We start from the raw sequence: 66579 nt of genomic DNA on the forward strand, positions 1-66579 counted from the left end.
AGTGGCAAGGTTTGTTGCTCTTTTCCCCACACCTAGTAATAATTTACAAAATTTCATATGTAATCTATCTGAAAAAAGTTTAGGATAAGCTTGATCAACTGTATAAGTCTGAGAATTTAATTTTTTTTTGAAAGGATTAAAAAAGCCCCAAATTTCCGAACTATACAAAAGAATGGGTTTAATTGTATAATCAAATACATGGAGGCTGTTTTTAATATTGGGATTCAGTGATAAAAAGTCCTTTCGTAGCTTGTAGAATGCTTTCAATGCCTTATTGTACAATTCCTTCTGAGCAAAGGAAAAAGATCCTGATGCACTAAATGTTATACCTAAATATTTACAATGTTGAACACAATCTATCAACATGTCATTAAAATAAAAATTATGTTTTATATGCCTGCCTGCTTTGTTAAATACCATCACCTTAGTTTTTTTTAGATTAATTTTCATACACCAATCTTTACAATAATTATTTAATTGATCAAGTTTACACTGAAGCCCCTTTTCCGAGGAAGAAAAAATGACAATATCGTCAGCATATAATAAACAATGAACTGGCTTTGAGTTAACCAAGACTGGATCAGGTGACTTTTCTAGATAATCAGGGAGATCATTTATAAATATTTTAAACAAATTAGGACTCAAATTATCTCCCTGTTTCACTCCCACCTTAGTTGGAAAAAGGTCTGTAACTCTATTCTTTAATCGAATACAGGATTTACTCTGGGCATACATACTCTTAATTATATTATAAAAATTTGTACCCAGCCCAATGTTTAATAACTTGAGTTTTATACCTGGATGAATGACCGTGTCAAAGGCCTTTTGGAAATCAACAAAACAGGCAAACACTCTACCTTCTTTAGTATGACAGTACTTATCGATAATGGTCTTAAGTATGAACATATGGTCAGATGGTTGCGCTTTCCTTGTGAAGCCAATTTGGCTATCTTTAATGATCTGATATTTATCTAAAAATTTGCAAAGACGGGTGTCAAGAATTTTATTAAAAAGCTTCCCCAAAGCATCAGTAAAAGTTATTCCTCTATAATTATTAGGATCAGATGCATCATTCCCTTTATGAATTGGGAATATGTAGCCAATAGTCCAGGGTTCTGGGTATTTTCCATAAGAGAGGCAATTATTAAAAATTTTTAGTTAACAAGGTAACAAAGAGGTTTGACCATATTTTAGCATACTGTTAGAGATGTTATCCAACCCTGCTGCTTTATTAATTTTTAAAGATGACAAAGCAGTAGATATTTCGGTTTCAGAGATCCTACTATCAAGTTCATTAAAGCACTTTCTTTTTTCAAGAATATTTAGCTTTTCCTCCAAAAATTGCAGTCGTTCTTTAAACTCATCTTTTGGTTCTGTCAAATTTTTAAAATGATTCAACCAATCAAATGGTGCGACTAATGCACTTTTATCATCCTTTTCCTTACCCTGAAGTTCATCAATCAATTGCCAGTACTGCTTAGGGTTTTCCTCGTGCAGTGTTTCTATCTGCTTCAACAAAGACTGCTTGTACTCTCTGTATTTGTGTTTTCGTGCCTTAGTATATAAGCGCTGTAGTTTATAAAAGTGACCTTTAACAGCAGGATCTCTGGGAAATCGAGAATAAATTTTCCCATAACTAAATAGGTTTTTTCGCAAATATGCAAGATTACAGTCAAACCACTTTTGGTGTTTAACCCCCTTACCCGTTTGGGCTTTACGCCTTTTAAGGGAAATATTGGCAGCAGTTTTAATAATGTCTGTCAATTCTAGAGATGCGCTATCAATTGCATTTTGGGAATTGATAGGCTCAAGTTTAAGGAATTTTTCAAGTCGCTGCTGAATTTCTGCCGTAAAAAGGGCATCTTGAAAAAGAGCTGGTGAGTCATCTGACCATATGAAACCTGGTGACATTTTATGAGTATTAACACTATCACAATCAGTTTTTAAACAATATTTTGCAGACAATGACCATTCTAACAAACAATGGCAGTCTGATAGTGTTGGTATAAAATTACATATCCTCATATACAAAATTTGATTTAGGATACTCTCCGACACTAAAACATAATCAACTGTACTAGCTCCATTAGGTGTATAACATGTTAGACCACCAAAGGTGTCACCAAGAACTCGACCATTTAGAATCCTTATTTGGTTACTAATACACAAGTCAAGCAGGTCCCTGCCCCTTGAGTCAAGTTTATCATCTTTGCTCCTTCTTTCAAGAATTTGTTTATCGCTGAAATAGGACTGATATAATGGAGAAAGATTATTACTGTCATCTATAATGAAATCTGCATCAGAAGCCACTCTGGCATTAAAGTCCCCACACAATAATATATTACCCTGTTTTTGATAGGAAGCAATATCCTTTTCTAAACATGTAAGAATATCATGGTCAAGTCCTTTGGAATATGATGACCCCTCTCAACATATGCGAAATGTTACACACAGCATATCATTAACAATGAATGTCGGTTATGTAACTTTGAACAACAGAATATGAACCTGCATTAAAAGGGAAGGATAGACATACAGTTATATGTGGGAATGCGAGATCAACAAGAAAATCAAGAATGATAAACATTTCAAACGGATCTTTTATCATAAAAATTCCAGAGATGAAAGAAGAAGCAAGTGGCAGAATCATAGTTTGTAGACAAACATATATTCAAGATTATTTTTAAAAAAGAAGCTAGAATCTTACCATAGTCAACATTAGAAAATATCCTTGTCTAATACGCTCATTTACTAAACTTTTGGGTAAATTTGGACGGTGATAGAATTACCATGCGTCTCCTTCATCGTTTTATTTTGATAAGGAAATAACAACATGATTCTGGTAACATATACAACGTCTCAAGCTAGATATAGCTTGTACGAATATTTGGAAAAAGTAAAACATCGCACTATTTATGAATCTGTTGTATTCACTGCAAAGGAAGATAATTGGGAACCACCCTAAGAGGATTTCTGTTATGATAGAATGTTATCAAAGGCACCAGGATTATAATTTAATACGCCAGATGCGCGTTTCGTCTACATAAGACTCATCAGTGACGCTCAGATCAAAATAGTTATAAACAACATTGAAAACCAGAGGCAATTTAAGGTTTTTTTCAGGGAGCCCCCCCCCCCCCCCCCCTCTTTTGAGGGAAAAATTTGTTTGAAAATATAGGGAATCACTGAAGCATAACTGGAGCGGGCTCACTCTTGGGCAGTCCGTGGGCCCCTCATATGAACATTTCTGGATCCGCCACTGAAAACATAAAATTTTCAAAAAGTTGTGCTAAATAAGGCTAAGGTAGTCTATTTCTGGGATAGGAAAATTCTTAGTTTTTCGATTAATTCAAAGTTTTGTTACAGGAGATTTATAAAAAATGCCCTTCATTTGATATTCAGGTCAACAGCGAAGTGCTGACTACTGGGATGGTGAAACCCACGGGGACGATCAATAAAGGCAACAGTAGTATACCGCTGTTCAAAACTCGTTAATCTATGGACAAAAAACAAAATCGGGGTAACAAACTTAAACTGAGGAAAACGCATTAAAAATAAGAGGAGAACAACGACACAATATCAAAATGTAATACACACAGAAACAAACTAAGCATAAGACAAAATCTATTCCAGTTTTGTAGTTTATATTATTAGGTCCGAGACCACAATTGTCGTCCCTTGATTTTCGTTGTTCACGAATATAGTCCCTAGTGTTAACAGCGGGTTACTTGCCAATAATTTTTATACCTCTTCCAAATTTATTTCTCCATGTTTAATGCCTCAAATTGTAAGTAGGGGGGTGAAATTACACTGTAAAAAAATTTGGGTCCAGAATTTTTCAGAAAAGTAGTGATTTGGTCCAGCTGAAAAAGGTTAAAAATTAGCACTTCGGAAGCTGTCAAAAGATTTCAAGACACCCTAAACACAAAATTGTCCATATTTTGAGTTAGAGGCGATGAAGTTTTCTATAATTTTGATATAATTTGTCCCAAAAGTAGTACAACACACTGTAAAAATTTCATTGAGAAAGCGCAGGTGGGAATTTTTTAATTTTTGTTTATGTTCTAAAAGAAATGCACTACGAATTAATTGTGTTCTCGGACCAATATGTGCATATTTATTTAGAAATTCCTTGATAAAGTTAACAGATATATAGATTTCAAACATTTAACGAGGAATGTTTAATTGTTTTTTCTTTGATTATTTTAATGTGTAACATAAGTCAGATTTTATGGCTTTTGATATTTTATTTCATTTAATATGTGTCATTTTCAAAATGTTATTAAATATAATTTAACATGTTTACATTTTTGTTTATACGTACGTTATTATGTTGTTGATTAAAACTATTGTTTTGAAGAAAAAAAAAACAGATAACCTAATAAAAATGTCTGAATAAAAAAAATGCGTGGCTCATTCCACGCATTGGGTCAAAATTTTTAGCTTAACAACTCCTGCAATTTAGGGTTATATATTTGACATTTTAGAAGTTTTGATAAAACAATAAGGCTGCTAGCGACAGCTATAATTCATGCACAGTTAAAGTGTATCATTACTCAAATTTAAGACACTCAATGTACTTTTCTCTTCGAAACATTGTGTGTACGATAACTAATGGCGTTAGTTGCGGTCTAAGAGAACAAATAACAGAACATGTGAATGAAATAAGGTACCGGTAAAGTAAAGGAGACAGCAGCCTAACCCACAAAAAACATACTTATCGACACATATGGTCTTTAATGATAAAGCTGTAAAAAGCAAAAGAAGAAAAAGCATGAATATCCTGCAATCAGTGAAGCAGACATTGTGTGTACCTTTAGAGGTCAAATGTATGTTTTATCGAATTCTCATTCAGGAGAAATAAATTATACTTACATAACTCTGTCCTCAATCTATCAGTTGAATAAAGTGAATAAGTCCAATCACGATAAAAACTTTTAATCTATGTCAGTGCGATTAAATATTTACATGCATAACATTTTATTCTCGGGTATTTTATCAGTATAAAGTAAATTAACAAAAATATCCAACTCCTAGGAATATTCAAAGCGGGAGGTCAGTAATCAAATGGCAAAATCAAAGCTCAATCACATCAAATGGTGGATAACGATTTTCATATTCCGGACTTGTAAGAAGCATTTTCTCCAGTAGAAAATGGTGGATCAAAACCTCATTGTGTAGCTAGCTAAACCTTCACTTACTAGTATTTGACAGTCGCATAATATTCCATTATATTGAAAACGACCAAAAAGTATATAGACAAAGCATTTAAATAAAAAATGAAAGACAAAAAATCGCAAAAGCAAAATAACACAATGATGACATGAACAGAGTAAACCCATATATAACAAAGAAACACAAAAGCACTTCAAGTTGATATTTCCAAATACAGACTAAATAGTAAATGTTATAACAAAAAAAAAAAAAATATAAGAACACAATGGCAAGGGTGCCACATGTGGAACAGGATCTGCCTATCCTTCCGGAGCACTTGAGATCACCCCTAGTTTTTGGTGATGTTCGTCTTGTTTATTCTTTAGTTTTCTATGTTGTGTCATGTGTACTATTGTTTGTCTGTTGTTTTTTTTAACCATGGCTTTGTCAGTTTATTTTCGATTGATTAGTTTGACTGTCCCTCTGGTATCTTTCGTCCCTCTTTTTTTTAGAAAACAACGTCATTACCTAAAACCCATAATACAAAACTATCGGCATCGTGTGTTATTTTTCAAGTTGATACGGAATATCTATCAACAAGGTCATGGGAACTTCCAATAAACGTTTAAAGAAAAATGAAGAGTCGTTCTTTGACATTCCACTGGTACATCAACTTTCTACTCTGCCAGCTCTTGTATATCGAATGAGTTGGGAAATATATATTCATATATACCTTGATCTTTTCCTCAATATCGACAGATGGACGACTTCAAACGAAAATCTATGATAAACGGGACGATTTCAACTTCCCAATTATCAATTTCCTATTTCTCAGCAGTGACATACCCTTTGCCCCTTCATATGGTGGTTACATATCTCAATTGATACGTTATTCTCGTGCATAATCACACTATACGGATTTCATATACAGGAATTTGCTCCTAGCGCAGAAAATACTCAAACTAAGTTATGAGGAGGCAGATTAAAAAGGACATCCCTTAATTTTACTGACACCATCACGAATTTGTTGATCCATACGATGTGTCTTTGTCCAAATGAAATAAGGACATTTTTACCACGTGTTAGATTGTGGTCTGACATCGCGTCGTCTGGTCTTTTAATTACCGAACGTGACTCATTCCCATTCCACTTATCTAATTACTACCACAATTCGTTTTATTAGTATTTTAATTTTCATTGTTATTGATAAACGTTATATCAGCCGTACAAATCTAATCTTGAATTCTATCCTAATTCTATCTTATTTTTCGGAACCCTTTTTAGAAATTCAAATGTGACGTCACTTTGTGCGTTGATGGCCTTGGCTATCTCGGTTGTGATTTCTTCTCAGCTGAGCGTCACTGGTTAGTCTTGTATGGACGAAACGCACGTCTGGCGTATTAAATTTTAAACCTGGTACCTTTTGATAGCTATTATTCGTATGTGTCTCTGTCCTATATGTTCTCTCATTTATTTGTATTGTAGTTCTGTCATGTTATGGTGTCATTTTCGGTACTGGCATGAAAATACGGACTTTTTGTGTTATTAAAATGTTAGAAATTATTAAACATTAAGGAATGTATCTCAGTCATGCAAAGCTCTGGTTCCTTTCACGGATTGGGCTATACGTTATGGACCTTTTTGATTATAACTCTTTTATCGTTTATATTTGCTTTGGATTTCAAATATTTCGGCCACGAGCATCACTTAAGAGACATATATTGTCTAAATTCGCATCTGGTGCAGAAAAATTGGTACCGTTAATGTTATTACTGTTGTATTTAACATTGCCATAAAAGCAGGAGGTTTTGGCATGCCACAAAACCAGGTTAAACCCACCATATTTTTTCTTTCTTAAGATTTCCTGTACCAAGTCAGGAAAATGGCAATTGTTATACCAGTATTACAGTTCGTTTCTGTGTGTGTTACATTTTGAAGTTGTCTTTCTGTTGTGTCGTAATTCTCCACTTATATTAATGCGTTTCCATCAGTTTTAGTTTGTTACCCGGATTTGGGTTTTTTTTCTCAATCGATTTATGAATAATTTCGAACAGCGGTAAACTACTGTTGCCTTTATTTGTGGGAGAGAAGTCTTCGTTGTATCAGTATTGTATTTTTTTGTCATGTTTTGTGAGAAAGAGATCTTCGTTATATCTATATTGCAATTCTATTTTCATTGTCATTTGGTAAAAGTTTTAAAACCAAACTATAAAATTATATAACATGAATTTTATTTTCAAATGTTACCCTGTCAATTCAGTTTTAGTCCGTTTTTCTTCTAGTTTTCTGGCGATAGGTTCACAAAATAAACAAACAGTTCCAATTAGTAATCCTATTCCAATTAAGAAAAAGGAACCATGATAAGAGCCTGTTATATCTCTTAAATAGCCTACAATGGAAAAAACTTCAATAGTTAGAAATTGTCTTATCTGTTTGGATTGAATAATCTTTGCATGAAAATATTGTAAGGTTATTCAGCAAATATTGGTGGATACAATTAATGATCTCGATAAGAATCATAAAATTGAGAATGAAAAATGGGCTTGGCAAACTGCATCACCGTAAAAATTAAGGATGTGCCATCCCGTTTGAAATATGTTTTCAACAGGTACAACCAAACATACAAACTAAATCTTTGGAAATTTTACGTGTTCTTGCATTTTTTTTTACAAAGTCAGTGATATATTTTCTATTCGTTTGCTTTGTTGGCGCTTTTGGTTTTGCTATTTGGTTACGGACTTTCTGTTTTGAATTTTCCTTGGAGTTCTGTATTTTTGTTTTACTGTATGTATATAGCGGTATATTTAGCATCGTGTGAAATTTGGCTAGCCATATAACCATGTCCAACCCACCATTTTTTTAAGCAGTTCAGTGTTTCTGTTGTCTTCCTCTTATAGTTGATGTATTTCCCTCACGGATTTGTGTCAGTTAAATCGGTTTATGATATTGCACAGCCGTATATTAATATTGCCTTTATTTTTGTCTATGGGAGATTTTTTAACAGGTTATCTTTGTACATAAAGAAAGATTAATAAGATTTCGAAGTCAAATTAATTTTGAGTGCAGATTCGATTATACTTTAATAAACAATTCGAATACAATGAATGGGTCCTATTTTGTTTAATTGTTAACTTCTGACTTACCTATGAGAAATGAATTCACCATCAAACTAACACCATGAACTTGAAACAGTATAGCAAGTCCGTCAGACAAATTTTCTTGTCCAACAGCGTCCACTATTAGAAGAGGATACAAGGAAAAATAAACTCCTCCGACTAGTCCATAGGTAGCAGCATAAGCTGCAAAACTGGGAAAATCTGTATAAAATGGATTTAGCATTGCAGCGACGCCACTTATAAATATACATACACCAACGAGATGGTTTCGTCTTAGGAATCCTGAATCTGCTATCCATGCGATAGAAAACCTACCTATAAAGTCGCATACGGCCGATATTGTCACTAACAGTGCAATTTTATCATCAGGAATGTTATAGTCTTTGGCAAATGGTGGGATGAAAGTAATTGTTAATGCACTTCCAAATACACTTAATAATCCTGTCACCATTAGAAGTTGGAAACTGTGATTTCTTAAAATGTTACAGTTAAATAAATTTGAACAACAAGAACATTTTGATTTGTCGACTTCAGACATGCTACTATTGACAGATGGGTTTGACTTTGCAAAGCTGACAACTGTGATTGCATTAGCTATACTTCCCATACTTCCATATAAGTTTAATGCACTTCCGGACAGTTTATCTAAAACTATAGAGTGATGACTTCCTAGTGAGCGCTCTGACTTGACGCTTACCTGTGGTTCTAGCTGCACAAACATTTTAGAAGATTCGTGTTCTCCTTTTTCATTGGGGGATGTTCCGTATGCTTTAGATGATCCGTTTGCTGTTTTAGAAGTATCTTCTTCATGTATCAAAACAATTTCAATTTGTTTGTCGCTGGTTTTGGTATTTGTGTTCATTAGAAAAGGTCTCATTAGAGCCCCAGCTGCTGTTATGTGGAACAAAATGCCCGACATTATCATCAAAGCACCTTGGAGGCCATATGTATCAAGCAAATGTCTTATCAACAAAGGAATACAAAGACCTCCGATACTGCCACCAGCATTAGCTAAACTGTTAGCTAGTCCCTTCCTCTTGTCGAAGTATGTGCTAAGTAACACTATTGCTGGTCCATATGACGCGGCACATCCGGAAGCTGAAAGAAGATTCATTCAAAGATTTATAGAAATGTGTTATTGCGGGTTTATAACGATCTAACGTGCTTAATTCATGTCATCAATTCGGAAAAAAGTTGTTGATAATAGATATAAGAAGATGTGATATGATTGCTAAAAAGACAACTCTCCATCCAAGTCACAATTTATAAAAGTAACCATAATATGTCAAAGTCCGGTCTTCAACACAACGCCTTGGCTCACACCGCACAATATCCCAGTATATATTACCCTATTTCAAAGCATACTCCAGTATGACACATATACATTAAAGGTATATAAGTTCGTTGTCAAATAAAGGAACAAGAAGTTTTTGACGATATACTTAATTTATTTATTTCAAAATGCCCTATAAATACAATTCCAACTAGTAGCATACACACAATATTAGGAGGACCAAAAAGTAAGAAAGCTGAAATAGCCACAAGTATTGATACCAACATTTTTTGCAAACGTCTGTATCAAAACAAATGGCTGCAATCCAGCTTGAGGATACTGCGAATGTCAGCCCACAGAAAGACAATAGCTGCAATCCAGCTTGAGAATACTGCAAATGTAAGTCCACAGAAAGACAACAATTTATCAATGACAGTCACTGCTAACCTTTTGCTAATTTTTCGATAAAATCGAAGAACCATTCATCAGCAATCTATTCCACGGGTCACATTTCGTCACTTGACTGCATCTTAACCATAAGAAACTGTATTCAAACATCCATCATAGAACACCATACAAGGTGATGTTTATTTTAAATGTATTCAATACGTTTTTCCGATGAGGCAACTCTCCGCGTGACTAGAATCAGGCTAGTCTCGATATTGCTTAAACAGCTGACAGTCAAGTTTCTAGATCTATGGATGGCTGTTATAACCATCTTATTATTGTTTTCTAATCTATTAAACACATATGTCTTTTCAAAAATACTAATACTGCTTCTTTATATCACGTCCATACATCACGTGATACGTTGATCTCACCTCTGTCTTAGAAACGACTGACTGTCGACTTACCATGTAGAATAAATAGGCGAATAAATACCCTGATAGAAAAAATAAAATCAACTCACCATGTAGAATACCTTGAGAGAAGATAAGGAATGTAACTGTCGGAGCGAATGCATTCAACAAATATCCTAAAGCTGCCACAAACCCTCCAACCATTATAAGTTTTCTGCTACTAAAGTATCTGTTTCCCAATGTTAAAATAAAAAATGCTGTCCAAATATAAAATATACTGTTAACTAAAATTATCAAAAAACAAAAGGCAACGGTAACTTTCTTACATTAGTAAATTGATTTAGAATTGTTACAACAATCACATGCGATGTTCTAACCAAATACGTAAAAACGTAGTTAGCTTCTTTTATGTAGTAAAATAAGTTCTGGGTATGTGCATTTCTAATGAGGGTATCGAGAAGAGCGATTCGGATGTTACAAATTTATACGGTTCGTTTCAGGTTAACAGTTGCAGCTTTTTCTTTGTCTTTGACAGTGAGTAGAATTTCTCTGTCTGTAAACATCTATGCTCTGTTTCTTTTGTTTTTATGATTGGTAAAGGAAGTAAAATAATGATTATAACAAGGAGGTATGTATTTTTGCTATTTTCTTAAGTAAACTTACCAAAAAAACTAAACATAGCCGTCTGTATAGAGAGCACAATGGATACCATAGATGCAGTGGTATCGTAAACACGTAAAAACTCAACAAAGAACAAACCAAAGGACTTCAGTGTCCCAACTATCAAGAATAGTTCACAACAGCAAGCTGCAAAAAAAAACCAACTTTAATGCGTAGTTCATACTACTAGCACTATTTGGATCGGTTTGAGTCCGTTGTATAACATGCATACACAGTTCTTGTCTATCTTTCTAAAACATGTAGTTGTAACCTTCGCATTGTACTTTTCATTTTAATGTATGATTCTAGTTTATCACGTTATCTTTCAAACAATTTTTTTGGAAATGTCATTAACAGCAATGAATCGCATTACGTTTAACCACTCAAATAAATACTATAAATTGGAGCCTTTTCGAAAACAATTTTTATCATGAAAAGCTATGCTGACTTGTCCTTGATTTGATCTTCATTTTATAAAACATTTGTACTTTTTGTGTAGTTAAGAACCAATTTTAACTTTTTAACATGCAGCTGTTCCCCCAACTCAAAGAGGCCAGTTAGACAAAAGTGCTCCAAAAGCATGAAAATCTGCCTTGTTTTATTTATAACGTACACTATGGTAATATACTATTCATGATGAAGTGTCTAGTGTTAGATTCAAAATAAAAGGTAGTCACAAAATAGTACCAATTATTAAGGTTGTGCATCAGAAATATATTTTCACTTTGATTGTAGCGTTCTCACACTAAATCCGTTGGAGGTGGTCTTATTGTTATCGTAGTTTTATTGATTCGTTTTGCTCAGTCATTCGTTTTCTATGTTGGTACTAGTATTTGTAAACTTTTGCATGTCTTCTTGGTTTTTTTACTTACCAAACAAAATAACCCAAGCCCATCCTCTATCAGTCGGAGGGTCTGATTCTCTATCTGTTGGAGGGTCCGAGTTCAATTTATCTGTCGAAGGGTCTGATTCTCTATCTGTTGGAGGGTCCGAGTTCAATCTATCTGTCGGAGGGTCTGATTCTCTATCTGTTGGAGGGTCCGAGTTCAATCTATGTGCCGGAGAGTCTGATTCTCTATCTGTTGGAGGGTCTGAGTTCAATCTATCTGTCGGAGTGTCTGATCCTATATCTGTCTTCAGAGAGTCTGATTGTTTAGATTGCTGTTCCTCCATTACGCTTGTTGTCGTCATACCCAATTATTGTACTCGTGTAGTCGTTCGAATGACTTTTTTCACTTTAATATAAAACAAATCTGCTTAGTGCACCATCACAGAAATTTGACTATACTGAAGAAATATTTTCGTTTATGTTTATTTTTTTTATATTTCATTTTCTTATCTTTTCTTATATTTTTCCCTATTTTCTCTTTGTTGTTTTAATGCTTTGACACACAAGGTCATATCAGACTAGCAAACAATTACGTAGCATAAATAAAACTTTTCAATTTGGAAAGTTTACAAGAAATATAAATGTTCACCGACTAAACTGACAACCGCAATTTCACTTGATATATATTCAATTTAAATCCTGTACCACCAGATCATACTTTATAAGATAAATATTCAGATACCTTTCTTACGATTTGTAGATTGTCATAAATGTATCTTATTTAAAACCAAGTTCCTTCATGAAACTTAGTATTTAACGTACGTATTTTTATACTTTTTACATTTCAATTAAATATCAAACATGCGGGATGTTGTCAGGCTCCCAACCAGATAGATATATAGTTTCAATGATATAATATTGTAGAAGTCAATATATTCATTAAAAGTTTATGATTAATATATAGTTAAAACCTTGCTTAACTTTTTTTTGTGAAATTAAGAACTTAGATGATTATGTTTCGACATTAAACCAAGTCTTAAAGTACTTTTTTTTACAGACAGAGTAGAAATATTAAGTATTTATGCTGATATGACTTTATCAAAATCTCTTATCAGAATAGATACTTTAGTTTTAAAATGTAATAAAAATGAGAAGTTTAAGTTTTAGAACAAAGTTAGAATCTATATGATCACATAGTATTTAGTTAAGAACTGAAACATTTGTGATGAAAAATTATATAAGGCGACAGAAAACAATATGAGAGGTAGATCTTTGTAGTGGTCAATGCCTTCAGCCGCTAACAGGCTGAACAATAGATGGTTTATACCATGAAACATCACATAAACAAACACGTACAAATATGTGTGTACGTGCAATATTCATGTGTAGTAAATGACCTGTATTAACGATAAAATACGTAATTAATTAATCAAAAGCAATGTTATATTAGCACAAACTTTGCAAGCTTTCGATAAAAAAAAATAAACATTTCACACACGAGGTTAGTCCTGATTACCTACCCTTGTGTTTACCTGATCAACGGTGTGATATCCTATCGCTGATGTTGTGTAAAGCATAATAACACACGCACAAATTATACTGACAAGATAAAAACACGAACTAACATATACATATACATGTTAAGGAAATCAATAATATACCGGATAAAAACAATCCCATATAATTCACCGAAGTCCCTTACGAAAGTATAAACGTAGGGCATTCACTGATCGTCGTAGATTACGAAAGAAAATCAAATAGTCAATATTCTCTCCTTATCTCGTGGGGTGTAGATGGGGTGATAACAAACATTATAATTAAAATTGAAAAAGATGTCTTGTTTCAATTTTTAGAATTTAATGGTGGTATATAACAGAAATTCATGTTCCTAGTGAGAACTAAAAAACCCAAAGCATGATCGACAAAGAGTAATTGGTATAACCTATAGATTGCATTGCATATTTTTGATTTCTTCACAGTTCTCAAAACCGCTTAGATTGTACAACAGATCATTATAAATTTCAAGACCAAATATAAAACTATTGCTCAATCCGGAATCTAGTAAAAAAGAAAAGTCAGTCTTTCAACTGTTGTTAATTTTTCTTGGAAAATGTAGATAACCAGGATTTGTGTACTTGCACCAGACGCTCGTTCCGTCTACAAAAGACTCACCAGTGACGCTCGAATCAAAGAAAGTTAAAAAGGCCAATAAAGTACGAAGTTGCAGAGCATTGAGGATCATTTTTGACCAAATACTGCTAGTAGGGTAATCTATTCCTGAGGTAGAAAAACATTAGTACTAGTATTTCAAAATTCGAAGTTTTGTTAACAGTTAATTTATAATTATAACCATATCAATGATAATTCACGTCAACACAGAAGTGCTGACTACTGGGTTGTTGATAACCTCGGGGAATAAAACTCCGCCAGCCGTGGTATCGACTCAGGGGTTGTAAATAGACTCGGATTGAAGTTTTGTATTTGTGCAAGACGCCCGTTTCGTCTACAAAAGACTCATCAGTGACGCTCGAATCAAAGAAAATTTAAACGGCTAAATAAAGTACGAGGTTGATGAGCATTGTGAGGACCAAAAATTCCTAAAGGTTTTACCAAATACAGCTACGGTAAACTATTCCTGAGGTATATACATACTTATATAAAGATGTTATACAATATTGTATTACTCGAATCACTGAAATAAGAACAGAAAATGTATCCCAAAGTTTCTTATTCGTCTTTTATTCCATATTATAATAGTAAATACTATGTTTTCTTAATTATATTAATAAATAATATGTGTTCCATATTATAACAATCAATAATATGTATTCCTTATCATACTTATAAGAAATAGTTCCTTTCGCAAAAATGATCAAATTATGAGATCATAAACTAAACATGCCGATGATTGACATTTTTTTTTTTATCATTTAAAGGGCTGTTATCAAAAGAATATTCTATCAAAGAAAGTCATTATCACTGTTTAAACTCTATGTTGTTCATTCAATTTGTTCGTTTTTCAGAGCCTTGAATTGTACTAAAAAATGTCCGTGTTCGTTGTGACATAAGACACGAGAAACAATGCTGCAACTGTGGTCCTTAAAGATCTTGTTGACCTCGGTACAAGTACTATTTCGTCACCGTGATCTGATAAGGTTATTTTATCTCTATAATTAAGTCGTTTTCTGATAGCATTAGTTTGCCATACTTTCGTTGTCATCCTCGATTCGACTACATTATACAACGAGTAATTTTGATTATAACATGATTTTTCCTTCTGTTAAATGACCATCTAATTAGAACTTCTCTGACATACATTTTGCCACTCTTCTTCTCCGTCTTTCTTGCTTAAGACTGAATTCTTTAAAAGAATGTTGTAAGTCCACCAATGATCTGTCTTCCTGTTACAAAATTAGCTTTTCCATTTTTTACATTTCGTTCTTTTATGAAAACCACACGTCTTCGTACGAACAACGTCAATGAAAAAATATGATACCTTATATATAATATCATATTGCAATGACATTATGTTTAATGTCCGTCGTATGAACAATATATACATAATATACATCACATGAAATGGAGTAAAAACAATATCAATAAAATATATCACATAAAATGTAGTAAAAACAATATCAATAAAAAATATCACATAGAATTGAATAAAAAAAAAATGAAATAGAACGAACTGCAGAATCATTTTAAGAATATATCTGGTTGTGGGACTATTCATTCAATGACACTTCTAAATAAGACATGATATATATGACTTTAGTATGTTATTAATTGTCGACCACGATCAAACCTACTTATGTAAAAATAAAGTGAACGGTTCTCCTACCGAGCCTAACTTGTACTAAGATAAGTTATTGAAACTTTATTAAGACATATAACTGCTTGTATAAACCACAGCACTCTATAAGAAGGTAAACACTTAACTATCATTGTTATGAATTTTCCCTCAGTGATATTTAGACGAAAGTACATAATTCAAAACAAAATGCATTATAATTACATAATTTGCAAATGTTGGTTAATATTTGAAAATGGAAAACATTTGATTCTTCAATTTATTATCTTTTTATTGATCATAAGGGGACAATCCTTGATTTTCGGAGAGGGGGAGTGGAGGGGATTGGATGGAGAAGGGCACTTGGGGAATCTACTCGGCTAAAATATCTGATTCAAATAAAACTTGGAAGTAGATTCTTAGCGACCAAGAAAAAGCAGCGGGAGATAAAATGTCGAACATAAAAACCCGTTACTTTTAAGACAACGATTTTTTTGGCAAAACTCTGGTGGAATTTTATGAAACTTAACATGAAGCATCGTCGTGATCCCTCCCTTTCCCTTGTGCGATAAATGATATGATATAGACGCAGCTAGCGTTAAGCGTAAGTGTTGAAATTTTAGTCCTGGTATCTATGATGAGTTTATTTACAACCACTGGGTCGATGACACTGCTGGTGGAGATTTATTTCCCCGAGTGTATCACCAGCCCAGAAGCCAGCACTTCTGTGTTGACTTGAGTTATCATTGATATGTTCATAATAATACATTAACTGCGTCAACAAGTGTTTGGTTTTTTTATATACTAAGGCTTTTCCACCTAAGGAATAGATTACCTAAGCTGTATTTGGTAAAACTCTAAAGAATTGTTGGTCCTCATTGCTCTTCAAATTCGTACTTTATTTGGCCTTTTAAACATTTTTTTATTCGAGCGTCACTGATGAGACTTTTGCAGACAAAAAGCGCGTCCTGGTATCTATGATGAGTTTATTTCGATAATTTCTAGGTTGTTTTTTTTAAACATCAATAACTTTGTGAACATTCCAAATATAGCATTGCAAAGTAAAGGCAACAGAGGTATACCGCCGTTCAAAACTCGTAAATCTATGGACAAAAAACAAAATCGGGGTAACAAACTAAAACTGAGGGAAACGCATAAAAATAAAAGAGGAGAACAACGACACAACAATAAAATATAACACACACAGCGTAAAGTTTGGAAATAAGCGTCATCCTAATCAAGAGGTAGCACTCTAATTTTAATCATTCACTTCATTGTGTTAGACATATATTTGAACAAAGAGTCTCACGAAACCTTACAATGTTTTTAAATCAAAAGTCAATAACAACCGTACAATATTAGGCGTTTTCGATGATTTTTGGAAAAATAAGAAGACATGTATGATTGTCAATGAGACATCTTTCCATCAGATTTCAAATAAGCGAATATAAGCAACAATATGCCACCGTGCAGCCTACAAATACTCATACCATATATAGTCGGCTAAAAAAAGGGCCATTCAATACAAAAATGGGAAGTAAATCAAACTAGAAAATTAACGGCCTGATTTGAACAAAACAATGAAACAAATATGACAGACATGAACCAATGACAACCACTGCGTCTGGTTCAATTCGACTCCGTAAAACTGAAAACAACTTGGTACAAAATTGAAACAGGCGCAATTGTGGTAACAATTGGATTATTAAGATCATATACACTGGTCTATATTTTTGTCCAGACTTATCCAGACTAGTTTAAGTCATACTTTTATTTAAACGATTACAACAAGTTAAGATTTCTAATGTTATGTGCAAAATAAGATTGGCGTATCACATGGTTCGAATTTTGGTCTGTGTTAGTATTCCTTTTATTTATCAACCACTTAATATTGAAAATTTACTGATACATGTTTATGTAAATGATTTTATTTTATAGTAAATGTTATGATGGACATGAACTAAATGTAAACCTTCAAAAATACATTTACTCATTGTAAAATGTTTAGCCCCTAATCAATTTATGTTTTATAACACTTAATCTGTAACAAATTATTCAACCTATGCCAATATTTTTTCATACTATTTTATACCTAAATTTTAAAATGCTGGCATAGGTTGAACGAACCGGTGATTTTGACACGAGTCCTCAAAGTACATAAAGTTCGGAGAGGAACAGCTAAAAAGTCTAAATTAACCATAAATCTAGCTCCACAAAGAGGTATCGGGCACCTGTCGACATCCCCTAAATATGACTCCGGTCATTGTCACATTTACAAAGTACATTACATGTAGAAGAACAAGCATTGTATACATTTATCAGTTAGTGACTGCTTTGATACAACTATCATAAAATCTGAAATAAACTGACCGATTTTATTCAAGAATAAAAACAATAAGTAATATTACAAATATAAACTCCGAGAAACATTTAAAACGAAAAATCCTTAATCAAAGGGCAAAATCAAAAGCTCAAACACATCAAACGAATGGATAACAACTGTCATATTCCTGACTTGGGACAGGTATTTTCTTATGTAGAAAATGGTGGATTGAACCTGGATTTATAGCTAGCTAAACCTTTCACTTGTATGACAGTCGCATTAAATTTCATTGACAACGATGCGTGAACAAAGCAAACAGACATGATAGGTGAAAATGACAAATGTACAGCAGTCAACATTGTTTTATAATCTTTATTACAAAATAAAAAACATGTATGTAACATTGAAGCACATATTGGCATAAATTTATATAAGTACAAATCCACTTCATATGTATGTCAATCATAGCAAAATGCGAGACATATCTCTGTGATAACAGTTTATTGAACAAGCAAGGAAAGAAAGTATTAGAATTGTAAATATAATTAACCATTATGTCGCGAGATCACAAAAGTGCGCCTTCTGTAAATTAGCTGTTAATTTATATCATACAAATAGTAAGGTATAGAACAGCGTTGACCATATTGTTGCAGTATGATTCAAATAAAACTCTTTTTATTAAGTCAAATTTTATCTGTAAAATGATTTATATATATTTAACAACTAAGTAATCGTCTAAAAGTGGAGGTGATTCTAAAATAGAATCCCATGATAGGATTGGTACCACAAATCTTGATAGAGTGTTTAACTATCAGATCGACTCAATAGAATAACTATAACTTTGGTCCTGTAATAATACGCCTTATCATTTATTACTTGGGATTGATGTGTTCAATGTTTATGGCGTTTAGATACATAAATATGACTATTATCAACACTGAGAATTAATCAACTTAAGTTAATAAAGATTGTTATTATACCAGTCAATACAAGGGTATATATATGCAAGTTAAGTTGAAAGCACAAGTAAAAAATTTAAAGTTCACAAAATGAAGTTTGTCTTTGGAGTTGGGCTTCTTGTATTCGTTTGTGCACTGGTAAGATTTTATTGTTGTTGTAACATTTTTTATGAAACCAAAATAAATTTACACGTCCTTTTATATTTCAAATTATTTAACAAAATAATTAGATTCCTACAGTTTTTAGAATTTGTGTTATGTCGCAGACAAACAAATTCGGCGAAGTAGTCTTATATACATGTCACAAAAAGTAAAGATACACAAGTTTGCACTCAACCTTTCCCAAGAATATAATAAATAGGAAAAAACTATTAGATTATCCAATGAAAAACAATCATTTACTAAGCAAATACATGTGAAAAAATCTGACTAAATTGGATGGTGAGTAAATACCGTGCTATTGAATTCAGCGGGCAAATTTATTTTGCGGAATATGATGACAAAAATTTAAATTAGAAGAGGAGGATCACGTATTCAAATATCTGCAGAATTCCAAAAATATTTCAAAATTTTAGCGGACCTTGATTAACTTTAGAGTTTCACGTTAAATATTGATCTTTTGAAATTTTGGGTAAAAATACAATTTTTGAAATAACAAAAAATGGTAAAAAAAAAATTCACGGATTTGCCTTAAATCAACGGTTTGAAAAGACAATAATACTTTGTAGATAAAACACAAATTGGGCAATTATTTTACTTTGGTACCAAATCATCACATATGGAAAATACGTTGCTTTTCTTTTGTTGACTAGTAAAGAGTATATTAGTTGTGCTTGTAACACGTTGAAAATATCTTTTCATTAAAAATAAAATTTACTGCCTTTTATTGATTTGACGAAAGTCTATAGAACAATTATTGCGTACAAGTTTCCAATATTCCTACAGTTTAATGTTACACAGTTTAAAACTGTCGTTCAACAACACTTGCCGCTTCAGTTTGCTTCTTTTCGTCGGGTTTAACTTATCTAAATTTTGTAAACCAATTTTTATCTTTATTAAATTGAAAAGAACTTTAACTTGTATTGTTTACAAATAATCTGAGTTATCATTATTTTTTTAAGGTGTTGAAGACTGAAGGAAAAAGAAGATGGCAGCTACTACCAGAAGTCCATGAGATTGATATGGTTAACCCCGCGGAACCGGAAACGCGTATCACATATAATGACGAGAATACGGTAAGTAAAATAATGAGATGTGGTATGATTGCCAATGAGACAACTATCCACACACTTCAAATGAAGCAATAATTAGCTACAATACAACTTTATAACTTTACCGTATATATATATATATAGTCGGCTATAAAATTGTTTACATAATTTCATAATTCATTTTTTTAACAATAAGATACTATAAATATTTGTAAATTATAACCATTAACCTATAATGGTTTACTTTTTAAATTGTTATTTGGATGGAGAGTTGTCTCATTGGCACTCACACCACATCTTCCTATATCTATATATAGGAGTATTCAGTTAACTATCAATTTTTTTATGGATAAGGGCCAATTTATTCCTTCCTTTACAAATTTATAAATACGGCCGTTTTCGGATGGAACTCGAGTACTGACTCTAGTTCTAAATGAACGGTAAATTATTTTGAAGAGTTAGGACTCTAGATTACCGTAAATACAAGGCCCCTACTCTGAATATGTTTACATTCAAATTTGATTGGACAACGTCATAACATCCGGGATATCGAGTCGATCTCTAGTAACCCTGCCACAACCCAGGGTTAATTGAGTTCTAAAGGCGGGAAAGCTATATCCAATCATAACAGGTGTTATATATGACCATGTCAATCCTATCTACTCTAGATATCCATCCGAACTTGGCCTTATATACACGATTACGTCATCATAGGATATCAAAGTAAAATGCGTCATCGTCTGTCGACACTAAAAACCAAAATGTCACAAATACGAGGGGAACCAACAATATATTGGTTGTAACAATGCTACACCCCCTCCCCCAATATAATTAATAACATTTTAGTTGTCCATACTGAGTGGGGTAGGTACTGCTTACTGTTCCAGAGCAACTAAGAATACCCCGGTTCGTGCTCACCTATCTTCAAACCACATCGTGATCTTGTAAATGTTCTATTCACAGCAGAATTAAACGATATAAAGCCTTTAAAGTTATGTACGGTAATATTATATCCAATCAGGCTTCATTTGGTTCATAATAAAACGCTTTGTTATTTTGTTACATAATAATCATTTGGCTCATAATAGAACACTTTGTTCAATTTGTTTCTCGACAGATCGTAGAACGTGTCGTTCATTTGGTACAAAATAGAAATCTTTGTTCGTTTGGTTCATAATAGAATGCTTTATTTATTAGATACTTCTTGTCATAGATTGTTTCTGCATACAAGACATTTTCATTGAATTGGACACAGTTTTATTTAGAGGCCAGCTGGGGAGCACCTCCTCCAGGCGCGGGATTTTCTCGCTGTGTTGAAGACCTGTTGGTGGCCTTCGGCTGTTGCTTGCTCTTTGGTCGGGGTGTTTTTGTCTTTGACATATTCTCTATTTCCATTCTCAATATTGTAATTAGGTTTAAATGTAAAAAATATTGTATTATGTTGTAATTGATTCTCTTGTTGCACACGTGCGATGTCACTGGGATCACGATTCATGCCATCTTGAAATCCTACACAAATACGAGGACAATGATTTGAAGTTCTACTTTTAAAGAACCACTTAAAAGAATCAATAAGTTAAACTGTTTATTTTCTCCCGTGTTGGGCCATATGATAAAAACATTATAACATGTCATGTTTCATATCATATTTATTGTTTTCCTTTGGAATTTTGACTATTACGATATCAAACATTTCATTTCAGAAAATGACGGCAATACACGATTCAGATATCGACTCTTGTTTTTTGACTGACTATGACCCCGAATGGAACCTTAGTGGTGAAGAAAAGACGAAAATTTCTAAATCAATTGTAAGTATTTTCGAATCAGCAAAAAAGACGCGTTTACCAAAATAACATCATGGCAAAACTAGAGCATGTTCTTGTCTACTAGAAAGGACCGTTTGGCAATAATAGAATGAGTACCCGAATGGACGTTTGACATTAAAAAAGCAGGTATTTGCATACCTGAATGGAGCACTAAGGAAGATGTATAGGTGTATAACTTCAGTGACAATAACACGAACCTTATTGGCATATAGAATTGAACTTACGGCCTAAAATATTTTTACTTTTACAAGCTCTGTCCCACTGAGGTCTGTACTAAACTCACGGTCTAAAATACTTTTACTTTTACAAGCTCTGTCCCACTGAGGTCTGTACTAAACTCACGGTCTAAAATGCCTTTTCTTTTACAAGCTCTGGTCCACTAGGGTATGTACAAGTTGGTATAAATTGTTTGCTAATACTACTTATATTCTCATGAGTCCCAAAGACCTAAGTGAACAAAACATAGCATTGACGAGGTTCCTGGTATAGGACAGGCACAATAACATATATTTACATGACAACAAGATGAATATATGTTCTGAAAGTTTAGAACGTTTTAAGAATGTACTTAGGTGAAAATACAAAAAAAAAGATATAGAATCTAAAATTGATTCTCTAAATTATAGGAGCGTTAGTTGAGGAACAAAATAAGCCATAATATTGATAGATTATGAAGCCCTTTTTCGTCATTTTTTATATGACGGGGCTGCACGATCTTTTACCTTATGTTTGCATTGGTATAATTTCGGTTTATTTAAAACGAAAAATAAGAAATCTTGAATCTGCTTACATTTTTATAAATGACCTTTTGTTGACTATTGAAGTTTTATATGAAAAAAAAATGGGTGTCTAATATAAGGCAGAATATATTGCTATCTATCATAAAAAAAAACCACGGAGTCCAATTAGATAGTTTTAACATTTTTTTTTGTTATTTCGATCTTCTGCTGGTAACAGACACACAAACAATCAGATAATTTTAACATTAGTTATGATTTCATTTCAGCCTTCCAAAACCATCAAATCACCAATTGAATTTCAAAGATTTAAAATTAAAGTTGGTGACGTCATTTCATCAATGTGCAGACGACGTAAGCTGTTCTGGATGACAAAACCGCGGATTCCTCCAAAACAAGGTCCAATGGTACCACAACCTCTCTCTCATCATAGTGCTGCTCACCCAGTGCCACATCATGGCGTTCCACATCCAGTGCCACATCACGGCGTTCCTCATCCTGTGCCACATCATGGCATACCTTACCCAGTGCCACATCATGACGTTCTTCACCCAGTGCCACATCATGGCGTTCCTCATCCAGTCCCAAATCATGGCATTCCTCACCCAGTGCCACATCGTGACGTTCCCCACCCGGTGCCACACCATGGCGTTCCTCACCCTATGCCACATCATATGAACCATAAATCAGCTCCATATAAAATGGCAGTACCAGTTCCGGATACGTATATCGTCCCCTCGAAAAGAGAAATAAGGAAAGATGTCGAGATTGCTCCAAACAGTGATATGGCTGATGAATATATCATTCCACCTAAACGAAAAGACTTCCGATACAAAGACTGAGGAATTAAAAAAAAAGCCTCCCAACACTAAGATTGAGGAGTAGACGAAATGGCTACCAACACCAAGACTCATATAAAAAAGCATCTATTGTATATAATACATAGATTTTCATTTGCAAATACAAATACAAGCTTTTCAGAAAATGAAAAATGTTATTGGTATAAATGTATATTGGAATAAATATTATGCCTTTGCCAGAAATCAAGCAAAAATACCCATCAACTTCAAATGATTAAATAGCTATCGACAAAGTATAAAAACTGATTTTGTCATATTTTATATATGTCTTTCATCATATACACATTTATACTAGCATATGTCTTTAATTTGCATAAACTTTTATATTGTTTTCATTTACATACACTTTTATAAAATAATTTATTATATACTGGAAAATAAAAACATTGAAATTTTGTTGTTGGCGGCGTGTTTTTTTTTAGATTTATGACTATTTAGTTGAATGTTTTGGGCAGTTGTGTTGAATGTCTGCGATGTATGTTTACATGTAGTTTTGGCTGCTAAATCCCCCCCAAAAAAAATTGTCAATATAAGGGAACTATAAACAACTATCATACAAGTGAGATTTTAACTAGCTATAATAGAATAAAAAAAAAAGAAGATGTGTGGGTATACTTGCCAATTCTCCACAAGAGACCAAATGACATTGAAATTAATAAATATAGGTCGCTGTACGATCTTCAACAATGATCCCTTATCGCATAGTCACCTATAAAAGGCCCCGAAACGACAAATGTAAAACAATTTAAACGAGAAAACTAACAGCCTAATTTATGTACAAATAATGAACGAAAAATAAATAAATTGTAACACTCCAACAAACGATACCACTGAATTACAGGCTCCTGACTTGTGACAGTCAATACATGCAGAATGTGGCGGGATTGGAAATGTTAGCGGGATCTCAACCCTCCCCTAATCTGGAACAGTGGTGTAACATTACAACATAAGAAAGAATTATAAAAATCAGTTGAAAAACGCTTAACCCATCAGATGGATACAAATACTACACAAGGTGGACGTGGTCGGATACTTGTATATCCCAACAACAAAAAGACAATAAGAACAGATCTGAGAGTATTCTTAGTTAATGACAGCTATACTGGTTCAAAGCCACTAACAACTTATACAAAAACTTGAATCATGCATCTAAGACTAAATTATAAACCAGTACAGATCCAATATCCAAAAAGGTCAATTGTCTCTGAATCTGTCTCACTCACAGGGTTGTGAAAAATCCGGGAACATGCAATCTAAATGCGAAATAATTAACACAATGGGGAAAATATCTGTAAGATATCGCAGAAATAAAAGGATAAAGGTTAGGTTTGTTAAAAAATATATTCTGAATGGAGTTATTCAGCATTAATGGATGTCACGGCTTTTATGCACCAATAATAAAGTATTGGTATGTCTAAAGGCTTTAATCTAGGCAGTGTTTCTATAAAGACCAGTTTCTCTACTCTGAATGATAGATTATCATTTTCGTAATCTATTCAAATACTTTTCATATCATAAAAACTAAAAAAAAGACATAGTGAATTCTTATTGGACATGCAAATACATAATAAATTTCATTAGTTATTGTGCTTTATCATATTGTTTATTAATATTTTTTGAGAAGACGTTAACCGTCAAGTAACGGAACTAACTATGTCTGTCTTATGGCATTTTTAATATCAGGGGTTATTTAATCATTATCATAGCGAAAAGACAATATAAAATGAGGACATGTTGCGTTATGTGATTGGCAATGAGAAAACTATCCACCAAATAAAATTGAGAATGGAAATGGGGAATGTGCCAAAGAGACAACAACCCGACCATAGAACAAACAACAGCAGAGGGTCACCAATAGGTCTTCGAAAGTTCAAATAAAGAGAATGTAAGCAATTGCATGCCACCATACGGCCTTCATCAATGAAAAAGATACCATGCTCTTCAAATGGCATTTTTTTTTGCCACTGTAGGTGTACAGGTATGGTATTCCAGTTTATGTCTGGGACTTCGTTGTTAGTAGGATGATACGATTCGAAAGATCAAGATAATTTTGATTTGGCCCCAGAAGCTCTGAGAAAAAATGCAAAATCATGCATTCTGAGCGTTTCCCGGACTCTTTCTTACATTGAAACGCAAATAATCTTTAGCTATATTTTCGACAATATTCTGGTCTCTATCAAAAATATAGATTTATTGTAGGGATGTCAAAAGATCTGAAATTCAATACTCGGATACTCGGTCATGATATTCGAGTACTCGCGAGTACTCGGATGAATCTTCAACGTCTATTGAAAAGTTTAGATTGTAGGTGGGTCTTTGTTATCACCTTTCTTAAACATGTGAACGAAAGACAAACATATTACAAACATAGCTTTCTCCTCTGGTTTTTGTTTTTACAATAACCTATCATAATAGCAATTTTTGTTTATGTACGTGTTCAAGAACAAAATTCCAATTAAATCAAGAATATTTGCATGACAAGTCCGACAATTTAAAGTAGACAATATATGTATCATCTGTTCCTGAGGAGTTGGTAATTGTTATAATACGACTTGTCTATAAATTTGTTAACAACAATATTGGACTTCAAATTACTTGTAGCTGTACTTTTTCTGCGTTTTTTTTTTTTTGCACTATCGTTGTCCGATTTTCGTTTTTTTAACCATGATGTTGTCAGTTATTTTCAACTTTTGGGTTTGAATGTCACTCTCGTATTTTCGCCGATATTTAAATTGTAAATTAAACCATTATAGTTAAGTTTCAAATATAGTAATATTGTAATTTCAGATTTTTCGGTTTTAGGAACAAGATTAAAAGACCAATATGTAGAATAAAGCAAAAATCATTAATACCGATCTGTCAGTTCTTGTCTTGTATTGTGCTGACTTTTGGTGATTTTTTAGTGCTGACTTTGGTGATTTTTTATGACAAGATTTAAATATATTGAGAGGGCAGTATTACACTTTAAGTTGTAGTCCTGCTTAGGTTGACACTAGGGACCATCTTGAAAAAATGTGTATTTTCTCTGAGTCGTTTAAACCCGGGACACAGTCAGAAGTACAAACAATACACCATCAACTCTGAAAACCAAAAGTAAAATAGAAACATGGATCACGAAAACATGCAGGGGCGACACCAGAGAGTTAAGAGACCTTGTTTCTTGCAAGACACTTTCCGTGATAAACAATTTAATATAAAGAAAATCTTTGTTTCAGTTTTTTTTTTTTTTTAATTTCCAACATGAGACATTTGCCTCAGTTGCCCCAATGTAGTTAGGCGGGCCCTGGAGTATTTTTAACGAGATTTAAAAAAAAACTTTTTCCATGTTGGGGACGAGTTGGTTACCAATATGAAGCGATTTGTCAGTCTTGTTTCCGTTCTTTGACAGATGAAATCAACTTAATTAATCAAGTTATGCATGAGATAGAAAGAAAAAATGATATATGTTAAATATGTAGTCCTAAATTTGTCGGTCCTACTAAAATGCGCCCGGGAGCGCCCGGGTGAAGAAAAAGCGCCCGGGGAAAAGAAAAAGCGCCCGGAGAAGAAAATATAGCGCCCGGGGAACAGAAAAAGCGCCCGAGAGAAGAAAATAATAATATTTCATAACAATATTTTTTTTCCTTAAAAAATAACTAATCATTGCTTGTTTTGTCCTAAGTAATAAAAATGGGGGTTTGTACGATGCTACATCTAAAGTGTTGTTGTACTTTTACATTTTACATTTCAAAATTGTATATAAGTAAGTAAAAAAATATAAATAAGAGTATATAGAAGAATCATGATTGCCGGTTATTAAAAATAATCGGTGCTTGAGGTCTATTATTTTCGAAACTGCATGTTGAAACATTTGATGTCTTACATGTTATAAATCTGCCGCATAAACTGTGATCCATTAATATTATTATCAGTCTTTCGAAATAGTATTCATATAATATTGTTAAAATTGAAATACTCATACTTGTTTTTGTGCTTTGTTACAAATGTCTATTACCTGAATTTGCAAATTACTTGTCTAAAATTTGAAAAAAATCAATGTCCATTACTTAACAAAGTTTTCTCATGCAAATAAAATATCTAAATATTTTCCCCGGGCGCTTTTTCTGTTCCCCGGGCGCTATATTTTCTTCTCCGGGCGCTTTTTATTTTCCCCGGGCGCTTTATCTTCACCCGGGCGCTCCCGGGCGCATTTTAGTAGGACCCAAATTTGTAGGTGTCCTTGTTTTTTTTTCAAGAAATAAAACAATTGCTTAATGTAAATTTCTTCTTCGGAGGTCCACGTACCCTATTTGCAGGGTCACCACATAATCTAGTTTGAGATAATTTTCAAAAATACGTATTTTTTTCACATAAGCAACACGACGGGTGCCGCATGTGGAGCAGGATCTGCTTACCCTTCCGGAGCACCTGAGATCACCCCTAGTTTTTGGTGGGGTTCGTGTTGTTTATTCTTTAGTTTTCCATGTTGTGTCATGTGTACTATTGTTTTTCTGTTTGTCTTTTTCATTTTTGGCCATGGCGTTGTCGGTTTGTTTTGGATTTGCGAGTTTGACTGTCCCTTTGGTGTCTTTCGTCCCTCTTTTAATACGGAAACATTGTCGTTTCCGAAATTAGTTTTGAATATTACAACATTCATTTTTTGTCAGTGTCTGTTTCGCGTTTTTTTGTAATACAATTTTTATTTGTATGTCATAAAGTTTTTTGACACTGAATTTATTATTTTTCCCACTGTTTTTCAACAATATAAACTTACCTACAGCGCTGCAGGCAATTTTTTGTTGTCGAAGATTACTTAAATAGATAACGAAAACGATATATGATAAATAAAAAGAAGTATCTGCCAACTTGTGTGATCTACAGAGTATGGTGTGTGACAAAAATTTAACTCTCCAAAAAACTGCAAATAGTAAACTGGTAAACAAATGAACTATAATCTTCTAGCTACTTCTTTAGTTTCAGCAGAGACATATATGTCTCTGGTTTCAGAAAACCATCAACATACTGTTTACTTTTCGGCGCATGTCTGGTATAATTTTTCAAATTTATGTATTTATAAATATAGTTTAACATAGATGTATTCCATATTTTTGTATATATTTGTATTATTAATATGAGGCAGGCATAACCTGTAAATGGGGACGAAGTCTTTATGAATTATTTTTTTGTAACTTTTAAAAATATTTGTTAAAAAAAAGAAACGGATATACCGTAACGTTTCCGATTTTGGTTCTGTTGTTAGGGATTATAGTTGTGACATTTTTTAAGTTATGACGTCATATGCAATGTAAACAAAGAAACGCGCTATCATCAGGTAACGTTTTTCATATCAAGGAATTATTAAAAATGAAATAGGTATTGCGTTCCTTCCTATTTATACTAGACCGATAAATATATATTTTACTCAAAGATTCATACAAACAAAACCGGAAAAAGGAAGTACATTGTAGATTTCTGCGCAGGTCCGGGATTTCAAAACAGGCGACCAAAAAAATTTGAACGATTTTGAGTTCATTAGTACAATGAAAAATTCAGGAAATTTTCCCGATTTTTTTTTTATTGAATTTTCTACCGTTATTGGGGACTTCAACCCCATATTAATTTTTACAATTTTTCTTTGTTTTTAAATTTTTCGTTTTTATTTAGCATGTTTAGATTTTCAAATATTACATTTTTTATTTTTTTAATTTCTTAATTTTTTTTGTGTGTTAAGTTTAAAGTGGTCTATTTTAGTGGTTACGTTATCAAGACTGCCTAAAGTGCTATAGGACATAGTGGAAATGTTGAGGGAGCTGTAAAACTTAGCATATTAGACACAGGCACTCGTTGCAGATTTTTTCCCCCCCCTATATACATGTACCTTCATATAACACAAGGTGCTTAACTCACAATTAAGAAAAATGGCAGATGGTGATGAAATTCCGTTATATGTCAATTTCTCGGCTGTCAACCCCACTAAAACTTTTGAAGGGGGAGTTTCCAACCCAGAGTAAAGGGAGGGTTCCAACTACATGTATATGCTCCCATTCAAATGCATTGATCATCCAACTGGTTAATGTACTTTCAAGTATGGTATAAAGTATGAAATTATAATGGTTCTCTGGACAATTTGTTACAGATTGATGGAGGGACAGACTAATCACTTTAAGACGACACACCACTAGGCAGGGCCCTTATACATATGATTATGTGAATGCTACTTTCATTTATGATACATGTACATGTGTTGAGTTTTCTTGTATAGATAACTGATTTTTGTTTAGGTATATAGCTAACTAGAATCATAATGATGAGATCTACATGTATATGTATCTTCTCTGAAATTTCACAAACATGTGTGTGCTATTACCCCCGAAATATTGATTGCTTAGTGCAGTTTAGCGGTTATTTTGGGTAAAGATTGAATGAAATGCAATCAAAATCCTATGGTACTGACAAGGTTTATCACTACATGTACATACACATACCATAGTGCATTGATTATAAAATTCTTAACATCATATCCATCAACATTTCCTGAAATGTATCTATGAAATATATGCTCAGATAATCAAGTTACAAAACAATGTTATACTTTTCAAGAAAATTACATACATGTAACTTGTGTGAGGTGCAGGAATCTAATATCTGTTCCTAAAATATCAGTAATTTCATTGTTTACTTAATCTTCAAAGTTTGAGTTATCTTCCTTTGTCCATATTTGTAGTTGAATCAACTTAGGGACGACATCAAAAGATCAATGTAATATAAAAAAAAACTTAATTCAAATAGTTTGGGGTGGGGGTGTTGAACTGCTGCAAGATGTGGTTATCCGACATTTATTTTTACATATATTATCTATATGGGTCAATCAATTTTTCCCAAATTAAGTTAAGAGGGGTTGTGGGGGGTCAGTGTAAAACCTATGTGAATTAAGTTTTTTTATTTTCATTGAACTTTTGATGTTGTCCCTTAAACCAATGCAATGGTTTTTTTTTCAACTTCGCACTGATAAATGGAAGGATTTGTTACCCTTCATTGCTTACAAGCACTTTGATTATACATTGTGACTTGGATGGAGTGTTGTCTCATTGGCACTCATACCACATCCTCTTATTTATATTCATGAGTTAGCTCAGGTGTGCACTTGTTTTTAAAAAAATAAACCATTTGTAGGTAGCTTGAATGAACATGTTAAGTCAATACAAATGTTTTTGTTTGTAGATTTGACAATGGGTAAGCACAATCCTGTAAATACAGTTGAGAAATGTGATGAATGGTTGTGTACAAGAACCAAGAAAAAGGTAAATAAAATACTGGTATTCTGGTACGGTCCATATGACTAAACCCAAACATCATTATTTCAAGTTCAAATAAATTGGAATTGTGTATTTTTATCAATGATCTGGTGTCTGATGAAATTTTTTGTTCATATGGAGATTTTTTTTACATATAATTAATGTTAATACTGATTTTGTTTAAATGGTATTATAAGCTAAATTTCAAATAGATGGGAAAATATGATAGAAAAATGTTATCAAAGGATTGATTTATAAAATTGAGAATGAAAATGGGGAATCTGTCAAAGAGACAACAACCCGACCAAATAAAAAAACAACAGAAGAAGGTCACCTACAGGTCTTCAATGTAGCAAGAAATTCCCGCACCTGTTTGTCTACATAAGACTCATCAGTGAAGCTCAGATCAAAATAGTTATAAAGCCAAACAAGTACATAGTTGAAGAGCATTGAGGACCCAAAAATTCCAAAAAGTTGTGCCATATACAGCTATTAAATTAATCTATTCCTGGGTAAAGATAATCTTCAGTTTTTCAAAAAAATCTAAGTTTTGTAAACAGGAAATTTATAAAAATGACCCTATGATAGAAGGTAGTTCTAGATTTAAGGAATAACAGTACTGTAGTTGAAGAGTTGCCACCGTCAATTGTAGATTTGACGGTCTCAAATGCAGTTTTACTGGCGACGCTTGCTGTTCTGAAATTACGATAAAACAAATCAAAATTGACGGTGGCAACTCTTCAACTACAGTACTGTTATTCCGATTCTAATGCATTACAAAAAGAAAAAATACGATAAAACTTGAAAAAATGTATAAATTTGTCAAATTAAAAAAATCCGCGAAACTTCAGGAATGATTTTGGCACAAAGACGTCATGGCTAAACGTGACTTCATACAAATGAAAACTTACAAACTGGAGGTTAGTACGTTACCTGTATGCTTCAAATTCTGATAAAATTATATTAAAATGAGGTAGGTGTTGTTTTATTTTCGATAATATAGTAGCAATGGAACATTTGTTGATTCATCAATTCAAAATGGCGGGTCCCTCCTTAGTTACGCCTGGTCAACTGTGGATTTGACGGCAACTTTTAGCCAATGAAAAATATTGTTACATCCAAATTTCATTAGAATAGATGATACATGTATTGAAAATAAATAAGTGCATATATTTTGAATAGAAAACAAAATACTGTAAATTTTTCTATAAATTCTTTTCAGAAAATAATATATTATTAGCTTTAGCTTCCAGTGATAAATGGGAAATAGATATAAATATGCATTTTAAAGATTGGCTATCAATGATAAACTGGATTAAAAATTATGGCATTGTCTTGCCTTTTAGCAATGTTAAGTGAAAAAGAAGTCATTTTAGGTGTCTCTGAGGATTTTGTTAAAAGTAAAACAGTAAGTAATATTTTGCTGCTATTTAAAAACAATATATAAATTTAGATCTCTTAGCCAAATTCTCTGTATTTGTAGATAGACACCCCATCAGTTACAGGGAGAAGAGCTTGTTTATCCAAGCCATTGAGAAGTATCGGTAATCTCATAAAAAGTTCTCCTCCCCCTGAAGAATTAAAGACACACACAAAACAAAGTAAACTCATAAATTTCTTCGGGAAAAAAATACCAGGTATGTAAATATGTACTTTATACAAGGACACTTATAAACATTTAAACACATTTTGTATAGGAGGATACTTATAAACTTTGATACACATTCTGATTATTGATACATTTTGTATATACAGTTAAATTAGCATTGGCACATCTCTTCCCATGGAGATATTAGGCTCTGACCTCTTAGTCATGGTCTCAGACTTTAAAATGTTTCTTAGGTAACAAGTTTAAAGTTTGTGTTCTTCTGATAATCTGTCTTCTGGGTATTGTAATATGTCTTTTGTCTCTGCATTTGTCGCTATTGTAATGCATCTTTGTCTTAGCATTTCTGAGATTGGTGATGTGTCTACTGTCTCATGTCTGGGTATTGTAATGTGTCAGCTGAGACATGTCTTGTAATGATGATGTGTCTTCTGTTTCAACATTTCTGGGAATGGTGATGTTTCTTTTGTCTCAGCATGTCTGGGTATGGTGATTTGTCTCCTGTCTCAGTTTTGTTGGGTATGGTGCAGGGCTTCCAAAATGGTCATATATTCCGGTCATTTATATAATGTACGGTAAAAAACCGGCTGGGCAAAGCATGAAACAGTCATATACTTTTTAGTTTTCAAGGCTTTTTCGGTCATTTTTACATAATTCACGACCGTCACCTTTTGCCTTTAACATTAACACATTTTCAGTCATAAATGTGACATGATGATTAATTACTATCAAAACAACACCTACTTCAATACTTTCTAATTTTAGTCAAGGCTAATGGTGATATATCTTCTGGCTCAACATGTCTGTGTAAGGTAATGTGTCTTCTGTCTCAGTATGTGTGGGTATGGTGATGTGCCTTGTGTGTCAGCATGTGTCGGTATGGGGATGTGTCTTCTGTCTCCCCATGTCTGTGTATGGTGATGGGTCTTCTGTCTCAGGATGTCTGTGTATGGTGACATTTCTTCTGTCTCAGCATGTCTTGATATTGTGATGTGTCTTCTGTCTCAGCATGTCTGGGTATGGTGATATGTCTCCTGTCTGAGCATGTCTGGGTATTGTGATGTGTCTTCTGTCTCACCATGTCTGGGTATGGTGATATGTCTCCTGTCTGAGCATGTCTGGGTATTGTGATGTGTCTTCTGTCTCACCATGTCTGGGTATGGTGATATGTCTTCTGTCTCATCATGTCTGGGTATTGTGATGTGTCTTCTGTCTCACCATGTCTGGGTATGGTGATATGTCTCCTGTCTGAGCATGTCTGGGTATTGTGATTTGTCTTCTGTCTCACCATGTCTGGGTATGGTGATATGTCTCCTGTCTGAGCATGTCTGGGTATTTGGATGTGTATTCTGTCTCAGCATGTCTGACTTTTGTGATATGTATTTTATCTCAGCATATCTGGATATGGTGATGTGTCTTTTGTCTCAGTATTGGTAGGTATCATGATGTGTCTTCTGTCTCACCATGTCTGGGTATGGTGATATGTCTTCTGTCTCATCCTGTCTGCATAGGGTGATATGTTTTCTGTCTCAGCATGGTTGTGTATTGTGAATTGTCTTCTTTCTCAGTAAGTCTGGGTATGGTAACGTGTCATCTATCTCAGCATAATTGGGTATGGTGATGGGTCTTTTATCTCAACATGTTCTGGGTATGGTGATGTGTCTTCTGTCTCAACATGTCTGGATATGGTGATGTGTCTTTTATCTCAACATCTTCTGGGTATGCTTATATGTCTTCTGTCTCAATATGTCTGGATATGGTGATATGTCTTTTATCTCAACATCTTCTAGGTATGGTGATGGGTCTTCTGTCTCGATATGTCTGGGTATAGTGATATGTCTTCTGTCTCAGTATGTCTGGGTATTGTGATGTGTCTTCTCCTTTTCAGCATGTGTGGGTATGGTATTCAGACTAGGGGAATAGCTTTGGTAGCATGGATGGAGGCGAATACAAACGGACACATAAAAACACATCTGCTTCCAGTTTCTACATTTTAATCAGACAAAAATGATGTCACATACAAAAATACAAATTACTAACAAAAGGGGGACAAGTCTCACTTACATGCAGAAGCATAACCTGACCATACATACTGATATATAACAATGGTGATATGTTTTTTTATCTCAGCATGCCTATGTAGTGCATGATTAATTCTATATTTGTATAATTTACTTTCAGATACATTAAACAACGAATCTTGGAATATTGTCCAGCTGTCAGAAAGTTCTGAAGAGTTACCTACCTTGTCTGGTACTAGAAAGATTGATAATACATCCAATCAAACAAGGTGTTCATTTCATACAGACAAGAAGGGAGATAACTTCACTCTGAAGTCTCAAGAAAGTGAAGAACATTGTGTCAATGAGAAGGGCTCTCAGTTCTGTAAAGAAGGAGATGATGAATTACCTCCCCTTAAATCACCTTATTATAATAAAAGAAGAAGGAGTTCTGATTCTTGTCTGCCAAATAAACATCCAAAATACGATAGTGAGATTTCCTATGTGAACAAGAATCAACTTAAAGATACTACTGAAGACTGTGATCAGTCAGACAGTAGTCCCTTGGAACAGTTCAGTTGTAACTCCAATCATTGTGATAGTCAAAATCAAAATAATTCTTTTCAATTGAGGAACCCAATAAGAAAAAACAACATCGTTGCATCTTCTTCATCTCTAGAGAGAAATGAGAAACATAATTTTGGTGGAAATGTGATATTAAAGGACAGAATACACAAACTCTTTGATAACTTTCCTGTTGTAACACAAACTAGTAATATTAAACCTAGAACATGTGATATCCATCAACTTCATTTTATGTCAAAAACCTCATTGAAAAGATCTGGAATTCAGACATCTGATCATTTATTAAACAATGACCTTGACCTTACGTCTGAGGTTGAACCTCCAATAAAACCAACAGTATCAGATTTATCTGACATACCAAACACCGAGCTTGACTTTCTTTCAGAGGTTCAGACACCAAAAGAACGAACCAGTGTCTCACATCATAAATCTGATATACCAAACACTGAACTGGACTTTCTTTCAGAGGTTCAGACACCAAAAGAACGAACTAGTGTCTCACATCATAAATCTGATATACCAAACACTGAACTGGACTTTCTTTCAGAGGTTCAGACACCAAAAGAACGAACTAGTGTCGCACATCATAAATCTGATATACCAAACACTGAACTGGACTTTCTTTCAGAGGTTCAGACACCAAAAGAACGAACTAGTGTCCCTCATCATAAATCTGATATACCAAACACTGAACTGGACTTTCTTTCAGAGGTTCAGGCACCAATAGAACGAACCAGTGTCTCACATTATAAATCTGATATACCAAACACTGAACTGGACTTTCTTTCAGAGACTCAACATTGTAGAGAGCTGCCTTTTTCATCAAGTGATTTAAACTCTGACTTTATGACTGATACTGACTCTTCAATAAAACATTCAGAAACACTTGAGCAAATACAATATGAATGGAACATGGGCTCATTTAAAGACCATCAAAGAAAGTTGATTAACACACAAGATGCTGACAAAGAGCTTGAAAACTTTTCATTAGATAACGATTCTCAGATAGTTTTGTAATTATGGTGTTTAAGATGGAGCAATCTGTGGATTATTGATAGTTGAAATATTAGATGTAAAACTCAAAGTTTTACTGAAATAACTTCTGCAAACTGGCTGAACATCATTGGTACCAGTTACAACTCATACAAGAAATTTAAAATGGAGTGTTGCATATAAAAGTTGTTGTTAAAATAACTGAAAATGTAAATGGGTCTTTTAAACTTGAACCAATTTTTTTACAAAGATTTTAGTAACTATATCATTTTTATAAAGGTCCATGTGACAATTTGCATCACGTTTGTGTCTGTTGCTTGTAAACTTTTCTTTAAAGATCTTGCTCTCTAAAGTATCTAAATGGATTGAAAGAAAAGTGTGTCTACTTCATTTAAAGGAAAGTTTCCAGGAAGTTTGGGCTTTTATTTCCCAGGTTGATCAACCAATATAGCTATCTTGGCTAAAAACTGTATATAGGGGTCAAGCTGCAGGTTTTGACAATATCTCATATATTACAATTTATATGGTGACTAGAGAAAATCATAGCATGACAGTCAACACAACTGAACAAACTCTGTTAACTCTGAAAATTTAGAATAATCTGTTTCCCCTGAAATGTTGATCTTAAACTTTTTTTTAAAGTTCTTGGCTTTTATTTAGTATAGAAGCTAGGAAATAATGATCAACATGTCAAGTTATTATTACCTGAAGAATCTATAGTAACTATACAGAGTTATATGTCAGAAGGTAGATCCCCAGTGTGCTTCATAGATATAGGAAGATGTTCATACCTTGTATACAGATGCAAAATGATATCAAGTTTCTGGCTTACATTTTTCCATTGGCTTAACAGAAAAAAAAGTTATGAGTAGTAGAATAACTATATCAGATTATGCATTTCTCAACATTGTCTTCTTAAACAAGCTATGCACGATCTTCTCATAATATTGCCAAGGCTCAGGCTGCTTGTTTGTGCTGTCCCCTAGTCCTTGTTTGAAAAGTGGTTGGTCATTGATAGTAAATCATTTCTTGTAAGTTGTCCAAAAACATGCTGGTTTAACCTTGATTTTAAATTACCACAGTTTAATTTGAAGATTAGTTTGGTCACTTAAATGTTTAGTTAGACCGTCACCATTTTTTCTGTTTCCCTTCAGATTGGTACCGGTAAGTATCATCTTATAAATAAGAAGATGTGGTATGAGTGCCAATGAGAAAAGTTTCAATTTAAGTTGCAATGCATAAAAAGTAAACAATTTGATGGTCAAAGTACAGTCTTGACTCACACCAAACAGCAAGCTATAAAGGACAACTATAATGTAAAATAATTCAGACAGGAAAATCAATGGTCTAATCTACATAAGAAACGAGAAACACTTATTAACCACACTAACAAACGACAACCATAGCTGACGAAGAATTTATATTTCAGAAGGTAGAAGACCTGGATTTTCTGTCTGTCATATGTGACCTATAATTAAAATTGAGAATGGAAATGTGGAATGTGTCAAAGAGACAACAACCCGACCATAGAACAGAAGGTCACCAATAGGTCTTCAATGCAGCATGAAACTCCCGCACCTGGAGATGTCCTTCAGCTGGCCCTTAAACAAATATATATACTAGTTCAGTGATAATGGACGTCATACTAAACTCCAAATTATACACAAGAAACTAAAAAAATAAATCATACAAGACTAAAAAAAGGGCAGAGGCTCCTGACATGGGACAGGCGCAAAATGAGGCGGGCCTTTAAACATGTTTTTTGAGACTAGCTAATGTAGAAAAGTGAACGTATAACAATACGCACAGTAAAATTCAGTCCAGGAGAAGTCCGAGTCCGATGTCAGTAACAAAAGAAAATAAACAAAATGACAATAATACATAAATAACAACAGACTATATACTAGCAGTTACTAACATGCCAGCTCCAGACCTCAATTAAACTAATTGAAAGATTATGTCTTCGTCATATGAATATCAGGCACAATCCCTCCTTATGTCTTCGTCATATCAATATCAGGCACAATCCCTCCATATGGGTTTAGTATTATACCATCATAAAATATAGGAGAAGAACATAACCTGTGTCGTGCCAACAACTGGTTTTTAAATAAATGTGTTTAATTCCCATGCAAAGACCCTATAAGTGAATCAATCTTATTGCAAAATATGCAACCTTTAATGACCTGGCAACAGTATAACGTAACTATATCCCTTCTTAATAAGTCTGTTTAAAGGTTTTGTTAGCTTCTGAGGTGAATACTGACATTTTTGTGCTTTGAAACCAATATTACCATAAAAGATTGGATGTGAAATACCTGAACGTATAAGAAGACTACATGTTAATTGTTAATTTTTATGTCAGTTGGACTCTTGTTAACAAAAAAACGCTTGACCATATAAAATAAGAAGATTTTGAATGGTTAACAAAGAACTCTCCACTAGAGACCAACTGACATAAAAATTAACAACAAACGGTCACCGTTCTAATAAAAATTAAAAACAAACGGTCACCGTTCTAATAAAAATTAACAACGAAAGGTCACCGTTCTTATAAAATTTAACAACAAACGGTCACCGTTCTAATACATTCAATAGGAAGCTTGGCAATTTGACCAGTAGACTAATCGCGGATTGTGGCCATATATTTATTAAAAATTATTGTAATGACTTTATAAATGTATAAAAATTTAAAAGGAATAATTTAACTTCTAAAAAATTGTCAAATCAATGACTTCGTTATTTATTCTTGTATCATATCTTGAATAAACATCGTACGTATAAAGGATTGATGGGAAGTTGCAAAAGGACAACATTATAAAATCTGTTTCATTCTATGGTTCGGAGATAACAATAGCGTATACTAATGGGGACTATAAATTGATCTAAACAGGTACTTAATGGAGGTAAAAGTGCACTTTTTAAAACGTGCCTGTCAATTTCTGGTCCAGAGAATACTAATTTTACTTATCGCAGCCGCCTCTAGTAATAGAAAGTCATTACACTAAAAGCTTTGTATAATCTTCTTCAGCTGTCTTACATCTATTGACTTTTATAATTGGATATGATAATAAAACTAAACTTGTTTCTTACAATGTTGTTTGCGACCGCTTAACTGGAAGAAGAAGAAGAGATGTACCTTTTAGTGCTAAAATTTACTCAAATATTCAAAAGCGGAATGACTTATTCGATAACGTGCAAAAGGCGAACATAACGTCATTTGATTTTCAGATTTCCAATAAAAAAAATAACCGTACAACAGACATGTATCTGCATTGTAGACCCATTGGTGGCCTTTTGCTGTATGGTCATGTTGTTCTCTCTTTGACACGTTCCCTATCAGTTCCATTCTCAATTTTATCATCACGAATACTTCCAAGCGGCACTGTGTTTTGGTAACAGTATTTTTGTGTTTTTTTTATCTGAATTAAAAATTATTAAATTGACCAGAGTTCTTTTTTACATTTTTGCTATAAATGGACGGTGTTGTTTGTTTAGAGTAACATTGTTCTTTGTTAAAACTACAAAATGGCATAAATAGGAGTATTTCATTATCTTCCTCTTCAATTTTACAGTTTTTCGTCTGATGTTGACGAATCTTTTTTCGGTTTTACAATTTTTCGTTTGATGTTGGTGAAGCTTTTTTTTTAGTTTTACAGTTTTTCGTTTGATCTTGGTGAAGCTGATTTAGTTTTACAGTTTTTCGTTTCATCTTAGTGAAGCTTGCAGTTTTTCGTATCATCTTGGTGAAGCTTATTTCGTTTTACAGTTTTTCGTTTATTCTTGATGAACCTTTTTTCGTTTGACAGTTTTTCGTCAGATCTTGATGAGTCTTTTTTAGTTTTACAGTATTTCGTCTGATATTGGTGAAGCTTTTTTATGTTTTAGTTTTTCGTCTGATGTTGGTATAGCTTGTTTTAGTTTAACAGTTTTTCATCTGACAGCAGTGTATCTTTCTCTTAAAGGGACAACATAACAGCGAAATTTTGAAAAAAAGCGCTTCTGTATTTCGCTGTAATATCGTTACAACTATGATTTTACATGTGATGTCAGGAGACGGTCATTTGATTTTCTAGGAGGAAAGGGGTATTTTGAAAATGAATATCCTGGCCTGGATAAGACAAGATCAATATAAATATTCTGTAACGCAAATGCAGATATCAATCGTGTACAAAAGTGCAGAAAAAAGGAAACGTAGCAAAAAATGAAAATGAACAGTCAATCCGAGAAAAAATCCCGTACTCGTTTTATGATACCTTTTATAGACATAAACTTTTATATTTCATTTTTAATGAACCAACCTATCATACGGCTAAATCATGAACCTTTCGAAATCATATCATCTGTACTATAATTTGTGTTTTGTCCAATCGTGTAATACCCGTCAAATCACGATTGAAGGCCTTTGATGGACAACTGCTAATATTACAAGATGTCCTCAATTCTGTCTTCTATATAATAAAAGTAAGTGTGGAACTATCAAAAACTTAAAAAGCAGATGTGTGTGGGGTAATTGTCACTTATTATAAACTCATAGTAACCAGGATTGAAATTGTGTATTTGCGCCAAACGCGCGTTTCGTCTACAAAAGACTCATCAGTGACGCTCTACATGTAATCAAATAAAGTTTTAAACGACCATATATAAAGTACAAAGTTGAGAAACGCTCTTTAATGAAAATCATTATATACATATATATTGAAGAGATCAGAAAATTGCTTTCTTCAGCTGTTGTCTTTCTATATTTAGAGATTTCGATGTTGAAGTTGTCTTTCGTTTTTTGAAGATTTGGGTACTGAAGGAAGATTGTTTTGCCTTCGTTTTGTATCTTCTACTCAACTTCTTCCATAACAGATCAGGATTATTTGTATTTCTGTAGATTATAAAATATTGTATTGTTATCGTTGCAAGTCTCCTTTAGATTTTCACATTTTTAAACTGTAGAGATTTAGAGCTTGATATTATAAGGTTATCTATATTAACATCTACATGTCATCGTTAGTAATTTGTGTCGTTGGGTTGGTGGGTCTTAGACGCATACCCCACATCTCATTTTAATCCTTCTTATTTCCTACAGAATTCGTCAACAACTTATGATGTCAACTAATTTTAATACCAGGAATTATTAATTCTCATTATTTTTATGCCATATCTTATCTATTCTATTTTTTCGAGGCGTTGGCTAATGAAATGTAATCGGATTTTAGAGTTAAATATAAATTTCTGTCATAATTGGAAAGGCTTAACATGATGTTCATGTTGTTCAGCTTTAATCATCTCGAATGAAAATAAAATGAATTTGTCAATATCTTTTAAAATATTTAAAATCAAAACTATGAAATTAATAAATTTCACCACTCAGACAGTAAAGAGGTGACAATTTTCAGCGAATAATTCAATTATTGTCGTTTTAAACAAAGTTCATATCTACAGAGGTAATAGTTTTTATAAAACCAATCGATTTACCTATGTTATACCACGTGACCGTAAATCATTACCACCTGTAAAGGTGTGCGAAATGTATTACACATAATTGACAGTTGAAATTGACCATGTTTGGGTAGGAGGAACGTAAACAGAAGAAGAAAAAACATACATTTCTATGTTCACAAGGAAGTTGAAGGATACAAGAAATTTGTTAATGAATGCATCTTTGACCTCCACACAGGTAAAATACCTAAGTGGACTGGGGCGTAAAGATTAAGGTCAGTGACGTTAATTCATTACCTATTTTACTTATGTTCACCGGTAGTCTACTGATCAAAAGATCATAATGGGAACATTCAAGATGAATAGGAATTCGGCTTATGATATTTATTTATGAGGATTTAAGCGAAAACTGTAAACATCAAAATGAGTCTTTTTAACTGGAAAAAGAGTTTGGCAATAAGTGATAAAGAACCTACATTTAAAGTTCGATATCTTGGGAATGTACAAACCGCTATGATGAAAGGAGAGGGTTGTGTTGACAAGCCAGTAACAATTATCTGGAATAATTATACGCGAAGTTCACATCCTGGTTTAGAAATGAAGTTGACAATCACGAGTTCTGGACTGAGTGCCTTCACTAAAGAGCAGGGGATCACTGAATACCGTGCTCATCGTATTTCCTATTGTATTGCTCACCCAAAATATCCCAGATTATTTGTCTGGGTTTATAGACATGAAGGTAAGAAAATGAAAGTAGAACTACGATGTCATGCAGTTTTATGCAAAACCGAGGCAAAGGCGAAGGCACTTGCAGTTCAATTACACGAGAAACTTAAATTTGCCTTAAAGGAATTTTGCAGAGAAAAAACACGGAAACAGAATTCACGGTTAGTGTTGCAAAGAACTAATTCATTACCTCAGTCCGGTGAAATTCTGCCTAAAAGGACTAAGTTTTTGAGCACAGGACAAAAATTCAAACCACCAATTTCAAAATCAAACACGGCACCCAAACTGGGTGACATATGGGAGGACCCAATTGATGAAGAATTAGCAGAAATCGACGAGGAAGATGACATGCTCGACGAAGAAGAACCACAATCACCCACGGTTAGAGCATTAGACTTGGGGGGCAAACCAATTGATGTGGATTCTCTTAGTAATCGTGTTATAGACCTAGAAATCGGAAACAATATAGACGAATTAAAATTGAATAGTGATGTACAATTCTGTTTAAACGGTGACTCAGATGATGAAAGTTCTGAGTCTGGTTTTCACGAGCAAGATCAAGAAGGGATCAAAGACGGTGTGAATACGATAGATAGTACAAGTCTAGAGGGCGAAGTATGTGAGAATCCGTCAGGGGAAGTTCTAGAAGAACGTACAGTGATGACATGTTTATAATCTTGTACAACTATGACAGGTAAGCCCCCTGGTCTTGTTTTATTTCCAAATATTGACAAGACATCGTATTATATCATACTTTCAAAGAATACACTAAAGACTATCAACTCAAGGGACTTGTTAAAGCAAAAACTAGGGTATACAAAAATGTTTGTTAAAGCAAAAACAATTTTGATAATGGTATACAAAAATATATGGTCAACCTTTCTTCAAGAGTATGCGTGAAATATTTGCACCTGGACATTAAAGAAACAATATTACTTCATCAATACCATTTTAAACCTTTTCTATCCACAGTGGTCCAAAACTTATTCATGTAAATCAAATAACATTACAGCGAGTTGGGGTCATTATACATGACATTTGACATTGTTTTATTGAGAAAGAATACCACTTTCTTTATCCGAATATCACTTATAAATTGCATGTTAGCTTTAAGTACATATTCTATTTGTAATTCCAAAGGGGGTTCGTTGGACTCACAAACTCGACTTTAACAGTCACAATTCGAACAGAACATTGACTGTAACAGTGCTTATTTGTTTTCAAGGGGGGTCGTCCGAACCCCTCGACCCCCTGGCTACGGGTATTCGACGTATATAATAATTGAAGAATATCTCTTCGTGTAACTGATGCTTGCAATTGTCTTAGCAGATTTTTAAATGAATTTATGGAGGGAGGCTTTAATTATTGTAGATGACAGTTTATTCCAAGTTTTGGCTATTCTTGCAGATAATGAGTGTTTTAGAATGTTGTGGATAAACTTTTGGTCAACATTTGTTAGTCCTTTGTCAATTAAAAATATATTGTTTTCGTATAGTCGCCATTTACGATTTTAACAGTTTCTCATCCTTTTATTCTCCTGTATGATGGTAGAGATAAACCAAGTTAGTCAATCTCTATGGTTAACTTAAATCTTTGAGGCCTGATACATGTAGCTGCTATTAACTCCATCTATCTTGTAAATATGTGTGTTTTCTATTGTGACGAGACCAAACTTGCGTAATCTAGATGGGTTCTTTTCATAGCTTAATACATACATGTCTTATATGATCAATTCCCTAGAATTTATTTCCAACTTGGACCTTTTTAAAAACGTGTTTAAATCAGAACGTAAATTCTCAGTATAATAGCTCCATGTGTGTTTTTCGAGGGCTAACAAAAAGTTGATTTACTTTTTAAAGAAATTACCAAAATATACATTGTATCATAGATCAAATGTATTCGTTTAGTTTTTGTTCACTTGTGTTAATATGTCTTTTGGTTGAGTTGAGCCATTTCAATTGATATGTTATAGTGTGTCTATCTATGTTGTTGTGTTGCACTATTGTTTCAGATAAGGGTAAAGGTTTGATGCCATTATAACGTTTAAACCCGCTGCAATAGTTTGAACTTGTCCTAACTCAGGAATCTGATGTTCAGTAGTTGCTGTTTAATTGTTGATGTGGCCCATAAGTGTCCCTCGTTACTCGTTTTTTTTAAATTTATTTACTAGTAAATTAGACCTTTGGTTTTCCCGTTTGAATGGTTTTATACAATTATTTCTTATGGGCTCTTTATGGTTTGTTTTAGTGTTTAACGATGTGAGCCAAGGCTCCGTGCCGAAGACCGTACTTTACCTATAACTTGTGTCTGATCCTTTTGTCATTTTGAACAATAAAATATGTTTAAACTAAACTAACTATGATGGTTTACTTTTATAAATTGTGACTTGGATGGAGAGTTGTCCCATTGGCACTCATACCACATATTCTGATAACTATATCTGAAGAAAGCTCAAAAACGCAATTTCACAAATTGTGGCTAACTCGGATACAAAGTATTTCATATTGGCGATAATTGCTGAGAGACGGAGTGAATGAAAAATACCATTTGATGCAAAAATGAGAACGTGTAAAATTACGCAATTTTGTATAAAATGTAACTACCGTCAACGTTTTTGCATGGAAGACAATTTTCAATCAGGGAAAAATACGTAAAATAAAAGTCATGTACATGTTTCTAATATATAAAATTGTGAATGCAAGCAGGGATTTAAAAAAAGAGATCAAAGAACAGAAACAGCACAAAACCACCAATGGGTCTTTAACACAGCGAGATAAACCCGCTCACGAAGTAAATCTGTGTAAGGGCTTCGGATGGGACATTAACAAATTTGTAAACTTATTTCCAGTTCCAATGACATTTGGCATTTATTGTTTGTGATTATAGAGATACAAATACAGTGGACATTCACCATACCTCTTTATTACGTTTAACTGAAGTCTCTATAAATATTTACGACGATTTTATTAAGTGGAGAGCGAAAGTATACAAATATGGATCTAAATTATACCAACATGTTTACAGTTCTGAAGTTCATTTTTAAATTTTCACTAAGCCTCCCTTCATGTACATAAATGCGTAAATGTTTATATTTTAATGACATATTTTGAATTTGTATACATATATCATATCGCTTATACGACGTTTCTATCAAAACAGGTTGATGCACATGTGTTACCATTCTAACGAGAAATTATATAACTTTGTTGGTTGATGTACATGTGTTACCATTCTAACGAGAAATTGTATAACTTTGTTGGTTGGTGTTCATGTGTTACCGTTCCCGTTCTTATAAGAGATATTAAATTAGGAGAACATAAAGCCCCAGTCACGTGGACATTCGGGTGCTTATATGCATGTATATATGAACGTGGAAATACATATTTGGCTAAAACGTGCATTTGACTACAAATTGCTGCTAGATTCGAAGTAATGGGGCCATATATTTGTATAGTTTTTATCCCGTCTTCCCGTCGATCCATTCGTCCGTCAGCCCGTTATTCGAGGTTTCTGGCTGATTGACCCCTTGTATTAGATTACAACCTATCTATTTATGGTCACATTGGAAATATAAAGATAGGTTTTTTTTCGGAACAAGACGCACATTGAAACAATAAGAAGGATCCTCTAGTAAAGTCGAATTTAGCTCCTTTCAGTGGTAGACCGCCTTTTTAATGTGCAAAGTGTTTGTTATACAGCCCTTGTTCAAATAAATCAAATGCACACATTTCATATTTCCATTACTGACATAGACAAAGATGCATATATTTGAATTCATCGATACAAACAGTGCATAAAATATCTTTATTTGTATCTGAAGATAAATGTACATGCTTTCCTTTATTCACATGCTTGTATTTTACAAAAGTGACGAAACATTGCAAAGTATCTTTACGCAATCAATGAACTCTTGCATGTTCCATATTCATCAAACTCTTGTTATTGAACTAGTGTAATTCAATTGATTACGATGGAGTATGGTTTACGGAAGTTGCTAGAATCATTAAACGATTTATATATGTAACGGATTGTATAAACGGGATCTAGATACTAGAAGAAGTTAACTTTCGAGGTTGCTTATAATCGAGGAATTAAACATCTTATGAAGGCTGGTGGGATGGTGATTTTCATGAACAGGTTGACATTCCTTAACGTTGTAGACACTCATTATATATGTATATTGTAATGAAACTTTAAATTTTATTTTTTTCGCCATTTCATGAAACCTGATCGGAGTTTGATACGGTTCATATAGTTAATGCAATTTAGTGGTAAAGAGTGTGTCCTCAAGTCCTGCTTATAAATTATAATAGATACTTAAACGTCATGTTTATATATATAAGCTAACAAAAGTATTATTAGTTTAGAAATAATACATTACGATGCAAGTAATACACACTGTTGATAATCTGATTGTGTGTATGATTTATGAGATTTAGACGTAATCGCTAAGTTTGAAGAGGAAAAAAAATCAAAAAATGTATATAGACATGCTATCAAGGCTTGTAGTGTTACACTACTGGCTCAGGTTAGGGTGAAGGTTGGCGCCTATTAATACGTTTAAACCCGCTGCATTTTTATGCATCTAGCCTAAGCCAGGAGCCAGTCGTTTGTTAGTGTGGCTCATAGGTGTTTTTCGTTTTTTATATAGATTAGACCTTTGGATTTCGGGTGTGAATGTTTTTACGCTATTCTTAATAGGGGCTCTGTATAGTTTGCTGTTTGATGTGAGCCAAGACTCCGTGTCGTAGGCAGTACTTTCTGACCTATAAACTTTTTTTTATACATTGGGGCTAGGACATTTATGAATAATGTTATGTTTCAATAAAACTAGGTATAAATAATGTAAAATGTCTTAAACTGGGTATAAATAGAATAAGTTTAAAACTAGGCTTACATGTATATATTGTTATGTTTAAAACTAGGTATACATGAAGTTAATGTTATGTTTAAAACTAGATATAGAAAAAAAATATAATCAACGGGAAAGTTAAAAAAAAAATCACGGAAAGAAACGTTCAGCTTAAACCATGCACTAGAAGCATTATTTTTGTTTGTTTTAGTGTTGTGTTCGGTTTCGCTGTAGTTGCAAAAAAACACAGGAATTATATCATTTGGGATATGATTCATTAATAAAATTAAAATGCAGACTTGCAATTGTGTATGTCACTTTACAATTTATTATTCAATTATATAACGGTTAAACAATACACCTCCTTTTCATAAAGGCGTTCGGTATGTACGTCTTGTGTTTTATGTACGGCCTGCGGACAGTTTCAGACATAAGAAGGCAATGAAATGTCCCATTTTACTTATAGGTTCCTTGGTAATAAGGTCAAATAAAGTTTGATATTCGCTAATGGTCTGTGAATCATGATTATACAGTTTTATTAAATAAATTATTTGATTAAGTTTGTTGAACAAGTGAGGTAAGGTTTTCTGAACTAAAGTACAATGACTTGAGGTGCTTTTATCCTATTGATTTTTCTGTTATTTTCAGTTTCTTGAATTTTCCTCGCATTTGTGGATTGTTGGATTGTGTCTCGTAATTATCTTCCTAAGATCTAATTTATTTCAATCGAGTGAGGTTTGATGAAACACAACCCATTGCAGAACTAAAATTTATCACTGAACAAATCTTGATTGGTTAAAAATCGCATGAATATACCAGTGGCGGATGCAGGAATTTTCGAAAGGGGGGGTGCTAGCCCAGGGCAAAGGGGGGGTGCAGGGGGGGGTGCAAACATATGTCCCGATTCAAATGCATTGATCGGCCAAAATAAAGGGGGGGTGCGGACCCCCGGAACCCCCCCTCTGGATCCGCCACTGATATACATTGCAATGAATTCTTCCAATTTGATACAAACTCATATATATTGTTAAAGACGAAGGACCTATTTTATTTATTAAAAGAAAATCCAAATGTTGACTTACAAATAATTAAGCACATTATTTAGGGTTTAAACGATTTTGTTTCTGTTGGATCAGTGATGGAATCAGCTTAACTTTTTACAGACCCACTAGTATTTTACAGACCTGTACATGTATTTTATAGACCTGAACATGTATTTTACAGACCTGTACATGTTTTTACAGACCTGTAAATGTATTTTACAGACCTGTACATGTATTTTACAGACCTGTACATGTATTTTACAGACCTGTACATGTATTTTACAGACCTGTACATGTATTTTACAGACCTGTACACATGTACATGTATTTTACAGACCTACATGTAATCTACAGACCTATATGTATTATACAGACCTAAATGTATATACAGACCTACATGTATTATACAGACCTAAATGTATATACAGACCTATATGTATTGTACAGACGTACATGTATTTAACAGACCTACATGTATTGTACAGACCTACATGTATTGTACAGACCTACATGTATTATACAGACCTACATGTATATACAGACCTATATGTATTATACAGACCTAAATGTATATACAGACCTACATGTATTATACAGACCTAAATGTATATACAGACCTATATGTATATACAGACCTAAATGTATTATACAGACCTACATGTATTATACAGACCTAAATGTATATACAGACCTACATGTATTATACAGACCTAAATGTATATACAGACCTATATGTATATACAGACCTAAATGTATATACAGACCTACATGTATTATACAGACCTAAATGTATATACAGACCTATATGTATATACAGACCTAAATGTATTATACAGACCTACATGTATTATACAGACCTAAATGTATATACAGACCTATATGTATTATACAGACCTAAATGTATATACAGACCTACATGTATTATACAGACCTAAATGTATTATACAGACCTATATGTATATACAGACCTAAATGTATTATACAGACCTACATGTATTATACAGACCTAAATGTATATACAGACCTATATGTATATACAGACCTAAATGTATATACAGACCTACATGTATTATACAGACCTAAATGTATATACAGACCTATATGTATTATACAGACCTACATGTATTGTACAGACGTACATGTATTTAACAGACCCATATGCATTTTACAGACCCACAATATTTTTACAGACTTACATTTATCGTATAGACCTACATGTATTGTATAGACGTCCGTGTATTTTAAAACAAGCCCACATGTATATACAGACCTACATAAGATTGAGAATGGAAATGAGGAATGTGTCAAAGAAACAACAACCCGACCATAGTAAAAACAGCATTCTAATATGACGTTTTTCTTAAGCTTTGGATACAAAGCCATGTTCTAATTCGAATAGAACATGGGCTGCACGTGATTGACGTCACAATTGAAATTGCAACGTCAGATGAATTTTGAACAACGCCAGAGATCAAAATGGACATTTTTTATGGTGTTGCTCGCTAGGAAATTAAATAAAAACATTCTAAAAGTAAGTTTAAATGTTTTTGTTCTTTTTTGATTGATAAACTGTTGATTTTTCTATAACGTTTTCGTTCACCAAATCAAAATGGCGACATTTCGAGCGTCTACTATAGGTCCGCTTCGAAGTACAAAAGTTCAAAAATTTCCTATTAGAATCGAAATAATTCTATCATGCCATGCTCTATGCTCATTTTAACATGGGTAGGCATTATATTTGTAAACATTTAATACCTCGCTAACGCTCGGTATTAAGATATTAACAAATATAATGCCTACCCATGTTAAAATGAGCATAGAGCATGGCATGAAAGAATTATTTCTTAAACAGAAGGTCACCAACAGATCTCCAATGTAGCGAGAAATTCCCGCACCCGGAGGCGTCCTTCAGTTGGCCCCTAAACAAATATATACTAGTTCAGTGAAAATGAACGCCATACTAATTTCCATATTGTACACAAGAAACTGAAATTAAAATAATACAAGACTAACAAAGGCCAGAGGATCCTGACTTGGGACAGGCGCAAAAATGCGGCGGGGTTAAACATGTTTGTGAGATCTCAACCCTCCCCGTATACCTCTAGCCAATGTAGAAAAGTAAACGCATAACAATACGCACATTAAAATTCAGTTCAAGAGAATTCCGAGTCTGATGTCAGAAGATGTAACCAAAGAAAATAAACAAATGACAATAATACATAAATAACAACAGACTACTAGCAGTTAACTGACATGCCAGCTCCAGACTTCATTTTAACTGACTGAAAGATTATGATTTCATCATATGAACATCAAGCACAATCCTTTTCGTTAGGGGTTAAGTATATGTATTTTTCAGACCTACATGTTTTTACAAACCTACTGTACATCTTTTTTTGATTTTTTTAAAAAACTTTTTGATTAGGGCTCATGAACTGTTTGCCTTGGTATTTTTATTAGGGGCTACTGAACTGTTGACCTTGGTATTTTTATTAGGGGCCTATGAACTGTTTGCCTTGGTATTTTTATTAGGGGCTCATGAGCTGTTGACCTTGGTATTTTTATTAGGGGCTTATGAACTGTTTGCCTTGGTATTTTTATTAGGGGCTCATGAACTGTTTGCCTTGGTATTTTTATTAGGGGCTTCTTTACTGTCAGCCTTGGTATTTTTATCAGAGACTTATGAACTGTTTGCCTTGGTATTTTCATTACAGACTTATGAACTGTTTGCCTTGGTTTTTTATTAGGGGCTCATGAACTGTTTGCCTTGGTATTTTGATGAGGAGCTTCTGAACTGTTTGCCTTGGTATTTTTATTAGAGACTTATGAACTGTTTGCCTTGGTATTTTTATTTGGGGCTTATGAACTGTTTGCCTTGGTTTTTTATTAGGGGTTTCTGAACTGTTTGCCTTGGTATTTTTATTAGTGACTTATGAACTGTTTGCATTGGGGTTTTTATTAGGGGCTCATGAACTGTTTGCCTTGGTATTTTGATTAGGAGCTTCTGAACTGTCAGCCTTGGTATTTTTATTAGTGACTTATGAACTGTTTGCCTTGGTATTTTTATTAGGGGCTTCTGAACTGTTTGCCTTGGTATTTTTATTAGGGGCTTCTGAACTGTTTGCCTTGGTATTTTTATAAGGGGCTTATGAACTGTTTGCCTTGGTATTTTTATTAGGGGCTTCTGAACTGTTTGCCTTGGTATTTTTATTTGGGGCTTCTGAACTGTTTGCCTGGGTATTTTTATAAGGGGCTTATGAACTGTTTGCCTTGGTATTTTTATTAGGGGCTTCTGAACTGTTTGCCTTGGTATTTTTATTTGGGGCTTCTGAACTGTTTGCCTTGGTATATTTATTAGGGGCTTATGAACTGTTTGCCTTGGTATTTTTATAAGGGGCTTATGAACTGTTTGCCTTGGTATTTTTATTAGGGGCAATTTACTGTCAGCCTTGGTATTTTTATCAGAGACTTATGAACTGTTTGCCTTGGTATTTTCATTACAGACTTATGAACTGTTTGCCTTGGTTTTTTATTAGGGGATCATGAACTGTTTGCCTTGGTATTTTGATGAGGAGCTTCTGAACTGTTTGCCTTGGTATTTTTATTAGAGACTTATGAACTGTTTGCCTTGGTATTTTTATTTGGGGCTTATGAACTGTTTGCCTTGGTTTTTTATTAGGGGTTTCTGAACTGTTTGCCTTGGTATTTTTATTAGTGACTTATGAACTGTTTGCATTGGTTTTTTATTAGGGGCTCATGAACTGTTTGCCTTGGTATTTTGATTAGGAGCTTCTGAACTGTCAGCCTTGGTATTTTTATTAGTGACTTATGAACTGTTTGCCTTGGTATTTTTATTAGGGGCTTCTGAACTGTTTGCCTTGGTATTTTTATTAGGGGCTTCTGAACTGTTTGCCATGGTATTTTTATAAGGGGCTTATGAACTGTTTGCCTTGGTATTTTTATTAGGGGCTTCTGAACTGTTTGCCTTGGTATTTTTATTTGGGGCTTCTGAACTGTTTGCCTTGGTATTTTTATAAGGGGCTTATGAACTGTTTGCCTTGGTATTTTTATTAGGGGCTTCTGAACTGTTTGCCTTGGTATTTTTATTTGGGGCTTCTGAACTGTTTGCCTTGGTATATTTATTAGGGGATTATGAACTGTTTGCCTTGGTATTTTTATTAGGGGCTTATGAACTGCTTGCCTTAGTATTTTTATAAGGGGCTTATGAACTGTTTGCCTTGGTATTTTTATTAGGGGCTTATGAACTGTTTGCCTTGGTATTTTTATAAGGGGCTTATGAACTGTTTGCCTTGGTATTTTTATTAGGGGCTTATGAACTGTTTGCCTTAGTATTTTTATTAGGGGCTTATGAACTATTTGCCTTGGTATTTTTATTAGTGGCTCATGAGCTGTTTGCCTTGGTATTTTTATTAGTGGCTCATGAACTGTTTGCCTTGGTATTTTTATTAGTGGTTCATGAACTGTTTGCCTTGGTATTTTTTATTAAGGGCTTCTGAACTGTTTGCATTGTTATTTCATACATATTCAAGTGTTCATAAGTCAGTTATGGATGAGTTTTGTATTAAATCTTTAAATTTTCCTGGTTTTGATAGTTTTTTCCAATCTTTGGGAATACATGGTTTGTTTTAACACATCATCTGGTAAGAGCAGTGGAAATGATAAATTATGCCATCTTGTCCAAAATGAAATTTGCAAATGAGAAATGAAATAATATTATTTGCCGTTTATTCGTGCTAAAAGACACAGAAGTATATCGACGACTAAACCACGTGACTAAATCATTATTAATCAAAATTGAAATGTGACATTGTCATCCACCTTCACGTTGTGTTGATACTTCTTCTATTTAACTAGTAAATCTGAAATCGGTGTTCTCAATATTGTTTCGATAAGTTCTTTTGTTCATGTATTGTGGTTTCATTTAAAAAAGTCTAAAATACGCGATATTGTAAATAGATAAGATAGAAAACACTGACCCAGACTATTTAGTTTTGTTACGTAGAAAAGGAAGGATAAGATTGTTTTATATATACCGACGGTTTAAATGTCATCTTTATTATGGTAATAGAATAATAAACCGATGGTTATTTGTTACCATTCAAATATATTTGTAGTGTAACAGGGTCCCTGGGGTTAGTTACACTATTACACGTGTACGTAGACATGTAGGTGTGTATTGTTACAAGGTCCCTGGGGATAATTGTTACACGCGTATCAACACATGTAGTTGTGTATTGTTACCGTTTTTCGTGTAAAAAGGGTTTGACCCACATTGTATAAGAATAGAATATATTTGACAATAAGTAATTAAATGGTGGCATCATCAACTAACCAACTCCAACACAAAGAAAATTAGCGCACAATACAATAGAGCAAACATTACTTCACGAAATAGAGTAAAAACGGGGACACATATCGATGATGAAATAATATATGTATGCAAACAAGACGGGACAACAGACAGTGACGTATCTCAAACTAACAATACATGTATGCAAACAAAATCACAAAACAAAGAGTGAAATATATCAGCGCTACCACTTCATCTACCCTTATCAAAACCAAAGTCAAAGAAATACCACAAACGTCATCGGTGTCACTTGATCAACACTTTCCAAGAACCAGTAAGTAGAATACCACAAACCACAACGCTGCCACTTGAACAATCCTTAACAAGAACCAAAGTCAGTGGAATACCAGTCCACACTGAGATCTCAATGCTGCCACGTGTCCACCACTTAACAAGAACCAAAGTCAGTGGAATACCAGTCCACAAATCTCAACGCTGCCACGTGTCAATCACTTTCCAAGAACCAACGTCAGTGGAATACCACAAACCTCAACGCTGCCACCTGATCAAGGTCAGAAAAATGCCACGTATAAACGATAAAACCAGAAGACCACCAAGCAACGTCATGGGTAGAAAAAGTCTGTGAAATACAAACAAACATGTATAACATTACTGCTTTAACAAACCAAACACCAAGCTGACAACCAACACAACAGTACGTAACAATTCTCATTCAATAAACCACACACAAAGATGACAAACAATATCACACTAGCTGTAAAAACTTGGTAAAGCACAAAGCTGACAAACAATATCACACTAACTGTTAAAAACTAGTTAAAAGTGGATCAGATCTTTAGAATGATACTATAACATATCAACATATTACAGATATACATGAATGAGTTAAAGATACTAATATAATAAATAACTAGATTTTTAGTTATCCAACTTTTAGTATAACTCTTTCTAATTTTTTTCATGAAAAAAAAATCAATAACTTTGATGAAGGTCATATTATTACAATTGGATATACTATCAAGGATCAATAAGTCACCTTGAAAACTAATTTAAATTTAAGATCCAGAATGGGACACCATTAAAACACTGTCTGTCCTAATGTTCTAGTTTCTAGTACAGTATCAGATGATCTTCTGATTAGTCAACACTTTATAAAGTGCTATCGGGGGCAAATTTCTTATAATGATACAAAAGCAAATGGAGCATTAATACTGCGGATGCGTTAAACATTATATGTGAATTAACGTATACATGAATTGGGGAGAGACATTAATAGTAAAGGCGAAATTTGGAGCAAGCGGGTGTAGGTGAACAACATAATGGACATTTTGAAATTGTTAATTATTTATTTTTTTAATTTAAGGAATTTGTCTTACCAATATCAATTGCTTTATCATGAAATTTTTAAAATTTCTTTTGAATTTCGAAACACGAACAGTATCACCAAAACGATACCCTGAACGAACTACATACCCTTTCATTTCTTATTACTTATCTATACATATAAATTTTCATGTGGTTACCTGTGGATGTTTAGAGATAAACGATAAAACCTGTTCAATGATGTTAAATAACCTCATTTTGCCCCTGTGTGAACACCAGAGTAACTACAGTAGCTATATACAAGATAATAAAATGTATTTAACAATGTCCTCCATGGAAGTATATCTTTTTTGTCCTCAGTGGAAGTATATATTATATGTCCTCAGTGGAAGTATATTTTTTCTTGTACTCCGTGGAAATATATCTTTTTATATCCTACATGGAAGTAAATCTTCTATGTCCTCAGTTGAATTGTATCTTCTAACCGGTATGTTCTCCGTGGAATTATATCCTTTATGTCCTCCGTGGAATTATATCCCCTTCGTCCTCCGTAGAATTATATCATTTATGTCCTCCGTGGAATTATATTTTCTATGTCATCCGTGGAATTATATCCTTTATGTTGTCCTAGGAATTATATCCTTTATGTCCTCCGTGGAATTATATCCTTTATGTCCTCCGTGGAATTATATCCTTTATGTCATCCGTGGAATTATATCCTTCATGTACTCCGTGGAATTATATCCTCTATGTCCTTCGTGGGATTATATCCTTTATGTCCTCCTAGGAATTATATCCTCTATGTCCTTCGTGGAATTATATCCTTTATGTCCTCCGTGGAATTATATCTTTCATGTCCTCCGTGGAATTATATCCTTTATGTCCTCCGTGGAATTATATCCTTCATGTACTCCGTGGAATTATATCCTCTATGTCCTCCGTGGGATTATATCCTTTATGTCCTCCTAGGAATTATATCCTCTATGTCCTTCGTGGAATTATATCCTTTATGTCCTCCGTGGAATTATATCCTTCATGTCCTCCGTGGAATTATATCCTTTATGTCCTCCGTGGAATTATATCCTTCATGTCCTCCGTGGAATTATATTCTTCATGTCCTCCGTGGAAATAAATCCTTCATGTCCTCCGTGGAGTTATATCCTCTATGGCCTCCGTGGAATAAAATGTGTACTCTTCTTTCTCTCTTCGATAAATGAAATTATTGTTTATTTTTTAGGTTTTCCTCCCATAAAAAAACAACACCGGGAACAGAATATAAGTTGATGCTCTTACAAGAGAAATCAATTTTCTTTCTTGGGATTTTTTTTTCGGAAGAATTTATGCTTATGCACTAAAAGGTCCATGTGGATATGCACCTACCACAATCAACTGTCTTATGAAAATTTATCTATAAATAAAGAGTGTACAGATATCTCAAACAAATTCAATAGATGTTCAAAATCATATATTAGGAAGTTCGAACATTCATTAAACTTTCAAAGCTCATAGAAACAGATGTAAACGATTCAAATTTACCAATTTCGCCTTTTCAATTTATATAACAAAGACCATGCAAGAAGTAAAATACTATTTTAAATTAGGCTTGCATAATTCAGAGAAGTTTTCATACTCTAATGAAAGATTTTAAGAAAGAGGGTCCTATCTAAGCAACTTTAGTAGAACATGTAAACATTCTATGCATCAACTATATAAATCCATAAGGGTGAGGGGAGGGGGTCACAATCAAAGATACATGAACAACGTAAATACATTTTTGAATTCATACGGTTGACATTGATGGAATGTTTCCAACCTTTTAAACCTAGATTTAATAAGTGGAGCAATTAAATGGAATAGAAGTGAATGAACAGATTATACCATTTGACCAAAACATAAAACTAGGACGACTCTAATAAACACAAATGCGAGGATATTCTCAGCATATAGATTTGAATACACATGTTGCAATCCAGTTAACTTTATAATGCTATTCGTATTATATAATTGTCGCGTAATCATTTATACGGTAGTGTTCTCAGCTCAGTCATGATATCTGGTAACTGGTGCGGGCGAGCCAAAGAGCTTGTTTTAGAATTCTCGAATCGTATATTTGTTTCTATTTGATAATACCACAGATAATACAAATGTATTATTAATGATTTCATTGATTTCAAATATTTTTATTTCTAAATTCTCTTAAAGGAACACACATTGATTTTACTATTCCTTGTCAGGAAATGACCTTGAACTTCTCGTCTATTTTGATTTAACTATGATAAATAAGATTATCTTGGTATATAATTTGTATTTATATAATTGTGACGGTATAACTTCTATACCTGGAACCATGCCAAACATTGGGGGGACTATGCCATGTTACGTTCAAGTTGAATGATGAATGATTAAACGTACAATTATAGTATGATTAAACTTACTATGATTATAGTAAATCATTATACACACAAGTATCAAATGTACACAAGTTACAAAATAATTGTTTAGAAATGATAAGTCACCAAATACAACATATAGAGTTTTTTCTTTTCTCAAAGATAAGACCATATCAAAAGTCTTGCTTATGTTTGGACCAAGAGAGATCATATCGCTAGTCTTGTTTAGATAAAAGGGGGGATATATTGCAATCCCCTTGTCCGTTCGACCGTTGACCAACACATGTTGTGTCACAATATTCGCAGAAACTGATGTGTGCATCTTTTAGATACCTACTTTCTGTTTGGCGATACTTTGTAGTTTTTTACTTGTATAGGAACTTAATCACTTTTCTTAGCATCTACTGAACAGAATGACGTCAAATTCGATTTGAAGTTGAATTTTAATGATTTGTAACATATGTGGGGGGGTTTTCTTGCTTGCGATGGAAGTCATGGAGGGCGAGACGTAGGTATTACCCACCCTGTGACGACGAACACGAACAAGAAAACTAAGACTAAGCAACACGAACGAGAAAACTAAAGACTAAGCAACACGAACAAGAAAACTAAGACCTAGCAACACGAACAAAAAAACTAAAGACTAAGCAACACGAACGAGAAATCTAAAGACTAAGCAACACGAACAAGAAAACTAAGACTAAGCAACACGAACGAAAAAACTAAAGACTAAGCAACACGAACAAAAAAACAAAAGACTAAGCAACACGAACGAGAAAACTAAAGACTAAGCAACACGAACAAGAAAACTAAGACTAAGCAACACGAACAAAAAAACTAAAGACTAAGCACCACGAACAAAAAAACTAAAGACTAAGCAACACGAACGAGAAAACTAAAGACTAAGCAACACGAACAAGAAAACTAAGACTAAACAACACGAACAAAAAAACTAAAGACTAAGCAACACGAACAAAAAAACTAAAGACTAAGCAACACGAACGAGAAAACTAAAGACTAAGCAACACGAACAAGAAAACTAAGACTAAGCAACACGAACAAAAAAACTAAAGACTAAGCAACACGAACAAGAAAACTAAAGACTAAGCAACACGAACACAACAAAAATGTGGATGATCTCAGATGCTCCTTTAGGGTAAGCAGATCCTGCTCCACATGTGGCACCCGTCGTTTTACTCATGTTATTACAAACCCGGTAAATAGTTTAATTCGGTATGTCAAATGAAAATTATCAGCAACTTTCAATTAATCAGCAATTAAATAAGTTGTCCTTCCGATTGTCGTTTTCTGCCGACTGGCCAGACATATCTCTGTGTCAACAGTTTATAACTCATAAAATTACATTATGTGATTGCAGATTTTTATATGTATGCTCAACCTATAGGGTCATTGTCTTGTTTGGTCTGTGCGTCCCTTCGTCCGTCCGTCCGTCTGTCTGTGTAGCTTCAGGTTAAAGTTTTTAGTCGAGGTAGTTTTGGATGAACAGTTGAAGTCACAAAATCTTGAAACTTAGAACACATGTTCCTTATTATGTGATCTTTCGTATGTCAATGCCTAGATGTGTACTTTGGACACATTCTTGTTTTAAATGCAATATTTTAAGGAATTAACAACAGTTTGTTCCAGCTTTATGAATTTGACAATCTTAGAATAAGATATCTTAGCGTAAATTATTTATTATATAATCATAAGTAATTATAAAAAATTGAGTTTCGATTGATGTTTTACTTCAAAGATCAATAAATGAAAGGAGCAAACATGAAGGCGTCTTTCGAAACGTTTTGCTCAACTCTTAAGTAACATGCACGTAGTAAAGCTTATGATAATAAAATTTCGAATTTTTGATTGCATTTAATCCCATAAGACAGAACTAAAGCCTGAGTATTCTATTACAATCTATATTCCACACAACTGTCCTTGCTGTAATAGGAAGCCGGAGTATTCTATTACAATCTATATCCCACACAACTGTCCTTGCTGTAATAGGAGGGTATTCTATTACAATCTATATCCCACACAACTGTCCTTGCTGTAATAGGAGGGTATTCTATTACAATCTATATCCCACACAACTGTCCTTGCTGTAATAGGAGGGTATTCTATTACAATCTATATTCCACGCAACTGTCCTTGCTGTAATAGGAGGGTATTCTATTACAATCTATATTTCACGCAACTGTCCTTGCTGTAATAGGAGGGTATTCTATTACAATCTATATTCCACACAACTGTCCTTGCTGTAATAGGAGGGTATTCTATTACAATCTTTATTCCACCCAACTGTCCTTGCTGTAATAGGAGGGTATTCTATTACAATCTATATTCCACCCAACTGTCCTTGCTGTAATAGGAGAGTATTCAATTACAATCTATATTCCACACAACTGTCCTTGCTGTAATAGGAGGGTATTCTATTACAATCTATATTCCACACAACTGTCCTTGCTGTAATAGGAGGGTATTCTATTACAATCTATATCCCACACAACTGTCCTTGCTGTAATAGGAGGGTATTCTATTACAATCTATATTCCACCCAACTGTCCTTGCTGTAATAGGAGGGTATTCTATTACAATCTATATTCCATACAACTGTCCTTGCTGTAATAGGAGGGTATTCTATTACAATCTATATTCCATACAACTGTCCTTGCTGTAATAGGAAGCCGGAGTATTCTATTACAATCTATATTCCACACAACTGTCCTTGCTGTAATAGGAGGGTATTCTATTACAATCTATATTTCACGCAACTGTCCTTGCTGTAATAGGAAGCCGGAGTATTCTATTACAATCTATATCCCACACAACTGTCCTTGCTGTAATAGGAGGGTATTCTATTACAATCTATATCCCACACAACTGTCCTTGCTGTAATAGGAGGGTATTCTATTACAATCTATATTCCATACAGCTGTCCTTGCTGTAATAGGAAGCCGGAGTATTCAATTACAATCTATATTCCACACAACTGTCCTTGCTGTAATAGGAGGGTATTCTATTACAATCTATATTTCACGCAACTGTCCTTGCTGTAATAGGAGGGTATTCTATTACAATCTATATTCCACGCAACTGTCCTTGCTGTAATAGGAGGGTATTCTATTACAATCTATATTCCATACAACTGTCCTTGCTGTAATAGGAGGGTATTCTATTACAATCTTTATTCCACCCAACTGTCCTTGCTGTAATAGGAGGGTATTCTATTACAATCTATATTCCACCCAACTGTCCTTGCTGTAATAGGAGAGTATTCAATTACAATCTATATTCCACACAACTGTCCTTGCTGTAATAGGAGGGTATTCTATTACAATCTATATTCCACACAACTGTCCTTGCTGTAATAGGAGGGTATTCTATTACAATCTATATTCCACACAACTGTCCTTGCTGTAATATGAGGGTATTCTATTACAATCTATATTCCACCCAACTGTCCTTGCTGTAATAGGAGGGTATTCTATTACAATCTATATTCCATACAACTGTCCTTGCTGTAATAGGAGAGTATTCAATTACAATCTATATTCCACACAACTGTCCTTGCTGTAATAGGAGGGTATTCTATTACAATCTATATTCCACACAACTGTCCTTGCTGTAATAGGAGGGTATTCTATTACAATCTATATTCCACACAACTGTCCTTGCTGTAATAGGAGGGTATTCTATTACAATCTATATTCCACACAACTGTCCTTGCTGTAATAGGAGGGTATTCCTTAAAAAGAACGAATTGCCTTACTTTTTTTGTGATTATTTTAAATACTTTTTTAAAACTATTGGAGAAATTTTGTCAGATCATATTTTTTGTGGGTGCTTTTCAAACCCAAAGTTAAGTAAAAAAGTAATTCCGTTCTATAATTTTATTAACGGAAGTTTCATGTACCTGTGTGATATGTATCGAGAGAAATGGCAATACAAATAGGAGTAAGACAGATTGGATGCAAATTTGAGTAACTAATATTAGAAAATGTAACTGCTGCGATGATAGTATGCCATTTATTTTCTTAACATCAGAAACACGACGGATGTTTCCGTTACTTTTTGTATCTCGAAATCTCTTTGCTTTTGATGGCGTTTTGTTACTTGCGAGCGATGTACGTATTACCCTTCTACTTAGCAAAAATTAATTTGTCATGGCCTTAAATTTGACTATAATTAAGTAGAATTTGATGGATCTTGAACATGAAATGGGTGTATGATTGACATATGACAATCATATCGTTACAACATAAAGTGTTAACAGGGTCACCTTGCAGGCGCAAAATGAAAAAAAAAATATATTAGTTTACAAATTGTCAACTTGTCCAGACTTTAACTGTTCATTTCATTATTTTTTGTCTTTTAGAAATCATGACTGTATTTCCGCTGTAATTTTTACACGCTATAAAATAATAAGATACGGTATAATTGCCAATAAGACAACTATTCAAGTTCAGATGAAATGGATGTAAGCAATTGAAGGCAACCGTAAGTTTGAATGTAGCCTGAATAAAAATACATTATTCCATACTTTTTAACTTCTGCTTCTAAAATCAAATATCTTTTTCTCCCTTTAAAACAATAAAAACCATGGCCGAAACGAGTTTCAATCTTTGGCCGAAATGACTGTGGTCGATTCGGCAGTGCCTTGGTCGAAAAGTCTTGCATTGGTACGAAATAAATGAATAAGTATTTTTCTCATAAGTGAAGATTGTTGTAACAATTACTAGCATTACAAAAATACACATTACACCAAACTCTAAACTTTTCTAGTCGGTTTCTTAATATATAATTGTGTGTTGTAACGTCCTCCTTTTGAACGCTATTTTCTTTATTTCAGAAAACAGACAAATGGAGGCTTACAAGTGCTACACAAGACTCCTAGTACTAAAACTAGTGTATATAAAGACATCAGTATTCTGAAGAGGAAGACGTGTACTACTAAAATGTATTTCTTACAGAGTTATATATTGTACATTTATATTTATTGTCATGTTAAACCCATTTAAGACTTGTACAAACGTTCTACGAACCTATTTAAGACTTGTACAAACGTTCTACGAATTATCCATCTGGACAATCTTTATTGTCGTAGTAAGTAAGTTAAATTTCATTTCAAAGAAAAGTAAGGAGAACATTAACTCTCTGTATTTTTTTTTTATCACTGCCAACCGCTAACCACTTTCGTGTTGTTTTTGCTGTCCATGATAAAATTCCTATGAAACAATCATTTAACACTGAAGATAGTTAACATGTCCTTCTGTTTGGAAATTGAAATGATTAATTTTGACACGGCATTCTTTTCCTCTTTTTGTCAGACATATCGACATTACAAACTCTTTTTTTTTTTTTTTTTTAAAGTTGCATCCAAAATTTTCGAAAAATATTCATACTTATTTTCTTGCCTTAGCTTGAATTGGGTATATAGTTTTACGCCTGCCGTCCCTTTATAGTTTCATAATATGTCTGTTGTCCAAATCTTTTCGTCACACCTGAGTAAAGATTTGTTCTAATTATCAATCGGCTTTTATAGAAAATGTTTTTGATCCAGCTATTTTTTCTGGAAGACATTGTCCTGATAATTTTAAAAGTGAAATAAACATTTATTGTACAATCGAATATATGCATTTAACTGTCATCGCCCTTCTCCTAAACGGTGGTTTAGATTATCCCATTGCCCTTAACAAATAAAAATATCTACACAAACTTTATATATCGACGAGAATCCTTACGAGACAGATGGTTAAGAAACACATTGCGCACCCTGACGAGACAGATGGTTGTTTAAAAACACATTGCGCACCCTGACGAGACAGATGGTTGTTTAGAAACACATTGCACACTCGGACGAGACCCGTGGCCGTTAAGTAGCATCATGCGCACCCTGACGAGATCCGTGGCCGTTTATTAATACATTGCGCATCCTGACAGGGCACATGACCGTTAAGAAACTTCTGGACAAAATAGTTTTGTTAATACGTTTTGATAACGTAAACCAAGAAGGCAAATATAATACACGCTTTGACAAATATATTAATATTAACTGATTCATTTACCATGAACATAATATTTATCATCTTCCGTTCGCATATTAAAAGACACAGATTTAGACAGCTGTAGACTATTACTTAACAAAACCATAGGAATTTGTTTAATATGTATTCATTTTTTTCTAATTTTTCTTGCTACATTCTGCTATAATAACCGTTTTCTTCTGCCAGACTACTCCCCATATCAACGGTTGCAATATTTTGATAATTATTTTATGTAATGCAGATATGTTGCGGTATTTTCACGGTAAATCAAGACTATGTGTTAAAATAATCTGTTATGTAAAATTAATTACTAGCATGTCAAAAAACATAAATATGCATTATTCATTAAATTATAAGACAAGGAAATAGTATTTTAGCCTGTATGTAATGCATTATACCTAATGTCATAGAGTTATGATTTATACAGGGTTGTGCTGTATTTATACTTGTATTTATGTTATTGCTTTTAGACTCTGGGTAATCAGTGTTTAAAGTTCGACATAAACTTCTTAAAAATTGGAAATCTGTATACCAAATAATATGTCTTTCCTATATTATAAATTTGACTTTGATATTCTATAAAAAGATTTCAAAAAATTAATTGAAATCCGGTGATTTCCCCATCAATTGTCTCAAGTTTTTTATCAGTATTCGATATCTTGTTCTTTTTGTTTGTTTTATCCGAGTGTTTACATTAAGATGCATATTTTTTTTATAAATCCGATTCCGTGAAAAATAATTGAGACTCTGAAAGTGTGTAATGAAGTCAGTTAAAACTTTGTAAGGGAAACCACTAATGCTCTTTGCTTGCAGTTGTATAAGCCTTGACATGTTTCATTTCCACGAAAATAATTGGTCCTGTTCTTTCAGTTATGGTCTTAACAATTGCTTATCAAATATTTTAAAGCTGTAAATAGGTAAATTAAGGGGTAACCACAAGACAAAAATAATGATAATTTGTATGCAGTTGTATTGTCATTGGCATACTAGTATATTATCACGGATATATTTGGACCTGTATCTTTAATCATGATTGTTTATTTACTTTGACTGTTTTGCATTATGCACATGTTAAAGTATTTATATTTTTATTTCAACACTTGTATTTTACATCAACATATCTGAAAGACAAAACATTTATCTGTGTCAAGAGATTATTAATATATATATAGTACATGGACATGATTGTTAAAATAGTGTTTTCTGTTTTCTGTTTTTTTATGGATTATAATAGAAATAAGTTTGATATCAAGGAGAATAAACGCTTGATAATCAGTGAACAAAAATTATAGATTTATATTTTCAACATGACTTTTGTCTAGAAAAAGAACAATCTTAGCTACTAAGACGGCCAGTCTTTTATAAGTGTTAATGAACAATCATTTCTGTGATTATACTATTTATACATGCTTAGGATGACAGGAGTATTTCTCTATGTTTGCATTTATTATAGAAGACATCATACTTTATTATAACGATTTCATTTGACTGTTTCATTTTAAACTAAGTAGAAACTTTGATAAAGTAAGTAATCTAGCTAGAAATCAAACATACAGAAAGATTACAAACAAAGAGACAGTGCCTACAGAACATGTTTCTGCGGTATATTCCGCATATTCTCTATTAGTTTTAAGTAAACTTAACTCTAAAGCAGACAGACGGAAGACATTTTCTTATTTTGTATCGATTCATTAACAAATTTCAATAAAAATACAGAAATGGTTGTACACATACGTTAAGATAACCTTGGAATTTTATATCAGTATACATAAAAGTATTATTTCTTCATAGAATATTTGGATGCCGCGAAAGTTCCATTTTGTTAGTATATGAAGTGATATTAAATCATTATTTAATTGTATATTGAAACATTTGTTATTTTTCGTACCAGTAACCTTATTGTATTCTTATATTATGAAATATATTATTATAAATGATAATCATGTATTGATGTTATTTTAGATAAACACAGATTTCCTTAGTTGTTTTTAGTTAAAAATCTGCAGACATATAAAGTGTATTACCCTGATCTGTGTGTGGTAATCTAATACATATCAACTATCTACTTCGAAGCTTTTAGTTTTCACTACGGATTCACTGTAGCTGCTCAGTCTGAAATGACCATACTAGCAGTTTTTAATCAACAAAGAAGGTCGAGCACAGATTTTATTTGACAAAAGATGTAAGAAGTGGTATCAGTCAACTCACTATTAAAGTCACAATTTGTTATAATTAAACCATTATCGGTCAAAGTATGGTCTTGAACACGGAGACTTGGCTCTCTCCCAACAACAAACTATAAAGGGCCCCAAAATGACTAGGCTCTCTCCGAACAACAAGCTATAAAGGGCCCAAAAAAGACTAGGCTATCTCCGAACAACAAGCTATAAAGGGCCCCAAAATGACTAGACTCTCTCCCAACAACAAGCTATAAAGGCCCCCAAAATGACTAGTGTATCTAACATTTCAAACAGGAAAAACAAAGATGTAATTTACATTAAAAAAAACCCGAGACACCCTTATGAACCACACAAAAAAAAACCGACAGCCATTACACAGCAGGTTCCTGATTTCGGATATCTGCAATTAAATGCAGCGGGTTTTAGCAGAAACCAACCTTCACCCTCACCCGAAACAGTTTTTAACATTACAACATATAAAGACTATACATGATCTCTACAGTACTTACATGTACTTGATTCTGGTCTATACTTTACTTTGGGCCTTTTAAGTATTATAGTGTTTTATTAGATATGCACGCCATTTGGGAATTATTGCATAACAGTTAACACATACCGAAACTGTGATTGGTTGCTTTATGATATGGCTCAAGTTTTATTGGCTAGAATGAGATTTAGAAATGTGAACCTGTCCCGCAATATCAAAACGGTATCCTTATTCACAACCCAATACACAATGATTTATCATTATTTCTTATTCACAACCCAATACACAATGATTTATCATTATTTCTTATTCACATTTGGATATGTATCGTTACATGTAGATGAGAGCTGATTTTTTATTTAATACAAGTTCTTTTGCTCTATTTGTATGCATTACACGGTATTCGTTTTCATATATATAAAGATTTTTTTCGAGCTTGCGAATTTTGTCGCTAAAGCGAGACTTGTCGTCGTCGTCAGCGGCGGCGTCTACAAATATACACTAAGTGGTTAAAGTTTTTTATTTTTTTTATTAACTTTCTTAAACTACCCAGGATTTTTTACTAAAATTGGACAGAAATTTGTTTATGGTCATACGATAGTATTCAGAAGTAAATTTTGTAAACAAAAATCCTGTTTATCCTTATTTTACTTATACATGAACTTAGTTTTTCAGCATCACATTCACTCTGTGGTTCCAGTTTATACTTCATTACTAAAATATCATAGATTTCTACCAAACTTTGAAAGCGAGACTTAGCTATCCTGCAT

The 66579-nt window shown here is 33.4% G+C and overlaps 4 protein-coding genes across 9 annotated transcripts; 3 read left to right on the forward strand and 1 right to left on the reverse strand.

Moving 5' to 3' along the window:
- Positions 1 to 7368: 7368 nt before the first annotated feature.
- LOC134712888 (monocarboxylate transporter 13-like) lies at positions 7369 to 13604 on the reverse strand. 3 transcript variants are annotated; one of them, XM_063574881.1, is made up of 6 exons: positions 13494 to 13604; positions 11876 to 12238; positions 11007 to 11150; positions 10454 to 10600; positions 8298 to 9368; positions 7369 to 7543 (listed from the first exon to the last, which is right to left on the reverse strand). In XM_063574881.1, exons 2-6 carry the CDS (start codon positions 12192 to 12194, stop codon positions 7398 to 7400), a joined length of 1827 nt encoding a protein of 608 aa, XP_063430951.1. In that variant the 5' UTR covers positions 12195 to 12238; positions 13494 to 13604; the 3' UTR covers positions 7369 to 7397. The 3 variants fall into 3 exon arrangements, with proteins under 3 accessions (XP_063430951.1, XP_063430948.1, XP_063430950.1); XM_063574878.1 differs by having other exon boundaries at positions 13353 to 13584; XM_063574880.1 differs by having other exon boundaries at positions 13365 to 13511.
- Positions 13605 to 15700: 2096 nt separating this feature from the next.
- LOC134709863 (uncharacterized) lies at positions 15701 to 23937 on the forward strand. 2 transcript variants are annotated; one of them, XM_063569994.1, is made up of 4 exons: positions 15701 to 15758; positions 20026 to 20139; positions 21819 to 21926; positions 22951 to 23937. In XM_063569994.1, exons 2-4 carry the CDS (start codon positions 20086 to 20088, stop codon positions 23521 to 23523), a joined length of 735 nt encoding a protein of 244 aa, XP_063426064.1. In that variant the 5' UTR covers positions 15701 to 15758; positions 20026 to 20085; the 3' UTR covers positions 23524 to 23937. The 2 variants fall into 2 exon arrangements, with proteins under 2 accessions (XP_063426064.1, XP_063426063.1); XM_063569993.1 differs by lacking the exon at positions 15701 to 15758 and adding an exon at positions 18928 to 19042.
- A 4294-nt stretch (positions 23938 to 28231) lies between these two features.
- LOC134712889 (uncharacterized protein PF3D7_1120600-like) lies at positions 28232 to 36554 on the forward strand. Of its 3 annotated transcripts, none has more exons than XM_063574884.1 (4): positions 28232 to 28407; positions 30742 to 30821; positions 32299 to 32452; positions 34603 to 36553. In XM_063574884.1, exons 2-4 carry the CDS (start codon positions 30750 to 30752, stop codon positions 36021 to 36023), a joined length of 1647 nt encoding a protein of 548 aa, XP_063430954.1. In that variant the 5' UTR covers positions 28232 to 28407; positions 30742 to 30749; the 3' UTR covers positions 36024 to 36553. The 3 variants fall into 3 exon arrangements, with proteins under 3 accessions (XP_063430954.1, XP_063430953.1, XP_063430952.1); XM_063574883.1 differs by having other exon boundaries at positions 28232 to 28455; positions 34603 to 36551; XM_063574882.1 differs by lacking the exon at positions 28232 to 28407 and adding an exon at positions 29392 to 29414 and having other exon boundaries at positions 34603 to 36554.
- Positions 36555 to 41468: 4914 nt separating this feature from the next.
- Positions 41469 to 42849, forward strand: LOC134712890 (protein FAM43A-like). The gene has a single exon (XM_063574885.1). The coding sequence runs from the start codon at positions 41853 to 41855 to the stop codon at positions 42828 to 42830; it is 978 nt and encodes a 325-aa protein (XP_063430955.1). The 5' UTR covers positions 41469 to 41852; the 3' UTR covers positions 42831 to 42849.
- The last annotated feature ends 23730 nt before the right edge of the window (positions 42850 to 66579 follow it).

The sequence above is a fragment of the Mytilus trossulus genome, chromosome 3 (assembly GCF_036588685.1).
Source record: "Mytilus trossulus isolate FHL-02 chromosome 3, PNRI_Mtr1.1.1.hap1, whole genome shotgun sequence".
In the NCBI taxonomy this organism is placed as follows: domain Eukaryota; kingdom Metazoa; phylum Mollusca; class Bivalvia; order Mytilida; family Mytilidae; genus Mytilus; species Mytilus trossulus.

What these genes read in the sequence shown, in the direction of transcription:
- LOC134709863 (XM_063569993.1), top strand. Translation starts at nt 18,995, where the DNA reads ATGAAGTTTGTCTTTGGAGTTGGGCTTCTTGTATTCGTTTGTGCACTG. An exon ending in TTGTATTCGTTTGTGCACTG is followed by an intron (nt 19,043 to 20,025) that starts GTAAGATTTTAT and finishes TATTTTTTTAAG; the next exon opens with GTGTTGAAGACTGAAGGAAA. An exon ending in CATATAATGACGAGAATACG is followed by an intron (nt 20,140 to 21,818) that starts GTAAGTAAAATA and finishes ATTTCATTTCAG; the next exon opens with AAAATGACGGCAATACACGA.
- LOC134712888 (XM_063574881.1), bottom strand. Translation starts at nt 12,194, where the DNA reads ATGACGACAACAAGCGTAATGGAGGAACAGCAATCTAAACAATCAGAC. An exon ending in GGCTTGGGTTATTTTGTTTG is followed by an intron (nt 11,151 to 11,875) that starts GTAAGTAAAAAA and finishes TTTTTTTTGCAG; the next exon opens with CTTGCTGTTGTGAACTATTC. An exon ending in GGTGAATTCATTTCTCATAG is followed by an intron (nt 7,544 to 8,297) that starts GTAAGTCAGAAG and finishes TTTCCATTGTAG; the next exon opens with GCTATTTAAGAGATATAACA.
- LOC134712890 (XM_063574885.1), top strand. Translation starts at nt 41,853, where the DNA reads ATGAGTCTTTTTAACTGGAAAAAGAGTTTGGCAATAAGTGATAAAGAA.
- LOC134712889 (XM_063574882.1), top strand. Translation starts at nt 29,393, where the DNA reads ATGTACCTTCATATAACACAAG. An exon ending in GTACAAGAACCAAGAAAAAG is followed by an intron (nt 30,822 to 32,298) that starts GTAAATAAAATA and finishes CTGTATTTGTAG; the next exon opens with ATAGACACCCCATCAGTTAC. An exon ending in CTTCGGGAAAAAAATACCAG is followed by an intron (nt 32,453 to 34,602) that starts GTATGTAAATAT and finishes ATTTACTTTCAG; the next exon opens with ATACATTAAACAACGAATCT.